Source organism: Ictalurus punctatus, unplaced genomic scaffold (genome assembly GCF_001660625.3).
Source record: "Ictalurus punctatus breed USDA103 unplaced genomic scaffold, Coco_2.0 Super-Scaffold_100068, whole genome shotgun sequence".
Taxonomy (NCBI): domain Eukaryota; kingdom Metazoa; phylum Chordata; class Actinopteri; order Siluriformes; family Ictaluridae; genus Ictalurus; species Ictalurus punctatus.
In genome coordinates, this window is record NW_026521091.1 from 1,154,027 (window position 1) to 1,226,115 (window position 72,089).

Genomic DNA, 72,089 nt, shown 5'->3' on the forward strand with positions numbered 1-72,089 from the left:
AGAGAAAGAAAGAAACGCGGAAGTAAGTTTCTACTAAAACCGTCTTGTAACTCATTTTAAACACGTTATAATATTTAATACTGTGCATATAAATGTATTTAAAAAAAGTGTGCAAAAAACCAAAAATAAATTCTCTTTTTATGTACACAGATAGTTCTTATCACTTTTACTACTTGTGTAGAGCGTTTGATACCTTATGCTTGAAAAAACAGAAAAAACTTTTGACTTCCCCACTTTTCTCACTCGTATATATGCATGCATGCGTGCGTATGAGAAAGAGAAATATAGAAGTTTCTACTAAAATCATCTTCTAAATTGTTTTAATCAAACAAGTTACAATATTTAATATATATGTATCTAATATTGTATACTGTACGATATAATATATAATACAATATTTAATATATACGGAGTTATATATATCTATATATATATATCTATATATATATATATATATATATATATATATATATATAAAGAGAGAGAGAGAATTATTACAAAAAAATACAAATTGATCTACCACTTATGCTACTGCTGTACAGCGTTTGATGCCTTATGCTTCGCGAAAGAAAAAGCCCCCCCCCCACGGAAGAGCTCTTTTTCTAGACATGTGGGTGGCTCTTAAAAGAGCCGTTGTGTTCGCGTCGTTCGGTGTTAGAGCGTTTAACCGCCGAAACCGTACAGGGTGCGTCCCTGGCGTTTCAGGGCGTACACCACATCCATGGCGGTCACGGTCTTTCTCTTGGCATGCTCGGTGTAGGTGACGGCGTCGCGGATCACGTTCTCCAGAAACACTTTCAGCACACCGCGAGTCTCTTCATAGATCAGACCAGAAATACGCTTTACACCACCACGGCGAGCCAAACGGCGAATAGCCGGCTTCGTGATCCCCTGGATGTTATCGCGAAGTACCTTGCGGTGACGCTTAGCGCCTCCTTTGCCGAGTCCTTTACCACCCTTTCTTTTTTTTTTTTTTTTTAATGAGTTTTATTGAAATTATACAAAATTCACAATCTTACACAAGTCATATTCAGAAAGAAAGGGAGAGAAAAAACTTACATAGTCAAAGTACAATTACACGCAAATAGAGTCCCACACTGAAGAGTCTTTAAACCAAGATGTGCTGCTTTTTAGTCTTCTTAGCTCTTTTTGAATGTCCTTGAATACAACATCACTGGATATAAACGTTTGATTTATAGTCATTTTGGCTCTTGTTTTCCAGAGTTTAGATTTAGTCAAACATATTATGAACCAAATGAAGTCATGCTGAGTCTTACTACAATTTTCTTTAAAAATGCCATAGAAAATTGAGTTCATATTTATTTCTATATTGAGACCAATGATTTTTAATTTAGCCCATGTTTCTTTAGCGCGATAACACTCTAACAGGAAATGTTCGAGTGTTTCCCCTTCATTACAATTAGGCATCGGGCATTTACTGGTTTTTACAAAACAGCTCCATTTCACAACCGCTCTTACTGGGAGCCTTCTTACAGCGACTAACCAAGTTGTATCTCTCAGGTGCCTCTTCCAGACATGATGCTGCTCCCGAAGTCAAGTCACTCAATAAAACTTCTCGCGCAGCGCCCACCTATTTATCCACACTCGACAGGACCTAGTTGAGAACAGGCGAGGAGGCGGGCCTAACGCCAACGGTCACACAATAGCTCTCTTTTTCTAAAACAAACACTAGGCACTGCTTTTCACCTGCTAACGTCTTCTTCTTCCCCATTCTCTCTCTCTCTCTCTCTCTCTCTCTAATCACTGGCCTTCTCTTTTCACATTTCCATTTTCACTATCTGTGTTACAGTCGATGTACACACTGTGTTTGAACCTAAATGTCATGCATCAACCAAAACTGCGCCTCCAGAATGACGGCTGAGCTTAAGATTGGCAAAATATGTCGCAGCAGTTGCATTCGTCAAATAAACTATGAGCAATTAAGTAGTGCCAATGAGATAATTACAGCAATGCGTAATGTCCAATAAGCTCAAAAAGAGTCGGACTCCTCGCACACTTTATTCTACTTGGCCAATCAAACACAATTATGAACTGGGATTCTGATAGTTGTGCGCCTTTAACTCACTGTGTAGAAAAATGAGGTCAGCTATATAGACAACAATTTTCATTACGTATTTAATTACTTCGATTGAGGTCATTATTAGAAGTAGTAGTAGTAATAGTAAAATACCTACAACCTACCTTCTGTTTTAGGCGTCGTGTGTTGTGCTGGATGGAACATGACTGCCCTCGTGTGGCCAAACTCGGGAACGGCAATTTCCCAAAAATTGCAGCATTCTCTTATTAAGCTTTTAATAGCGGTGTTTAGAAGTCTATATTTGTATTATTTGGCAAATAGTGGGGTAAGAAGTAATAGATGCTATGAACATTCATGTTTCTCTCACCACTGGGCCAGAGGTGGCTTAGTGGTTAAGGCTCTGGTTTACTGATCAGAAGGTCAGGTCACCATATCATGACCCTGTGCTCTGACCCCAGCTTCCTGACATGTCGGGGTATGTGAAGAAAACAATTTCACTGTGCTCTACTGCATATGTGACCAATAAAGACTCATTATGTAGACTTATAAATGACATTTTTAATTCTAAATCAGCTGCTAAACGATGTGCAGACTAAATTATGTGCAGATGTAAAAACAAAATGCTAAACACATTCTCTATTTGTGTGTGTGGTTTTTTGTACTGTATGTGTATTTCATCAGTGTTGCTATGAGCTTATTAATAATAATAATAATAATAATAATAATAATAATAACGCAACTCATCAGTGTTATTACTGTGCATTGTCTAGTTTTCACGTATCAAGGACAATACACGGAGCTTCTGAACTGTTTAACAGCATTATTATTATTATTATTATTATTATTATTATTATTATTATTATTATTACTATTAGTTGGCCAATTATTTTTTTGATTAATTGTATGGGGTGGAGCGAACTTTCAGTACCATTTGTTTTTGTTTATTTAATATAAAGTCCACAAACTGAGTGTAACAAATATAAACTTCACAGTAAAACTTTACACAACTGTTTGTACAAAACAGAAAAGAACCCAACACACACACACACACACACACACACACACACACACACACACACACACACACACACACACACACACACACACACCAGAATATATATTATTAATTTAGGACTATAGTTTAATTCGGTGCTTTTTGTGCATTTATAAAAAAAAATTATGCATAAATACTATATATATATATATATATATATATATATATATATATATATATATATATATATATATATATATATAGTCCTAAATGAATAATAAAAACTCACTTTCACTGCACCTTGTGGTTTCTGTATCTCGGTGTCTTTAGACATTATTTTACTTTTGATCATAATGTTTGAATTAGACATTACAGATCTTACTCGCGCTACACTCTGTATCAGCGCGTCTACACCGCGCGTGACCAGCAAGGTGTCCTCGTTACTAACATGTCACTTCCGACAGAATTTACACTGCAAGCGCGCAGATACAGCATATAATGACAAACTTAAATTAAACTAAACCTTTTGAACAGCTTGCACCAGTTTCCCCTGCCCCTTACACACAGTGGAGCATTTTGGATATAAACATAAGTTCAATTCAATTCAATTTTATTTGTATAGCGCTTTTTACAATAGACATTGTCTCAAAGCAGCTTTACAGAAATATCAACATGGTATACAGATATTAAAGGTGCGAATTTATCCCAACTGAGCAAGCCACTGAGTGGCGACGGTGGCGAGGAAAAACTCCCTAAGATGTTTTAAGAGGAAGAAACCTTGAGAGGAACCCGACTCAGAAGGGAACCCATCCTCATCTGGGTAACAACAGATAGTGTGAAAAAGTTCATTATGGATTCATATGAAGTCTGTATGGCGTTAGGAGCAGCCGTAATCACACGAGTTGAAATTCATGTTAGATGCTCTGTTGTCATCGATAGCAAAGTAAGCAGGATAATTGTTAGTGTAAAGAAGATTGTACTGCTATTCCTCCTAAGGCCACATCGACTGGAGGGGAGAAGAGAACATATTTATTCATTAATTTATCTTACACAAAATTTTATTTTCATTAATAGTTTGTTTACGTACACACAGACACAGACACACACACACATGCACACGCACACGCACACACACACACACACACACACACACACACACACAGTCGGGGCCAAAAGTCTGAGAGCACTAGTGGAAAATGTTTCTATTTTGCATTTTTTTATTATTTAATTTTAGAATTTTCATTCGAAATTGTATTATTGACTACAACTTCAGTAAAAAAAAAAAAAAAGTAGAATCTTTAAAATATTTACAAGAGATTCAGCGTTTCTTAATGTTTACAGTTGCAGAATTTAAATATATATATATATATATATATATATATATATATATATATATATATATATACAAAATATTAAACATTTACTTTCTTTGTTTTAAATATTAATAAATTCTAAAACCTATTTATTTCAAAATGTAAGAGAAAAAAATCCAGATTTTCAATGTGGTCTCAGACATTGTGTGTGTGTGTGTGTGTGTGTGTGTGTGTGTGTGTGTGTGTGTGTGTGTGTGTGTGTGTGTGTGTGTATTTCTGTATTCTACTATACTGTATTCTTACCTTGCTGATGGGTCAGAATCGACTGCAATGAGAAAATGCATATCCCTGCGCAAAAATATATACATTATAGGAACATTTGATAGGTTGTGTTTTTAATCTATAAAAGGTATTGTCTTTTTAAATGATGACAATTTACAAGTGATATTAAATCAATCATAGTGTACTGTAAAATGAGATTTTTTTTAAATACTTGAAATCTGTTTGATACTTGAAATCAGAATTTCTTATCTTCTTCGACATAGATCAGAAAGTCCTCTCTTTGACCCTTTAAACTCTGAGCTGTCCACTTGGTGTATCACTAAATGGTTATTTAGTGTATTTAAAAGGCAAATGCACTTTGTGTTCTTCAAATGCAAGTAAGTTTGACTCAAACGACAGTCTACAGCAAAGTTTAAAAAAACATGAAGCAAAAAGCTTCCATTTACATTTTATACATACATAAATATATACATATATAATATAGGTATAGGTTTTATCCAGCGAGATAACTGATTTATGAATCAATGTCTGATTCATAAAAACTGTTGTACAAATGTGTGACGCAAAAGCAAAAATGTCAGGCTAAAACTGATGTGACGGATCATCCAGCATTCCCTTTAGTCATCTGATGATGCATTTATTATAGATTCTCCTTCAAACATTGTTTAATTGACTTTCAGAGTTAAGAGGTTTTCATTTTTGGCAATGAGACACAGAATCATTACTGTGACAAAACATTAATAACTTCTCCATTTGAACTGTTAAAATGTGCAGATTCATTGTATTTCAATATGAAACTGTTCTAAAAAAAAAATAGTAGACACCAGGATAATATTAATTAATAACAGCACCTAATATTCATTAGCATTGAATTTATTAAAACACTGTGCTATTCTATCACACACCTTTGAATCATGTTAATTTAAATACTATAGTTATAGTACCTGTCAGTGCCAACATCCCCACAAGATTTCATAATGTAATGGGTTTACATTAATACTACATGAATTGATCATGCTCACGTTATATAATTCAATCTTGTAATTAGAAACTTGTGTAAATTAAGCTTAGCATAAGCAGTGAAATCGTGTTTTGATGAGAAATGTAATATTTCTTTGTAAACTATAAATCATATTTTTTCTCAAATCTAGTCTACCGCATGTTCCATGTTTTGTTGAAACATTGTAATTGTAAAACGACACTGGTTATGAGTAAGGAGCTATATAAATTACACATATTATTATTATTATTATTATTATTATTATTATTATTAATAATAATAATAATAATAATAATAATAATAATAATAATAATGTATTTTTTTATTTATGATATATTTTAACTGTTGAAGCATATGTAATTAAACGGTGATTTCAGTGGTGGTAACACTGTATACAGTGCCTTGAATCCACTTTCAGGTGTTTTGGAGTTCTTAATGATCTGTTTTAGGAAAAATAGTATTTTGAATACATTTTGCATTAGGCTACTCAAAGCAGCTGGAGTGCCGATCTTATTTGCTTCTGCAGGATGTGTTTGAAAAAGAACTTAACTAATTCGTGTGGCAGCTGCGCAATGCATAAAATCATGCAGATACAGGTAAGTATTTCAGTAAGCTTCAGTTAATGTTCACACCAAACATCAGAATCTCAGTGATCTCAGTGATGATGGTATGAATGTTGGTGCCAGACGAGCTGGTTTGAGAATTTTAGAGGCTGATCTGGGATTTTCACAGACAGCAATCTCTTGAGTTTACACAGAATGGTGGAGAAAAACAAACACCTTGTTGATGACAGAGGACAGAGGAGAATGGACAGACTGGTTCGAGCTGACAGAAAGGCTATGGTAATGATAATTCTTTACAAGTGTGGAGAGCAGAAAACCCTCTTGCAACATACAATACGTCTAACCAAATGAGGTGGATAAGCTACAACCATATTAATTCCACTCCTGTCTGTGAGCCAAGAACAGGAACCTGAGGCTAGAGTGGGCGTGGACTCACTGGAACTGGACAGTTGAAGCATGGAAAAACATTGCCTGATTTGATGAATCTTGATTTCTGTTGTGACATGTAGATGATAGGGTCAGACATTGGCATCAGCAGCATGAACCTGCCTTGTGTCAACAGTCCAGACTGCTGCTGGTGGTATAACGGTGTGTAGAATGTTTTCTTTCTATTATGTGATCCTATGTGAACCTTTGCTTTCAGCATATGGTGTGAACCCCTTGGTCAGAAATAACTGAAACTAAACATTTTCCCTGTTTTTACTGCTGATCAGTCCTGCACATCGGCTTGTAAGAATTTTAGCTCGTTTCTCAGAACAGAACAGCTTCAACTCTGGAATGCTGGTGATTTTCCTGACATGAACTGCTTGCTTGAGGTCCTTCCACAACATTTCTATTGGATTAAGGTCAGGACATTGACTTGGCAAATTGTGAAACATGAATTTTATTCTCTTTTAACCATACTTTGGTAGACCCTTATGTGCTTTTTGTGCTTAGGGTTGTTGGCCTGCTGCATGACCCACTTTCTCTTGAGATTCAGTTCACAGACAGATGTCCTGAAACTTTCCTTTAGAATTCACTGTTATAATTCAGAATTCATTGTTCCATCCATTATTGAAAGGTTCTTATAAGTAAGGTTCTTATGCTGGAATGTAGTGTTTGCTTTCTCCAAACATAACACTTCTTATTTAAACCAAAAGGTTATATTTTTCCACACAAAACATTTTTCCAAAAGACTTTTCCACGTAATCATTAGCAAACTGCAGATGGACCGCGATGTTCTTTTTGGAGAGCAGTGGTTTTCTCCTTGTAATACTGTAATTCACTCCATTGTTGTTCAGTGTTCTCCTGATGGTGAACTCATAAACATTAACATTAGCCAATGTGAGAGAGGCCTTTGTTTGCTTAGAAGTTACCCTGGGTTCCTTTGTAACCTCAGGGACTTTTACATGTCTCACTCTTGGAGTGATTTTGGTTGGTTTCTAATAAACATACTAGGTTCTCTTTTTTGATTAAATTATAGCTAATAGTAACTAGTGACCTAGACGTATTAGGTGTAATTTATGCACTAGTCAAATATTAACCCCACCCCATCCAGTTAATAGTTATAGTTGAAATGAAGCTATCTGGCAGCCCGACATTCAGGTCTCCCCCTCAGCACTTACTGTAGAACAGCGGTGCTACAGAGGCGCAGACCACATGCCGATTCTCTCTCTCTCTCTCTCTCTCTCTCTCTCTCTCTCTCAGTGTTCCCTAGTTTATAACTTATAACCTTGGTACCCAAAGTTTCCCCCTTTTTAATGTAATTTAGTTCCTTTTAATTTTGTGCCAGATCAACAAAAAATCCTCCAGTATGTTTATCCCTGAAAAGAAAATGAAACAGAACACACGCACGCTGCTTGTATAATAGAAAACAGTTGACCTGTATTAAATGACTCAATGTTTTTAAGTCTGTTTTTACATCTGTTACGCTTCCGCCGGTGGATGGCGCTGTGTCGTCGAAGCACAAAGACTGCTGCAGAGCGCGCGTGCACGAGACTCTGACAGATGGACACGCGCGGCTCGTTTGTTTTGATTTACTTCCTGTCCAGGTATTGGCTTATGTTCGAGGGTGTGTCTTTATTTCTCCAGGTGTCTATGCTTTAGATAATTATGTTGGTTATTTAAACCCCTCGTGTGGCTGCGCACTTCGCGCAGTATTATAGTTTGTAACGTTAGTAGTGTTTAAGGAGTATAGCTTTAGCACTGTGTTAGAATGCGTGGAGCATGCTAGCGGTCTCACTTCCATGTTCTGTTTTCGAGTAATGCCTAGACTGTAGTTCCATGGCTGATCCAGCTAGTCCTGTTCAGCATAGACCGCGTTTCTTGTGTTTTGTTAGTTTGTTTATCAATAAAGACGGCGCTCCTGCGCTTACTTCCTGCTAACTGTCCTGTGTCGTTACATCACACTCCTGTCCAGTGAAGTGATCATTTGACAATAATAATAATCATCATCATCATCATCATCATCATCATTATTATTATTGCAACATAGTACATGCGGTCATACACATTAGGGTTAGTGTGCTACATGGGATACACAGTGGTCATTACTAAAGCCATTAATGTACTTTTTGAGTTCTAAATGAATAGTTCAATTAATATTTTGCAGAAACTTAATTTATCTAATTCTAAAGCATCATTGTTATATTTTTTTCTGTCACAGTGAGATGGCAATATTTTGACGGGTGTGGAAGGCCTCACTGGGACATTTTGTATTAGTAGTGTAAAACATATGCATTGGCTTACATATTGGTAGACATGCCAATTTAAAAAAGGTACATGTAGGAAACACTTAAGAGACATCTATATGTAACAAAAAAATGAAGGAATGGGATAGGCTGACTTAAACATCTAGTTATCTAGTTGGTGGCTGTGGCTCAGGTGGTAGAGCAGGTTGTCTAATTGTAGGGTTGGTGGTTTGATTCCTGGCCCACATGACTCGAAGTGTCCTTGGGCAAGACACTGAACCCCAAGTTGCTCCTGATGTCAAGTTAGCACCTTGCATGGTAGCTCTGCTACCATTGGTGTGAGAATGGGTGAATAGTTATGTCAATATTTGTGTAGGAAAGTTCCTCATATTCAGAGTTGGGCTAGGCAGGTGCTCAAGTTGCTATGATTTAATAAAGCAGCATGTCAGTTACATTTATATTTTTAAATAAGAAGTCATTCACAGTGCATATACACTATAAAGAAAACAGTCACCCACTATTTATTTGATAGCACATTGTGCTATTCTGTGTGTCACATTTTTTATTAAATTAAAGAGACCAGAGTGGGGCGCACGGTGGCTTAGTGCTAAGCACGTTTGCCTCCCACCTCCAGGGTTGGGGGTTTGATTCCCACCACAACCCTGTGTGTGCGTAGTTTGCGTGTTCTCCCTGTGCTGCTCCCCCTGTCCAAGGACATGCATGGTAGGCTGATTGGCATGTCCAAAGTGTCTGTAGTGTATGAATGGGTGTGTGAATGTGTATGTGAGTGTGCCTTGCGATGGACTGGTACCCTGTCCAGTGTGTACCCTGTCCTGTGCCCTATGATCTCTGGGATAGGCTCAAGGTTCCGTGCGACCCTGTATGATAGGAGATATAGAAAATGAAAGGGTGGGTGGATGGAAACCAGAGCGAAATTTCATTATCCTGAGTATCCAGTTTCACAAATGGAGAGGTGAGTTTAGAATTGGCTAAATAAATCATACAATCTAGAAACAAACAAGTGGGATATAATCAGTGGTTGATTTTAGACACAATCATTCCTGATATTATTAATAATTCTGCTGTTGGTTTGAGTTGAGCACTGACAATCAAATTAAAAGAAGAAGAATCCAGTATTTAGTGGTTTGTTGTTTTTTTTTTAAACAGTGGAGTGATAAGAAGAAATCCTCAGAGACTGCTACAGTGTCCTCTCAGGAATCCGTGGCTAATCATAGGCTGAAGTGTTTCAGAGACATTCTGGACACTGTGTAATCAGAATTTCTTTATTGAGTCTTAGTTACAGATTATTGAATATGTTGCATGTTAAATAAGATTCTGATACTAACAATGGGAAATGTTGATTTAAGAGAATGGAATGCTCTGAACCTTGATGAGCCATAATAAAAAAAAGTTCACATATTAAACAAATTAGAAAATCCCATAATTGTCACAAATAAATAAATAAATTTAAAGCCCATTAATATTTGGTAATGTGCTGTACTGAGAATCATCATTCTACAAACATTGGAAATTCTCAAGCAGGTAAGTGTTTAAGGGAAGGAACAAAGTTTAAAGTGAACACATATATGCCAGTGAGTAAAACCTCATTCTTACATGATCTCGGCACTTTCTGTGTTTTAAACATGCTTCCAACCATACAAAAATTCATCATGACTGATTGGATGGGAGGTGACAAGGATTCTAAGTATTGTTCAATAAAGCTGATGATATATCTGCAGTGAAAACTGTAAAGGTGTACTGATGAATGAGCAGTTCTTACAACCAGGATAATCTGAGTGTTTTGTTTTCTACTATATTAACCTAAATTCTCACTATCCCAGAAAAGCTACTGAATACACTTTATCTACTCAATAATATTTGGGAGAGAAACTTAACTAGCATTATTCTACCAGAAAATATAGCTATTGTTTTAAACTCAAACCGAGGTATAACTATGCTAAACCCAGAAATCAAGAGGCATGTTTAATACATCAATCACATAGTACATATAACAGGGTCTGTACAGATGCTTCATAATGAAATTCCAGGATTTTCAAGGACTTTTCAAGCACTGTTTTGTTTTGTTTTGTTTTCAAGGACTATACAAGAGATGTCATTGAAACATATCCTTCATTTCCAAAAAAAAATCTTAATAATAATAATTTTTTTTAAAACAACCATTTTTATATAGCTCCTTTTCCCAGCCATGATGGACTAAATTTGTATTTCCCAGTCATTGCTTCATTTTCACCATAATTTCACCATTGCATCGTATTTTCACTCTGCCTAGTGTCAGCCCTTTATTACATCCTACTCTCTGTGCTCACATGCTGAATTTTAATACAGCCGAATTCCCAATAAAGCTGTTCTCATTTACATATTTTTTCTGTTTCTGAAAGCAGGACCTCGCACTCGCCGGGCAGTACTGGCCATTATCTTCTACAGAAAGTAGCTAAGGTTTGTCCAAAAAATCGATAGATATATTGCTAGATGCTTTAAAAAAAAAAAAAAAAAGTTGCTAAAGGGGTCTGAGAAGTGGACCGAAGCTGTCCCTGTTAAAATGAATGAGTGAACGGCAGGAGGAGGAGGGGCTGCAGCGGGGAGTCATATTTTGAGTGAAAGGATTGTATTCGTGTTCTTTTGAAAATTGTTATTTTTTATTTATTGACTTTTTATCATTCAAGCACTTTTTAACCACTGTTACATAAAAAATGGCTATTTTCAAGGTTTTCCAGTACTTAAATTTCCAAATGCCAAATTCAAGCACCTTGTACAAACCCTGTGGTAATAATTTTTCATAGCTACATTTCCCAAACAAGCAAACTGAAAAATTTCTAGTACTTCTAATTAATAAACCTATAACATCAGTTAGCTAGTATTTTCAAGTGCTACACCCAAACCTCACACATTTGATGTTTTTTTTCTTTTTGTTCTTTGAACACTTCTTCTTCTTCCGCTTCTTCTACTTCTTGTTTCAGATATATTTCTGCCACCTGTAAGTCAGAATGACAAAATTCTTGACTGTAATATCACTCAGGTAAAAGAAATAAATCAATGAATTAATAAATAAGTAACAGTAAACTGATTTTCTGCAAATTTCATGGAACTATCAATAAATTGATAGTTATATAAAGCCCATAAATTCAAAGTTACCTATTTTTTTTCCTTTAAATGCTACATTTCCTCAGTTTACACATTTGATTTGTTTTTTATGTTCTATCATATGGGTTTATGAGATTGCAAATCATTGCATTCTGTTTTTATTTACATTTTTCACAACGTCCCAACTTTTTTGGAATTGTGGTTGTAGTACTCCCTTTCATTATCCAGGAAAGTGAGATGTTGGTGTTTACAAATGTCAACATGTTTTTGATAATTATTGAGCATCACACCAAAAATTAATTATTGAGGATTGTCACCAAATTTCTGAATCTAGGCCAAACATCCTAGGACTAGTTGGCAAATGTTAAAAGCATTTTTTGCTATGTGTAAAATTTGGTCATACAGAGGGAGCAGAGCTAAGATCAGATAGCTGTTTATGAGGAATTATAAGTCTGATCAGAAAATCAGATAACTGAAAAGTTTCCCATTAAGCTATTGCCACAAAACTTGAATAGAAAGTTCAGGGATGGACCTCCTAGTATCCGATGCAATCTTGCTCAAATTGGCTACCTGGGGCTGCTGTTCATGTTCATAACGGTCAGCGTTAAGTTCAAATAGCTGTTTCTCAGGAACCAAAATTCCAGTTGAGCAGAATTTGCAGTGAGCTTTCTGCTAATCAGTAACTGAATTACTTCAAAAAATGTCTGCCTTCTGCCAGTCGGCTTTCAGCAGGTAGGTTACACAACTAGCATTGAGTTATCATCACAAAATGTGATATGCGTAAGAAAGTTCACATATGGTCTCTTTATTGTTCTATGAATCTTGACAAGAACTGGCCACTGGGGGTGCTATACGCAGGGAGTGTTTGGACCCCACAGATTGCCTCTTATGGCTATATTACTATTATTATTAACAGTAGAAGTAGTTGTATTATTATTATTGCAGTAGTAGTAGTGATATTTCCTACCGTTTTTTAAGTTTAATTTTCCACCTCTGGTTCCTTAGTCCAACAGATCTGACGCACTGAAGGCTGGACATTGGCAGATATCATCTATGATGATAAAGTACTATTATTTATTTGTTTATTTGTGTATGTATGTATCTACCATACATGTCATAAACACAAACCTTTTGAAGAATTTTGTCCCTCACAGAAGGGTTCATAAGATCCTCACTGCTGTTAAACTTCAATCTCAGAAATGCCCTCTTAGTAACAGGCACTAAAAAAAATTAACAGTATTGATATTTAGCAGCTGTTGTAAAACTTAATTTGACTTCAAATGTATATGAAATTGTGAACTGGATATAAAAGTGTAACCTGGAACCCCATAGACTTCCACTTCACAGAGCGTGAGAGCCTGGATAACATTGGGAATGATGATGTTCACATGACGACCCCTCATGTTGCAGGTGTAATTTGTAGAGGCACCAGCAGGGATGCTAGAGATAACGACACATCTGTGGGGAGAGAGAGAAGAAAGAGAGAGACTTTGACTTTTAAAATATAATTTATTTTACAATTTAAAAAACCTTAACATACAGAACACATTGTTTTAACGACCATTACCAATTGAAAAAGAGATTCTCGCCTCTTATAAGTCACCCCTTTGTTTACACACCATTTCTTCTCAAACATCGGAAGATCACCATTCATTTGGTAAAATTCATACTTTAATCTAATCCTAGACTCAACCAAGGCCTTAAATAATTTAACCATGTTTACTTCTTTCCCTTCCAATCCCATTTTTAAGCCTTCCAAATGGCTAATTTTGCTTGACCGACCACAAAAAATTTGAATAGGTACAGATTTCCTGCCTGTGGCGAGAATATCTACCCCATAAATAAACCCTGTTTTCGAGAAAATGATCGCCAAACTATGAAACATTGTATCCAATAGATTTAAGAGCGGAGATAATTTACAACATTCACAAAAGACATGAAACACAGTATCGAGTTCATCACACAAAGTACACAGTGGAGACGATGCATATTTACATTTAAACAAAAACACTTTTGTTGGTAATGCACAATGTAAAATCCGCCACTGTAAGTCACCAGACCTTTTTGGTAGAGGGTTTTTATACAATAACTGCCATGAAGGTTCATTATCTCCCGACGTCAAGAAATTAGTCCTCCATTCTGTATGCCTCCTCCCCCTTAGATGTCTGACAAAGTCGGACTTTACACAGGAAATATATGCATTTTGTTTGTTCACCATGGAAAACGGAAGACTTTGCAAGCCTTTAAAAGATAACAAAATGTTTACATTGTCTCCATTGTTAATTTGAGCTACCTCTGGAGTTAAGTACACTTCTGGAAAAAAGACCTTTGTGTTACCGCCGGACTTAAACTCGGTTATATAATCCCACAAAGATGTAGGAAAAGATGTTTTCCAATCCTTTAATATGTTCCCGACTATTCTCTCTGATCTACCAGTAATCTTTCTAGTTAGATTCTGTACTGAAAAACACTCTCTATTCGACAAGTCAAATAGGTTTCCAACTTTAGTTGTCCCAGCTAAAACAAAGTTAGAAATTTCAGATTTCACCTTAGAGGCTAAATTAATTAATCCCTGACCGCCATCGATTGTAGGCAGACACAGTACCCCCAGGGGAAGCCAATGATGACCACCCCAAACGAAGTCTACAAAGGCTTTTTGAAGTTGTGACAAAAGCTCTTTCTGAGGGTCCAACACGGTTAGACGATGCCACAGCATTGAGGTGGCTAGATTATTCAACACCAGCACCCTGCCTCTGTAGGAAAGCTGGGCTTGAATTCACTTCCATCTCTGGAGCTTGCCTGTCACTTTTTCTACAAGTCCTTCCCAATTCTTGTTCATGTGTTGTTCAGTCCCAAAGAACAACCCCAGTATCTTAACCCCCTCTTTACTCCAAGGGCGCTGATGTGGAAGCTGAGGTGGATTTTGGTGTGACCAATGGCCTAACAATAAAGTGTCAGTTTTTCCCCAATTGATCCATGCGGAAGAAGCACTCTGAAAGACGTTGAGGCATGAGGTAAGATGTTTAACATCATCTTCAGATCTAATGATCACTGGGATGTCATCTGTATACGAGGTGAGTTTCACCACTGGTGTGTTTGAAAGGTGAGATGTTGGAAGAGTAAATCCTTGCAGCTTCTCTCTCAGCATCCTCAACATTGACTCAATGGAAATCGTGTACAAGAGACCAGACAAACTACACCCTTGTGTCACACCTCTACCTACAGAAAAAGGTCTGGTCAAAATTTCATTTATTTTCAGCATACTATAGACATCTTTATAAAGAAGCCTTATCCATGAAATAAACTGATTCCCAAAGCCAAAGCTTTCAAGTATTTTGAACAGGTATTCATGGTCAACTTTATCAAAGGCTTTTTCTTGGTCCAAACACACAAGACCAAGATCTAATTTATGCAGTTCCGTTAAGTACACCAAGTCCCGCACAAAAAAAAAGATTGTCAAACATAGATCGCTAGGCTACACAGTAGGACTGATCTTCATGGATGATGGATGCTATAGATTTTTTAAGAGGGTTTGTCAGAGTTTTAGACAATATGTTATAATCAGTTCCTAAAAGAGAGACTGGTCGTCAGTTCTTCAATATACCAAGATCTCCTTTCTTGGGTAAAAGAGTCACTACAGCTCTTCTACAACGGAGGGGTAGGATATTTGACTCAAAGCTTTCGAGAAACACCTCATACAAATCCTGACCAATGAGGGACCAGAAGGCTTTATAAATTTCAGAAGTCAATCCTGGTGATTTTCCCGAAGATTGCTGCTGGACAGCTTCCGTTAACTCCTGACAGGACAAAGGTTTCTCCAGCTCAGCTTTATCTTCATGTCCAAGATGCGGCAGTCCATCTGAAAGCTGATTAATTGCTCCAAGGTCACAGGGTTGTGCAATATATAATTCTTCATAAAACGATAGAGTTTGCGAAAACAGAGTGAAACAGAGCGAGAGAGGAAGAAAGAGAGAGCGATAGAGACAGAGAGAGCGAGAGAGAGAGACAGAGAGTGAAAGAGAGACTTTTTTGACTTTTTACAATCCTTTATTTTTCAAACGTCACACTATACACATTAAGGTCAAAGGTGACTCAATAAATAAATATTTAAAGGAGCATTAAAAAGAAAAAACATAAATAAATAAAACAAATAAGTCAGCGCAACACCGGATAGTTGTTAAGAACATTATCAGCTAATGCTGGTGTAAAACAAAGTTCTCATAACACCATACTGCCTTGAACATCTCCAAGTCTCCCATACTTCTGTAAAAGTTCAAATCAATCAGAATTCTTCATTTATGTAATATTCTCGGGCTCTCGCGTGGCTTCATCCAAATCTTATGAGATTGCGATCCGATCCTTGAGATGAAATCTGAATTTAGAGCTGTCCGAGCTGCTGCTGCAGTAAATGATTCAACATCACACCGTGATCTTAACTTCCTGTTAGCTTCAGCTGGAATAAACACAGATACGCCATGTGCGTGCAGTCTGCAGCGAGTCTTGGCTTGTCTAGGCTCAGTACTTCTCATCGCGGTGCTCCTCCATCTCCATACCGGAGTGTATTTCTTTAAGTGGATGCCGTGGCCCCGTGGAACTCGTCCGGGCAGAGAGCAGGGCTAATTGCTCTCACGTGCTTCCTGCTTTCTGCTTCCAGTGCCTCTGACTTTTGAGATGAGACAATGTGGTCCATCCGGCACTGGAAAATCCTTCTTTTTTTCACAAACTGAGTGAATTAGGAGTTTGAGAAACTCCTAATTCACTCAGTTTGTTTATAGCACCAGGTTTTCCACCATCTGGTGGCTTTCAGCCAATCAGAACATCTTATTCAGCAGGTGTACCAACCTAGCCAGTTGAGTAAAATGGTCAATTCTTGCTGCTGGACTCAGACATCATGACCCCCACTGTATCAACAAACACTAAGACTACATTTTACTGCAGCTCATGGATGGTTTTCCTGCCCAAGTGGAGAGAAGAGAAGATTGCACACAAGACGTGTTCATTGACCACGTCGGCAAACCGCTTTAATTAGCACGGCATCTATCACACATCAACCATCAGACCAAACAACTTAGTCAGGCTGAGTAACGAATGCACAGTGGCTCCTGCAAGACAGAAGATCAGAAAGTAGGAGACACTGCTGACGGTACAGATGCTAGAGAGGAGGAAAAGCTGTGAAAGTGTGTTTGAGAGCCAGACTGAGACTCCACTGACATCAGCTCCCAGATTTCTACCTCTTTGGCTTTCTCTTGGTTCTCGGATATTGATTGAAATTCCTTGATTTCGAAAGCTTTTACTGAAGTTCCTCAGGCATCAGACATTCCTGCTTCATGTTGATGCTCCTCATTCATTTTATTTTTACTTATTTTTGCCATTCATTTCTGGATTTTTATTTTTTCTGATTTAGTTTCCCCTTCAGACTTTCCCCAGGCTATATCCCCAGGGATATTCCTCAGGCTTGAAAAGATCTTCATCAACTTTCTACTCTTGAGAGGCTCTTCCTCAACTTCTTCAGACTTGTAGCAATCTTCCTCACCTTCCTTGGTCTTGAGAGACTCTTCCTTTTCTTCCCCAGGCTTGAAAGGTTCTTCTTGAACTTCCTCAGTTTTGAGAACCAGTTCCTCCAGTTCCTTATTTTTTAAACCTCTCCTTCAACTTCCTCAGACCTGAGACACTTCCTTTCAGTTCAACTTCTTAAGTCTTGAGAAACTCTTCCTCACCTTCTATGTGTCACGTATTGTGACGGAGCAGAGATAGGACGGATGCAAGTGCAGGATGAACAGTTGTTTATTTGAAAGAGTGACAGGCAGACAAATCCAAAACGTGATCCAAAACGTAATCCGCAAACATGCAAGAGGTCAGGCGATTGGCAAACAGGCATACACTGGGCAAGGCTGGAATCTAGGTCATGGTCAAGGAAAACAGGGTCGATAAACAAAACGAGAAATGAACTATGACGAGGAACTGGAAGTGGATAATCCAGCGCGAACTAACTTTAAAAATGGAACGTGACTATGCCTACGATACGAACTAAACTAACTCTATGATACTCTCTCGCGTTGTGTGCTGGGAGGCGCGCGGTATATATGTGGACATGATCAGCGTCTAAACCGCTAGCAACTGAGAGAAATACAGACCCATGTGAAATCCCAGCCAATGACAGAACAGGGAGGAGACATGACAGAAACATTAACAAAACACACGTGTCCAGATGTCACTACGGTCAACAACGGAAAAGCAGGTGCTCGCGCATTCGCGCTTAGAGCACGCTGCTTCAAGGGGGAATCATGACACTTTGGTCTTGAGAGACTCTTCCTAAACTTCTTCAGGCTTGAAAGGCTCTTCCTAAACTTCCTCAACTTCTTTATTTTTGAGAACCTCGTCCTCAACTTCAACAAGCGCTATCTTTTTATGAGGAACTGTACAATAGTCAACCATGTGATCCTGAAGCAACTGAAGAACTTCTGAATGGACTACCACAGCTGAGCGAGTGTGAGAGAAACGAACTTGAAAAATCACTGTTGTTAGAAGAGCTCAGTACAGCTGCTCAACAACTGTCAAACAGAAAGTCACCGGGGCTGGATGGATTGACCTCCGAATTTTATAAAACATTCTGGTCCTTGATTGGCCCAGACCTGCACTTTGTCATACTCAGATGTATGGAAACAAAAGTCTTACCCCTCAGCTGTAGGAGAGCTGTAATTACCCTGTTACCCAAAAAAGGAGACCTTGGTAGCTTAAAGAACTGGCGTCCTGTCTCCCTCCTTGGGACAGATTATAAAATCTTTTCAAAGGCATTAACAAACCGCCTTAAAAGATTTTTAGCCACAATACTACATGATGACAAGTCATACTGCATCCCAGAACGCTCAATCTTCAGCAATCTTTTTCTGGTGCGAGACCTGTTGCACCTCACAGAGCTATATAAGGTAGAGATGGGACTAGTGTCACTAGGTCAAGAGAAGGCTTTTGACAGAGTGGATCATGGTTATATTTTTAAGACCCTAACAGCTTTGGGCATTGGTGGACGCTTCATCTCATGGATTAGGCTGCTGTACACTGATGTGTACAGTATGCTGAAAATAAACGGAACACTAACAAGAACTTTTCCGTGCACAGAGGTGTTCCACAAGGCTGTAGCCTGTCCGGTCTGCTGTACACTCATCCCATTGAGCCCCTGCTAAGACACCTGCGAGAAAATCTGCAAGGGTTTTCAGTGTTAAGCCCTGACTTATCTGATGTGACCACAGTCAAGCTCACAGCATATGCTGATGATCTGACGGTGATAATCAGGTCCGAGGATGACATCAGTCACGTGTTTTCTGGCCTGGATGTCTTTCAGAGTGCATCATCTGCACGTGTAAACTGGAACAAAACTGATGCCTTACTTCTAGGTCAATGGCAGGAAGAAAATATACCTCACCTCCCATAGGAGTGTTCATGGAGGGACTGAGAATACTTGGGATCTTCTTTGGCACAGATCGATATATGCAGAAGAACTGGGATGGATTGACCAATAAGGTTCTAGAAAAGCTAAATAGATGGAGATGGATTCAATCACAGCTGTCCTATAGGAGCAGGGTCCTAGTGATAAACAACTTGGCTGCCTCGATGCTGTGGCACCGTCTGACAGTATTGGATCCACCTCAAGAACTCTTGCTAAATGCTGAACATTTGGATACGAAAATTGTCTTGAAAACACAACATGAAAATGGCCCAATTCAACCAGATTTTAATAAAGTTGAGCAGTTCCAGGAGGTTGTTCTAGGTAGCACTAGAGTTAATTCAATTCAATTTCAATTCAATTTTATTTGTATAGCGCTTTTTACAATAGACATTGTCTCAAAGCAGCTTTACAGAAATATCAACACGGTATACAGATATTAAAGGTGTGAATTTATCCCAACTGAGCAAGCCACTGAGTGGCGACGGTGGCAAGGAAAAACTCCCTAAGATGTTTTAAGAGGAAGAAACCTTGAGAGGAACCCGACTCAGAAGGGAACCCATCCTCATCTGGGTAACAACAGATATTGTGAAAAAGTTCATTATGGATCATAATCTCTCAACTATGGGAGATAACTGTGTCAGAATTGGAGGCTGCATTGGTGTAGTAATGAATATTCTTCAATGTCAGGAGAAGGTGTATGTAATCTACAGAGAATGTGAGCAAATGGAACCTTTCTTTCACTATCCCATAAACTCAATTCAGATGGGGGTCTATTTAGTAGATAATCTCTCATCTAGCCTGAAATGATTGAATTGAATGGAAATGTGATGAAGTATGTGAGGCTACCATATCAAGGCCGATTTGTTGCAGTGCCTTTACTGCACATAAAGTGGTAATGTAATTGAGAATAACATACAGCACTGCCTCATCAAAATAATTCATTTTTCAGTTATTTAATTCATGCATTTTTAAAGTCATTTAGACATGAAATTAGACTAAGTGTCTTGGGACATTAGAGAGGTGTTCACCACTGGAATGTTGGATGTCTCTGATCCATGTATTCTTAGGAATGTTTATTGCAATTTAAGTTTTATTAATCTTTGTTTTTTTTATTGAACAGGCAGCTATGAGTCAGATGCAGAAGAGCCAGCCCAAAAAAATGCCAGGCGCAAAATGTAGGTGTAAAATTTTTTGTAATATGTTTTCTGCTTTCTTGTAGTAAAGTGGCTTCAACATTGTATAATTTGCTAAGTGCATTGAAGTGTCACAAATGACTTCATTTAAAAAAGACTTTTAAAGGCCAAGCACTCGACATTTGAGCTCCTCTTTGATGGACTCTGAGGAAGATGATGCTTTACAGCAAGATTCCACAGGTCTTCCTGCTCCTCCACCAGTCTATCATTTTGATCGACCCACAGAGGGGACTTCAATATCCTTTACAGAAATGCTGACCAGTAACCACGCCATTTACAGAGTTGGGCCATGTTCAGCTGCAGTGTGATACAGAACAACACATTGAGAAACAGATAGTCTTTGAAGACCTTAAGTAGCTGGGTCGTGTGTGTGTTGTTCTGTATCACACTGCAGCTGAACATGGCCCAACTCTGTAAATGACTTCAGTGGCCTCCATGTTTACATGTGACAGCGTGCTGTGGTGACGTGTTTTTTTGTTTGTTTGTTTGTTTTTTGTGCGCATACGGGTCAGTTTAAGACTATGATCAGTTCATGCTGAAATCTGACATTGGCCGCATTTTAAAAATTAGAATTGAGCAATGAGGCTTGCAGTGTGAATGTAGCCTTTGTGTCCTTGTGGACTCCTTTAACGTCATCATCCACTGCCGAAGTTCAAGTCCACTGCTCAAGAACACAAATACAGAGGACATAAAAATTCCCAGATGTATTATTCTTGATATTGAGGATGCATTGGATAGTGAGCTGTGCACAAGTTTGAAAATCCCAGAAGTCTTTGTGGCACTATGACACTGGGCAATAGAAGCTGTCGATCAATGTTAGGATTGATTCAAAAGATTTGAAAAATTCATATTGTCAAAATTAGTGTGATATTTAATGTATTTGATGTGATATTTTAACGTCCAAACCCACAACAGCCTCAATAGAGTCTATTACACGGATACCAAAGGACTCCTCAGACCCCTACTCCTGAAGTTATTGTCAGTAAGTATGTCTCAGTTTGTCAGCAGTATCTGTGGTGCTTGAAAATTTGTGAACTCTGTTGGATTTTCTATAGTTTATGATTGTTGACAGGGAAAAACGTATAGAATAGTTGTAAAGGAAGGTAGTTGCATTTTGGGGCCGCTGGGCTACGGATTTCACAAATGCGGCTGAACGAGACTTTGGTGCATGCTGGTGTATAGTTGTGTTTAAAAGCTACAAGGCAAACTGATCAGTCGTACATCTAAGACATGTGACACGGACATGGATTTGGAACAAATGACACATATCATGTCCTAAAAACCTTAACTAGCTGGCTCGGGTGCCCTAACCTGAAAAACAATTTTAAAAAATTGCAATACACATTTATTTTAAAAACTATTTTATCACAAATAAATCAACATTCATTTTTTTTTTTTTTTAACCTCACCAGCTCCACAAGAGCCTTCAAGATCTGGGTTCCAAGAAACACCTTTCTGTGGAAAGACCTCTACAGCCACCTGTAGTCAGTGCCAGTAATTTGGTGTAGGCCAAAACTAGCAAGTATTTGGACGGTGACACTATTTGGATAATTTTGGCGCTGTATGCCACCACAATGGATTTGAAATGAAACAACTGAGATGCGATTGAACTGCAGACTTTGTTGTGGATAAAAATGACATGAAATAAACACGAGGGAGACCTAGTATGAGTAATATGTAATTTTATTGAAAATTCACAGGACTAGCTGGATTCACACTTTAAGATCTTTAAGAGTAACACACTATGGTTTATTAGTCACAGAGAAATATAAGAGATGAGGAGGGCAGGCTGAGAAACACACACACTCTCGTACAGTCAAGGGCGGGCGTGCAGACATAACACACACAAAGGCCCCAACGCACACACACATAACAACATGAGACTAAGGTCTCTCTAAAATTGTTTTCTCTCTCTCCCACTTTCAATCCTAATGGTAGTCAGAAAGTCCTCTTTCAAAACATCATGTTAAATTTGATAAACCTTTTTTTAAACATCATGGTAATGTAGCTCTTTTTAAAGCTCTTTTTTAACCCTATTGGTATTGAAATCATAGTCTTTTTAAAATATATTGGTTATCTACTGTGTAAATACAGTATAAATACTGGAGCTTGAGCTCCAGGTGTCAGATCACTTCTGAGAATTCTCATCATTGTGGATCTCGTGAGGTGGAAATAAAATCTGGACCCTTGCTTCTTCTCACTTACGGCTGGTGTCTTTTTTTTTTCTATCTCCAACTGGGTTTAGAGGTGTGAGTATTTGCTTCTATGTTGAATTTTAAGTGTCTTTGGGTAATAGGCTAAATTTGGGCCAGCAACTTTCAGCTTTAATTCAAGGGGTTGAGCAAAAATATCATATGAAACGTTTAGGAATTGCAACCATTTTTATACACAGTTCCCTTATTTAAGGGGCTCAAATGTAATTGGACAGATGAACATAATCATAAATAAAATGTTCATTTTTAATACTTTGTCAAGAATACTTTGCAGGCAATGACTGCTTGAAGTCTGGAACCCACAGACATCACCAAATGCTGGGTTTCCTCCTTTGTGATGCTCTGCTAGGCCTTTACTGCAGCTGACTTCAGGTGTTGTATGTTCGTGGTTCTTTCTGCCTTGAATTTTGTCTTCAGCGTGTGAAATGCATGCTCGATCGGGTTGAGATCAGGGTTGAGATCAGGTGACTGACTTGTCAATTGCAGAATGTTCCACTTCTTTGTTTTAAAAAACTCCTGGGTTGCTTTTGCAGTATGTTTTGGGTCACTGTCCAACTGTAAAGTGAAGAGCCGTCCAATTAATTTCACTGAATTTGGCTGAATCTGAGCAGACAATATATTCACATACACTTGCTTTGATCTTCTGTCACATCACCAATAAATACTAGTGACCCAGTGCCATTGGAAGCCATGCATGCCCATGCCATCACACTACCTCCACCGTGTTTTACAGATGATGAGGTATGCTTTGGATCACGAGCTGTTCCAATCATTCTGGTACAGTTTGATCTTAGTTTCATCTGCCCAAAGAATGCTTGGTCTGGCTTGTTTAGATGTTTTTTTTGGCAAAATCTAATCTGGCCATTCTGTTCTTGAGGCTTATGAATGGTTTGCACCTTGTGGTGAACTCTGTATTTGTTCTTGTGAAGTCGTCTCTTCATTGGAGACTTGGATAATGATACGCCTGCCTCCTGGAGAGTGTTCTTCACTTGGCTGGTGCTGTGAAGGAGATTTTCTGTACCATGGAAAGGATCCTACGATCATCCACCACTTTTGTTTTCCGTGGACATCCAGGCCTTTCTGTTGCAGAGCTCACCAGTGTGTTCTTTTTTTCTCAGACTGTACCAAACTGTTGATTTGGTCACTCCTAATGTTCCTGCTATCTCTCTGATGGATCTTTTTTTTTTTTTTTTAACAGCCTAAGGATGGCCTGTTTCACTTGCATTGAGAGCTCCTTTGACCGCATGCTGTGTGTTCACAACAACAGCTTCCAAATGTGAATGCCACACCTGGAATCAACTCCAGACCTTTTATCTACTTACAGGCTGCCTGCAGGTCCTTAAAGTCTTATCTCTCTAGATTTCTCCTTTCCTGGAAAGTCATGGAAAGGAAATACTGGATTTTTCTTTCACTGTTGGAGCAAATGGTAATGCAAACAGGATATTTGCTCTGGTCTCCCATCTACCTCTATAGAAGTTTACCCTGCTGTAGTTTACTTAAACCCAGGAATGGATGTATATGCATGAACACAATCCATTATAGCTGATGTATCGTGTAGCAAGACTGAAGTGATGTGCAGGTCTTCAAATCTAATACTTTTTAATATCATAGTCAAGAAATTTCCAAAAATGTAAGTGCTGTTACCTGCAGCTACCCTGTGCTTAACTGATGAAATAGCGAAGGAATAGCCCACACCTGTCCATGAAAAAGCTTTTGAGTAAAATGGCCAATTACTTTTGGTCCCTTGAAAAAGAGGGGGCTACATATTAAAGAGCTGTAATTCCTAAACCATTCCTCCAATGTGGATGTGAATACATTTAAATTAAAGATGAGGGACTGCACTTTAAGCCCATATTCATTATTTAACTGTAACTTGAATAAGTGTGTAATAAGCCTCAGCATTTTAATTATCAGCTACAAGCAATCTGCTTCATTACATTTATTCTCAGTGAATATGAAATTACTTTATTTATTTATCATCCTGGGGAGGGTCTCTGTTTGCACAAAGGACCAATCACAACTGTTGTCTGCATACACAGACGTTATTACAGTTTTTTAAAGGTGCACATCAGGCAACGCAAAGGTCTGACGTAGAAGTATAAATAGCCTTTTTAGCGTGTCTCGAATTGCAGAAGTTGTCAACTGTTTTGCCTCATGTTCATTAGATGCTGTCCGAAAGAACCCGTTAACATCAAGGGCAACAAGTGCTGAGATTGTGACGGTGATGAAAAGGTGGCTGCAGCTGGCTTCAGACCGTGGAGGAGGATGGAAGAGGTGCAACAAACAGTAGCTTGCCCTGACTAGGAACGCATAAACCATTGAAATCAACGAGGAAAAAATTCAGCAGTGATCAGTCTGGAGCTCACGAGTCTGGACGCTCTCTTCGCCCTCTGCCCGGAGCTCCGTCCATGTACTTAAAAAAAAAAAAAAAAAAAAAGAGGAAATTTCGGCTGTGCGACATGCGCAGAAATCCTGGCCTGTGTGCCAGAAAAGAAAAGCCACCCCACAGAAGTCTCATATCCCGCCATATGCTTCCTCAGGCGGCAGAAAGCTTTCAGCCACTTCAGCTCCAGCTTGTGCTATGAGTATTACATAATGTTTGTTTTTATAGAAGAGCCGTTAACTGTGGTTATGTCCGAACAATACAATGCACAGTGATGAGCTGTGTCTGTAAAATAGCCCAAACCTACCTTCTGCTTCAGGTGGCGTTGTGTGTTGTGCTGGATGGAGCTTGACTGCCCTCCTGTGCCCAACCTCGGGAACGGCAATTTCCCAGCAGCGGTATCCTGTCATAAGAGTACATTTGTAGTTAGGCCCGAGTTGGGTAAGAAATATTACATGGTTTATATTACTGTGTCCCCTTTTTAACCCGTTCATGATCATTATTGTATACATTACAAAGATAAAGGTAATGTTCTTCCCTATTTGTGGATATTCTCGAAGTGAAATAGATGAGGCCACCTAGGGAACACTAAGTTATCTAGGAGCAGTGATGAGAATGACATGTCTAATAACATTAGAAATACATTAATAATGTTATTATAATCGAAATCAAGGTGTGCACTTTAACATTATAAAATATACATACACAGCAAAATCCACAGAAACAAATCCACTCTATTGGAGTTTCATTTCAACACTTTTAAAGTGTCCGGAGGGGTCCACACTCCACAGTGTCATTTTAACACTTTAATAGAGTTCACATCAACTCTTTGTATAGTTGAAATTGAACACTACTCAAGTGTTAGTTTCTCAACACCAGTGTGTAGTGTTAGAAATTAATTCTCATAGGAGTAATTCATTAAATCTCATAGTGTTAATTGCGTACTATTAAATGAGTTGCCTCTAACACTATAAAGTGTTAATATGCTACTGCACAATTAAAATAACATTTAAATAATTACAAATCTAAAAGGCAAATAAAGAAAAAAAACAAGTTGGTTGCTTTATAATAGTTTTCTTTTTTCAAGGGTGTTAACATTACTGACCCCTCAGGTCACGTCTTTCTAAATATAACAATTGGGCACTATGTACTCTCTTTGTTTATTCTCATTAGAGCACTGCTGGTCAAATGGCCTAAAGTGTGTCAGTTCATTCACAGAGATGACAGAAAACTCATCCATTTGGTTATCTTCTATACAGTATGCATTGAAGTGGTCATCATAGTACATCATTTTTACATTGCAGGAAATAATGAAAGCACTCTCTTCATATATTATTATATCACAGATCTTTTTGAACACAGGGAGATCATAGGTACATCCAGTGCATATGAACACACCAACCTGATACTAAGTACCATAATGTCTGACCCACTTTGTACTTGTAACACTCAAACAGGCTTCTAAATATAATGTCTGACTGAGTTCTTCCCCACCTTGCAAGTTACAGATGGTTTTTGATGTAGGACCAAATTCAAACCTTCTAAAACAATCATTTTCATAGTTAAATGGCAATTGACGTTGATGTTGCTTCAATAATGATTTAATGAGATTCTTGAAATTTTTGCAACATCTTTTGAAAATATGGTGCTTAGCTTCAAATCACATTCACCACATATGGATAAGAGGTCCGATTTTTTTATGCATCTCAGATAGTGCATCATCAAGTGGTGCTTGGGAATCGACCTCTTGTCAGGAAACAATTCTTTGAATAGAGTATGGTGATCACAGATCAGATTACCTAATTGATGAAAACAGTGTTTTATTCTTCTACAAGTGTCTGAACTTGTACTTTCAGGAGTAACAGTTTTAAGAACTGCATCTCGTGCTTGGATTTTAACATCATTAACAACTTCTTCCATTGAACAAACAATTGTTTGGACAGCACTTTCAGAAGGACCTGAGGCTTGCAAATGAGCAACAATTGAGCCACACATTGAAGCTGACTTCAGTAACAACAGAACTTTGTGAAGGATGTAAAGTGGCAACAGAATTTGGGCGATCATTTGAACATTCCGCCTCATATTCTCCCTGAGAGGAAAGATCCTGATTAGTATCTATCTCTTGATCAATAGTGTGACTATGTACTTTGCTGAGGTGATTTCGGAAGCCACTATAAGTACAAAATGATAACGGGCAACCTGGCTCTCCACATTTTAAATGTAACTTTTTGCTAGGATATAAACCATGTTGAAATTTTAAATGTTGACAAAGGAACCAAACAAGTTCTGAAGTGTGATTTACATACAAAACATGTGAACATATTCAAGGCTGTTAATCTCGCTGCAGCAATCTCTCTTTAATTATTTTTTTAAAGACTGGAACATTTTTAAAATACAAAACAGTTTATACTGACCATTGTAGTCCTCAGATTCAGGTTCAGTTCCTGACAGCAGCTCGCCCATATTCTTAAGAGTTTTGCAGTCTGCAATGATTTTTGGCTTGAAGAATGTTGACCACTTTGCCAGGAACTTCTGAGACACTTCGTCACCAAACATTATGGAGAAATCCTGGTCGATCTATAAACAAGGTTTATACAGGTTTAAACATAACGGTCATAAATGGATGAAAGGTCAAATACTAAAAATTCAGATCTGCTGTGTTATTTATGCATACATTTGGGATATAAAAGATTAGAACATTGAATTTCTCAGTTTGGACCGGCCTGTTGGTGTTACGGTGATCATTGAACAACTCCTTTCTCTACTGTACCAGTGAACTCATTTAATAACTACAGAGAAAATTTCCTTTTCAAAACTACTTCCAAAGCTAAAGATTTTCTTACCAATCCAGGTACATCAAGGAAACGAGGGAACAAATCCAGGACTGAAGATGATGCATCCTCACCTACTATCTTCTGCCGATACTGGAAAGTCGCTCAGTCTGATCTAGATCAGTCACTCCTAATGGTGCGTTCCACCAAAGGGGTGACACTATCAGAGTTGAATTCTAGAAAACAGTTATAACACTCCATTTTGACACCAACTGTTTCATGGTACAGTGTGAAATCTAACAGATTAGACAACATACAGAGTTAGATCAATTCCAAGTAGAGCTAGATTGATTCTATTCATAAACACCAAAAATTTAACTCTGCTCAATTTGCTGTGTAGGAGCAGTGATGAGAATAGAAATTTATTTCTAATGTTAGTTGAAATTTCAAAGATTAAGGTAATGTATCATACATTATTACATTGCAACAAGAATGAAGTGAAGTGACTCTTAGAGTGACTCTTTGTGTATGTTAGACGGAGTTGTCATTTAAACGCGTTCTCCGCGAATGTAAAAAGACAAAAAAAAGCAGGGAAAAAATAGGTAACTTTGAATTTATGGGTGCAACACGTCTCAAAATAATTTGGACGGGGAAACAGAAGGCTGGAACAGTAAGTGTTACTAAAAAGAAACAGCTGGAGGAACATTGTGCTACTAATTATGTTAACTGGCAACAGGTCAGTAACATGATTGGGTATAAAAAGAGTATCTTAGAGAGGCAGAGTCTTTCAGAAGTAAAGACGGGCCTCTGTACACCAATCTAAAAACTACATCTACAATTTGTGGAACAATTTCAGAATAATGCTCCTCAATGTAAAATTGTGAAATTGTGAAGGCTCTGAATATCTCATCATCTACAGCACATCATATCATGAAAAAATTCAGAGAATCTGGAGAAATCTGTGGCCCGAGTGTCTTTCCATAAATCTTAAATAAACACCTCCTTATAGATAGCTTCACCATATCAGCGACAAAGTTTTTATTAAAGTAGTACAGCACAAATCTGTTTATTATTAGACTTTGATTATGTGGAATGTTTGCCAGAGAAGTCTCTGTGAAGGATTTGCTATCATAGAAAGGATAACTTATTACAATGAGCACATTAATATAAACCTGAGATATGAATTGCAACCTTCAGACCTTCTGACCTATCAGATTCCAGAGTGCAACAGCAGTGTGATATAATTTGTATTAAATACACTAAAATCTCTATTAATTCCATGAAATTTGCAGAACATCAGTTTACTGTTACTTATTTATTAATTCATTGATTTATTTATTTTACCTGAGTGATATTACAGTCAAGAATTTTGCCATTCTGACTTACAGGTGGCAGAAATATATCTGAAACAAGAAGAAGAAGAGGAAGAAGAAGAAGAAGAAGAAGAAGAAGAGAAGAAGAAGAAGAGGAAGAAGAAGTGTGTGTTCAAAGAACAAAAAGAGAAAAACAACATCATATGTGTGAGGTTTGTGTGTAGCACTTGAAAATACTAGCTAACTGATGTTATAGGTTTATTAATTAGAAGTACTAGAAGTTTTTTAGTTTGTTTGTTTGGGAAATGTATCTATGAAAAATTATTACCACAAGGTTTGTACAAGGTGCTTGAATTTGGCATTTGGAAATTTAAGTACTGGAAAACCTTGAAAATAGCCAATTTTTTAATGTAACAGTGGTTAAAAAGTGCTTGAATGATAAAAAGTCAATAAATAAAAAATAACAATCACTTTAAAGGGTTTATTTTCAAAAGAACACGAATACAATCCTTTCACTCAAAATATGACTCCCTGCTGCAGCCCCTCCTCCTCCTGCCGTTCACTCATTCATTTTAACAGGGACAGCTTCGGTCCACTTCTCAGACCCCTTTAGCAACTTTTTTTTTATTTTTTTTAAGCATCTAGCGACATATCTAGCGACTTTTCGGACAAACCTTAGCTACTTTCCGTAGAAGAGAATGGCCAGTACTGCCCGGCGAGTGCGAGGTCCTGCTTTCAGAAACAGAAAAAATGTCCAGAATGTCTCTGAAACACTTCAGCCTATGATTAGCCCTGGATTCCTGGGAGGACACTGTAGCAGTCTCTGAGGATTTCTTCTCATCACTCCACTGTAAAAAACAACAACAACAAAAAAACCTAAAGCACTAAATGCTAGCTTCATCTTCTTTTAATTTGATTGTCAGTGCTCAACTCAAACCAACAGCAGAATTATTAGAACTATCGGGAATGATTGTGTCTAAAATCAACCACTGATTATATCCCACTTGTTTGTTTCTAGATTGTATGATTTATTTAGCCAAATCTAAACTCACCTCTCCATTTGTGTAACTGGATACTCAGGATAATGAAATTTCACTCTCGTTTCCATCCACCCCCTTCCATTTTCTAACACTATTTGTGTGTAATTGTACCTTGACTATGTAAGCATTTTTTTTTCTTTCTGAATATGACTTTTTGTAAGATTGTAAATTTTGTATAAATTCAATAAAATTCAGTAAAAAAGTAAGGGTGGTAAGGGACTCGGCAAAGAGGCGCGTGGAGGTGTTCGCGTCGTTCGGTGTTAGAGCGTTTAACCGCGGAAGCCGTACAGGGTGCGCCCCTGGCGTTTCAGGGCGCACACCACATCCATGGCGGTCACGGTCTTTCTCTTGGCATGCTCGGTGTAGGTGATGGCGTCGCGGATCACGTTCTCCAGGAACACTTTCACCGCGAGTCTCTTCATAGATCAGACCAGAAATACGCTTTACACCACCACGCCGAGCCAGACGGCGAATAGCCGGCTTGGTGATCCCCTGGATGTTATCGCGAAGCACCTTGCGGTGACGCTTAGCGCCTACTTTGCCAAGTCCCTTACCACCCTATATGACAAAATCATATTCAGAAAGAAAGAAAAAAAAATACTTACATAGTCAAGGTACAATTACACGCAAATATTGTCCCACACTGAAGAGTCTTTAAACCAAGATGTGCTGCTTTTTAATCTTCTTAGTTCTTTTTGAATGTCTTTGAATACAACATCACTGGATATAAACGTTTGATTTATAGTCATTCTGGCTCTTGTTTTCCAGAGTTTAAATTTAGTCAAACATATTATGAACCAAAAGAAGTCATGCTGAGTCTTGCTACAATTTTCTTTAAAAATGCCATAGAAAATTGAGTTCATATTTATTTCTATATTAAGACCAATGGTTTTTAATTTAGCCCATGTTTCTTTAGAGCGATAACACTAACAGGAAATGTTCGAGTGTTTCCTCTTCATTACAGTTAGGCATCGGGCATTTACTGGTTTTTACGAAACAGCTCCATTTTACAACCGCTCTTACTGGGAGCCTTCTTACAGCGACTAACCAAGTTGTATCTCTCAGGTGTTCAGATAGGATTTTATTCTGTAAGTTTTGGAGACATTCTTTGTTTTGATCTTCCTCCAAATTTCTGAAAGCCACAGGGTTACAATAAACTCGATCAACAATTAAAAGATATATTTCTTTGCTCGAGTCTTCCACCCAATCGATGTTTAGATCTTTAAATTTGTTAGTGAAGTCGGAAAACATCAGCTTATAATACGGAATTCCTTTCCTCGATGGACCTTTTTTAGATTTCAAGTTGGAGATGTTCCCTATCCATTCTGTTTGCCTGCCAATACCACTCGCGATGATTTTGCAATTACATATTACACATACTAAGTCTCCCTCATGTTTATTTCATGTCATTTTTATCCACAACACACTACACTACATTATGCATTATGCACAATAGATTTGAAGTCTTCGCTGACTCTGGACCAATAAGGGAACCTGCAAATGTAAGTGAAAACCAAATTCAAGGTGTCTCAAATCAAAAAACTGCTGTAGATTTAACATTGACAAAATATTTCAAATTGTTACAGGCTCTACATCATTCAGAAATTCTGGCGGCCACAACACCGGCTAATCCTTATCCACCAAGTGTGTTCAGACAGGTCACAAAATCTTTCATTAAACCATCTCCAAACCAGTCAACACTGGAAAAGGTCAATCAAAACACAGCACAGTGGATGGACAATAATATAGAGATCTTAAAAGAACACTACGATGAAGTAATAGCAACCATTTTGTCTGAAGTAAGAGAATTGGACATCCAGGCTTTCAACAGAGCAGTAACCTGGAGCAAAACAAGGTATAGAAAGAAATTCACAGCGAGTTCAGCACAGACCCTGAAATCAATGTTAACAGAAATGCCAAAAAAGTCACTCGCCCCATTGGCTTAGTCCTTCAATGACCCTGAATCGTTTCCACCTCTTAAACCGAGTACGTAACCTGTTATGGGTTCCTATGTGGGGACCGTAAGGGAAAATAGGGGGTTCGGTAGAGAGGGGAAAGCCAGACTTTCATTAACCCCAACACAGGCTGGCCCTAAAGGAAAAAGGGGAGAAAGGAACTTAAAACAACATGCAGAACAAACAGTAGAAGTGCCTATGGTCACAGATTTAACTAAGGAACTACAAATAATAATGGAAGAGAAACCAGTTAGTTTACCATCAACCTATACTCTACTGAGGGAGGACCTGGAGAGCAGGAAACAAACCAAGCAGCTTGAACCATACAGCAATGTAGTGTGTTAGGAAAGTGGTTTCCACAGTATGAAGACCTGCTGGAGGAACTTGCAATCAGAGATGTTCCATCACATCTGTGGAATTGTGATGTATTTGGCCTACAAGATCAGTTTTACTCTACCCGTGTGGTTGGGGAGATGGGTAAACCCTGTGTAGAGGTTACTGCTGGGGAGAAAGGAGAGACCACGACAGTCCTTCAGCATTCAATGCAGCGGGAACATTTAGGGTGTGCTGCTGTCAGTGCAACTCATTGTACCACGAGAGCTGTGGAGAAGATGTGCTTTCTATTAAATGAAATATATTTACGGTGTTGCTGCTATGGCACACTCAACACAATAGTGTCAATTTACTGTTAAAATTAAAATGATTTCAGTCAAAATTACCTGTTATCTTTTTATATTGGTCCATTTTAACTGAACAGCCGGCCCAATTTGCCTGAACATTGTGTTGTGGCTCAAGAGGGTTCCTGCCGATACTCTAACCCTTATAATTTTAAAACAATGATACTTTTTCATATTTTTAAAAGAAATTTATATTGAAGAGACCCATGCTAATTTATAAAAAAATCATTAGAGATCATGATTTGATGAGATGATGAGACATGATAGCTTATTTGATGGTATTATAAATCATTTTCCAAAAAGTGGCCCATGTTAGCTGACTTCACCCTAGCCATATGGAAAAGTACCTCATGAACACAGTTAACTATGGTGGTGGCTCTTTAATGTTTTGGGGCTGTTTATCTGCCAGAGGACCAGGACATATTGTTAGGATACATGGCATCATGGACTCTACCAAATATCAACAGATATTAAATAAAAACCTGACTGCCTCTGCCAGAAAGATTAAAATGTGCCGTGGTTGGATCTTCCAGCAGGACAGTGATCCAAAACATACATCAAAATCAACACATTTGGTTTACTGAACACAAAATCAAGGTCCTGCCATGACCATCCGATGTGTTGACTCTTTCAAGTCATTTAACACTAATGAGCAGTATTAAAAATATTAACATGGATCTGAGTCTGATAATAAAATTAACTTCTACTTGCAGTCAAATTTTGTAGTGTTTAGGACATTTAACACCCTTCCGTCCAAAAGAAACCAAAAGGGGGTACAAACTTTTACACTCAACTGTATTTTGGTTGAAATTGCACTAATAGAACAACTGAATTATACTGTACTGTATTATTAAAAAACATAGGATCTAATTTACTGTCACTATATACACTTTATATACACTTTACCTGGCTGCTATCACTATAACTGCTATGATCATATTTGGTATAAGCTAATTTGCTGAATACTCAGTCATAGCATGTTATGTTTACATTTATACCATTTTTCCATTATTGCACTACCTGTTATATGTTAAAGATTTAACAGACCTGTGCGACACATTTTTATTAATTATAAAAATTAATTATCACATAGTCCTATTGAAGACAGCATACCACCATCTAACATACCGCATGGTTATATCTAGAGATATAGAGATAGCACTTTAACATTTTACACTGGGTCAAAAAAAAGTCAAATCATTTATATTTATATATTTGCACTAGAGCAACAACTAATCAATAAAATGGATAATAATCGATGATGAAAATTATTGTAATGAATCTCATTATGGATTAGATGGCCGTATACTCTACTGTGTGGATTTTAGAAAGGTAATATCATCTCAAATGTATCACTAGTGATTTTTTTACAAACCGTAGTATAAGTCACGATGACGCATGATGTCATACGTACGCTAGCATTAGCAGACACTCAGAGTCACCGACACTGACTTTCTCCAGTTTACTCTCTGTCAGCGTTACCTATTATTCCCATGATGTCAGTCTCCATCAGATGGAGGAGAAATCATCACGTGACTGAGGAAGAAAATCAGAAATGCAGGGAGCATTTTATATTAAATACCGTGAAGCACAAAGTTATGTTTATATCCACTGTGTGTAAGGGGCAGGGGAAACTGGTGCACACTGCTTAAAAGGTTTAGTTTAATGTAAGTTTATTGTCATTATATGCTGTATCTGCGCACTTACAGTGTAAATTCTGTTGTTTATTATAACGTATGAAACTTAATGGTGGCCACACAAAATATTGACACTTTGGGCTCAATTTGGACATTTACACTTAGTGGTGTACTCACTTTTGTTGCCAGCAGTTTAGGCATTAATGGCTGTGTGTTGAGTTATTTTGAGGGGACAGCAAATTTACACTGTTACACAAGCTGTACACTCACTACTTTATGTTGTAGCAAAGTGTCATTTTTTCAGTGTTGTCACATGAAAAGATATCCAAATATTTACAAACATGTGAGGGGTGTACTCACTTTTGTGAGATACTGTATTTCTCATGGATTCATAGGGGTGCCAATAATTGTCACTCTTGACCTCATACTAACATACGGACTAAGTATAGAAAATATTATAATTTTTCCGCAGTCTGAAGTTGTCTCAGACCATTATCTTATCTCGTTCATAATACGAATTGATCATAATATTTCCACCTCGTCTCGCTACCGCGTAAAACGTACCTACACATCAGCTACTGCACCGAGCTTCATAAATAAAGTCACAGAAACATCAATTAGATTTGGATCACCGTCAGATCACATAGAACTCGATCATGCGACTGAAATCTTGGAGTCAACACTCCGCTACACGCTAGATAGAGTGGCTCCACTCAAAAGGAAAATAATTAGAGAAAAAAAATTAGAACCTTAAAACAGACAACTCAACAATTAGAACGTAAATGGTGTCAAACCAAACTGGTGATATTTCAAACAGCATGGAAGGAGAGCCTCCTGAAATATAGGAAATCTCTTGGCGATGCTAGAAAAATCTATTTCTCCACCTTAATAGGAGACAACAAAAACAATTCTAGATTCCTTTTCAGCACAGTAGCAAAATTAACTAGGAATAAAACCACTACAGAGAGAAACACTCAATCATTACATAGCAGTGAAGATTTCATGAAATTTTTCATTGATAAGGTTGAAAATATTAGACGTGAAATACAGGCCATTAAATTAAAACCGGACAGTACTGTAACAAACCCATTACATGACAATGTAGCAATATCAGATCAATGTTTAGAGTGTTTTGTTCCGCTTAGAGAGACCGAACTAGCTACATTAATCTCTTCAGCCAATTCATCAACTTGCATACTAGATCCCGTACCTACATGTTTGTTTAAACAGATTGGTCCAGGAGTAATTGAACCACTTCTAAATATAATCAATTCTTCCCTAAGCACTGGCTATGTACCTAAATCACTTAAATTAGCAGTTATTAAACCCTTGATTAAAAAACCTGATCTTGACCCGTCTCAGTTGTCCAACTATAGACCAATATCAAATCTCCCCTTCATCTCTAAGATTTTAGAAAAGGTTGTAGCAAAGCAGTTATGCTCGTACTTAGATAGGAATAACATTCATGAAATGTATCAGTCAGGATTTAGACCTCATCATAGCACAGAGACAGCGTTAGTTAAAGTAGTAAATGACCTTCTACTGACCTCTGATCAGGGTTGTGTCTCGCTGCTTGTGTTACTCGACCTTAGTGCAGCTTTTGATACTATAGATCATACTATTCTCCTTGATAGATTAGACAATGTTGTTGGTATTAAGGGAACAGTCCTCTCCTGGCTCAGGTCTTATCTGACCGATCGTTATCAGTTCGTAGATGTAAATGGTGATTTCTCCATGCGTACTGAGGCTACTTTTGGAGTTCTGCAAGGTTCTGTTTTAGGCCCACTGCTTTTTACTTTATATATGCTACCCCTAGGTCAAATTATTCGTAAACATGGAATTAGCTTCCACTGTTATGCTGATGATACACAGCTGTATGTTTCAGCGAAGCCAGAGGACAGACAGAAGCTTAGTAAAGTTGAGGAATGTGTAAAGGACATTAGACATTGGATGTTAATTAACTTCCTTCTACTTAATTCTGATAAAACAGAAATACTTTTATTAGGCCCACGTGTAGCTAGAAGTAAGCTTTCTGATCACATGGTTACTCTGGATGGTCTTTCTGTTTCATCATGTGCAGCAGTTAAAGACCTTGGAGTGATTATTGACTCCAGCCTATCATTTGATGCTCATGTAGATAATATTACTAGGATAGCCTTCTTTCATCTCAGAAATATTTCTAAAATAAGAAACATATTGTCACTACATGATGCGGAAATACTAGTTCATGCATTCGTCACCTCTAGATTAGATTACTGTAATGCCTTACTGTCTGGATGTTCCAGTAGGAATATAAATAAGCTCCAGTTAGTCCAGAATGCAGCTGCTATCACACCGATATTATCAACACTGCATTGGCTCCCAGTAAAATCTCGCATTAACTATAAAATACTTTTATTAACCTATACAGCACTAAATGGTCTCGCGCCACAATATCTAAGAGACCTTTTGGTTTTATATGATCCACCACGACTACTTAGATCAAAAGATGCAGGCTATCTGACGGTACCTCGAATAGTGAAGGCTACAGCAGGGGGGAGAGCTTTCTCTTATAGAGCCCCACAGTTATGAAACAGTCTTCCTATTAGTGTTCGGGACTCAGACACAGTCTCAGTGTTTAAGTCTAGGCTTAAAACGTATTTGTTTACTCAAGCCTACCCTGACTAGATTCTGTTCTACTAGTTCGCAGTCATAATTATCTTTTTTCTCCCTCTCTCCTTTCGCCGAGCCCCACACGAATTTATGGAGATACTAGAGATCCAGATCCTTTCTGCCTCTGGATGGAGCTCAAATCTTCTTTAATTCCAGACTGCTGGGACTACGACTGCTCCTAACGCCATACAGACTTCATATAAATCCATAATGAACTCTTTCACAATATCTGTTGTTACCCAGATGAGGACGGGTTCCCTTCTGAGTCGGGTTCCTCTCAAGGTTTCTTCCTCTTAAAACATCTTAGGGAGTTTTTCCTTGCCACCGTCTCCACTCAATAGCTTTCTCAGTTGGGATAAATTCGCGCCTTTAATATCTGTATACCATGTTGATATTTCTGTAAAGCAGCTTTGAAACAATGTCTACTGTAAAAAGTGCTATACAAATAAAATTAAAAAAAAAATAATTGTTGTGCACCCATGTAACATTTTTTTAATAAACCTGTTTGCAATTGTTTATCCATGAGAGCAGAGTATTTTTGTGAATTTTTTGAACAAAAGGTTTTGTTCTTTGCTCATATTTACCAAGGGTGCCAATATTAGTGGAGGACACTGTACATGTTGTCACTTTCGGGTGGAAACCTCATATGACAAACTGTTACTTTTCAGGAAAAAAAAACCCTGTATGTTGTGCAGTGAACTGTTACAGTTGGAAGTGTGGCTGTACATAAAAAAATGTTTAAATGACATTAATGTTAGATTAAAAAAGCCTTTACAGACTTGGTGTTTACTGATGAAATAAAACGCTGTATTTATTCAAAGCAACCAGTTCTTTATGTACCTTCAAGATCACTGTTCAGCTCTGCTGTGTGGCACATCAATCCTTCAACATGTAGGTGCAGTGGAGTTATGAGGCTTTACCAAAAGTTTTAGAGATTGAGATTTAGTCACAAACACTTTTTAATACTTTTCATTGGTTAAATATTTGTGAAACCCACAGTTAAATGTAAAGGGTGACCAATAGCATTGTTTTATAAAGAACTTAAAGAAGGAAAAATGACCCAATCTGGAGATTCTAGGTTTCCATGTGACAGTGACATTATACAGATGGGTGAGAAATTAAAGGGAAAATTAACAGTGTCTTAATAAACAGTGTTAAGCCACCATGTATTCCCAGAACAGCTTCAATGTGCCTTGGCATTGATTCTAGAAGTCTCTGGAATTGTACTGCTGGAATGGTACACTATTGTTCCAAAAGATCATCATTTGCTGTCTTGATAATGATGAAGACATCACATAGACATAACACATTGGTCTAAAATCTCCCATAGATGTTCAACTGGGTTGAGGTCAGGTTAGGCCATGACATATCCTTCACATCATTAACCATTCATTGACCCCTTGTGCCCTATGGATGGTGCATTGTCCGTTTGTAACAGGACAGAAATGCTTCATCATAGGAAAAAAGGTGATCACTCAAAACCACTTTATATTGATGTGCAGTGACCATTTCCTTTAAGGGGATAAGTGGACCCAAACCATGCCAGAAAAATGCCCTCACCCCTAACCCCTTTCTTCAGGGTGGTCCTTTAATTTGCCACCTATCTGTACATCAATTATGAAAAACATGGCTTCATTTTTATTCAATAGATATTTATAAATTAATGTGTAAAACTAAATCCAGTGACTGTCCTTAACATCTGGGGACCTTATGCAAAACTTTATGAAGGTGCCCCTGTCACTGTGCTCATATAATAATTTTATTTATTTATTTTTACAAATCGCACAAGATCTGGTCTGTTAGTCACACCAGTTCATGTGTGTGCATAATGTGTGTACATGTATGTATGAGTTGACAGCAATTTGATTGACAGCAGTGGTTCTTGAGGCACAGTTGTTCAAAATAAGGAGATCTACAATTTGATGTAAAGAATTTGTGTTTGTGGGAAACATCACATGATATAAAATCTACACACAAAACAAAATGTGATGGTGCCTCCCAGTGACCGTTTGGGTTCAAATTGAGCACAGACCTCTGGGGTCAAGAGTCAAATCGCTCCACTGAGTTTTGTTACGATTGGCCTCTCTAAACCTTGTCTAATCACTGATTATATTAATGTATCGTGAATAGATTTATTTATTATAAATATAGAAATTTGCCCCGCTGCTTTGTTTACAGGTGCAGAGAGAACCGTGTGTTTGAATTTCAGCTTGGACCTCGTACACACATTGCTGAAGTCTGATACGCTACAGGTTTGTTACCACAGGAATAAGATGCTTTATAAAATAAATCTATATATGTATGAGTTTTTATTTTAATTCTTTTATAGAGGAATCTTTAGTGTTTTGTTTATAAACAAATTTTACAATGATGTCTTTCCTTCCCATCGCTATTGACCAAACTGTTTTCCCACTTATCTTGGTTAAGCCTTAAAGTCATGTCATTTCCATGAATACAGGTTTGTCTTAGTTTTATTCTGCGCTTTAATATAACTGGTCGCTGCTTTGTTTTTTCTTTTGCAGTGCTGTTGCATTTACAGAGAGGCTCTTTTGTTGACTAACAACTATTACAAAAATATTAGGCATCATTTGATATTTTCTATAGTGTATATATTTAATACAGCATAAATGACTCTACTAACTTTATGATCTATTGAATGCACTTGTTTATGGATTTGTTTCGTGTGTGTGTGTGTGTGTGTGTGTGTGTGTGTGTGTAGGAGGAGCTATAGACGAGGGGAGAGAGCTTCACCTCGAAGCTGCAGTATCAGCGGTCAGCCACAGAGAACGTGTTCATGACTTTTCAGCTGGACTGCCCCAAGCTGCTGAAGCTCACGGGACTGCCCGGCCGTCTCATCGTGTCTCTGTTCGAGCACAGCTCAGTGGTGGAGCACGTGAAGAGTCCTGCTGGACAGACCTCCCCTGGTGAGAGTAAATCTGACCATGCAGACCCTAAGCACCAATACTCAAGCAATCACGCACCATTTTGATTGCAACTTGAATATTTATTAAGATGTACAATAGCCTCTTTTTTAATTGTTATACTCATGAAAGTGTGGACTCATGAAAGGTTAGGGTTGATGTACTGATGTTGCTGATCATTTAGAATCATGATGGGCCTAAATGTCAGCAAGCGAGGCACGGTTCTGGAAAGTCTGGAGAATGTACGGAATTTTTTTTCATGGTGTAGATCAAGATGTGAATTTTTTGCTGTCAAACTCAGAGCACTGAAGCTTTACATTTCCTTATTGTCTGTTCAAATGCAGCCTCCGTAAGTAATGTAAGAATCGAATAATTGCTCAAGCCAAAAAAAAACCTTTCCTATTTCATTGAGAACCATGCAGCCCTTGGTAGAGCTCGACTGCGTCCCTTGCAGGAGCAGCTGAGAACTGTCCGATGTCATTATGCAGCACGAGAGTGACTTCTAGAGGAGAAATAAAAACTCATTCTTGTTATTTGAAGTGTTTTTTAATTCATTTTGGACATCTCTATTTTTATCTATTTGGAGTGTGAAGGGAAATTCTCTTATCATGTACTCTTATGAACTGCTATTATGTACTCTTATTATACTCTATTATTATAGTACTCTTATGTACTATTATGAACTGCTATCAAATACCTATGATGAATGTATTCGTTTAATTACCTTGTATTCATTTAATAACCTCTTTAAATAAGCTGATCAACTGCTATCCTTGGTTATATTATGTATTTCCATGTCAACATGACACAGGAGTTATTTTGTATTATGACTATGTGCTGTGTGTTTTGTTTAAATCTGTCTGACACCTGGACCAGTAGAAACGCACTGCTTCTTATCAATGTGTATAAATACTTTTGTTTTGCATGAAATAAACCAGAAGTCTCTGTGAACATTCGTGTGTGTGTGTGTCAGTGTTTGTGTGTGTGTGTGTTCATTTGGACTCTCCAGGCCTGAACTCTGCGGTAAACCACACTTTCTAGCTCATAGCAGCACAGAACTAAAAGTTAATAGAAGTAATGGTAGAACAGGCTGATAGGGCTGATGGAGATCTGAAGACATAAATATGAGATTCCTGAGATACTTGGAAATCTAACAGAGTGCTACATTAAATTAATGTTTATTAATAGTTAATATATTATATTTCATTTTAAAAAGTGCAGTACATTTTCATGGTTCAGTCAGTACTTTATTTTTGTAATAAAGTTCAGGAATATTTTACTTCGAGTGTTTTCATTCAGTATCAGTTTTACAAAACTTCTGCCCGACTTGGTTACTGGTATCAGTAAAATCCACTATCGGTCGACCCCTAGCCCTAGGGTGTATAACAAAAGGCTGCTTTAAACAGTTTTTAACAACAGCATTTACTCATCACATGTTTTCTGTGGCACTTTCGTTTGCCTGACCAGACATTCACACAGTGGCTAAAGAGATCGCACCCATTAACGGTGTTGACCTTCTCAAGATCCATAATATCCTTCTAGAGAAGTGGCTTTGCACATCAGGGCAGACAAATGGCAAGGTAAGAGGTTTTCAAACACACGCAGGAACTTTAAATGTTGGCTGAAGACTGAGGAATAATTCTCAAAGCATCTTATCAAACAAAGCAACTAAATCTTTAAAACCCCCATAAAGGCACAGATTATTGAGCGATTATTAGTACCAGTGTTTGTCACTACAGGACCTCCAGTACCAGGACTCTGTGACTGATCTTACTGAGGATCCTGATCTCATGAGGTGAACTAAAAACTCCTCCATTATACTTCACAGCTCTTTTTCCCATCAGAGAAAAGTGTTTTATATGCACATTTCTTTTCTTCTGTTTTTCAGAGTGGTGTATTTGCTGCAGATGCACTCCATGGATATGAGGTATGTCTGCCCATCCTGAGTGCAGAGACAAATGTAAATTATATAGCTGTAGCTTCAGCATGTATATGATTTCTTCCCATTTTATACAGTATTAGTATAATTTAAAGGGCCAGTGGGTAAAAACAAAGCTCTAAAGTTTACATGTACAGTAACACTGTAATTATTATTTATAACTCCTTCACCCTACCTTCCCTCCAAGCCCATATACATGTATACCTGCCTCCTACAATTTCTGATGGACATCAGTTTATCGTCATGTTCATTTGCAACAAACCTTTCATTTACTGGATGAATGAACGTCAGCATTCATTCATACGCCTCGTCCCATATGAGGAAAGTATATCTGGAAAACTAAGCGTTACGTATCAGACTTGACACATTATACTGGTGTGTAAAACCTAACACTAACTTTTTTTTTAAAGAAAAACAAAGTACACAATGATTTATTACATTAATACTAAATAACGTTATCCGTACAGTGAGGGAAAAAAGTATTTGATCCCCTGCTGATTTTGTACGTTTGCCCACTGACAAAGAAATGATCAGTCTATAATTTTAATGGTAGTTGTATTTGAACAGTGAGAGACAGAATAACAACAAAAAAATCCAGAAAAATGCATGTCAAAAATGTTATAAATTAATTTGCATTTTAATGAGGGAAAAAAGTATTTGACCACCTCTCAATCAGAAAGATTTCTGGCTCCCAGGTGTCTTTTATACAGGTACGAGCTGAGATTAGGAGCACACTCTTAAAGGGAGTGCTCCTAATATCAGTTCGTTACCTGTATAAAAGACACCTGTCCACAGAAGCAATCAATCAATCAGATTCCATACTCTCCACCATGGCCAAGACCAAAGAGCTCTCCAAGGATTTCAGGGACATGATTGTAGACCTAACCAAGTCTGGAATGGGCTACAAGACCATTGCCTAGCAGCTTGGTGAGAAGGGGACAACAGTTGGTGCGATTATTCGCAAATGGAAGAAGCACAAAAGAACTGTCAATCTCCCTCGGCCTGGGGCTCCACGCAAGATCTCACCTCGTGGAGTTGCATTGATCATGAGAACAGTGAGGAATCAGTCCAGAACTACACGGGAGGATCTTGTCAATGATCTCAAGGCAGCTGGGACCATAGTCACCAAGAAAACAATTGGTAACACACTACGCTGTGAAGGACTGAAATCCTGCAGCGTGCGCAAGGTCCGCTGCTCAAGAAAGCACATATACATGCCCGTCTGAAGTTTGCCAATGAACATCTGAATGATTCAGAGGACAACTGGGTGAAAGTGTTGCGGTCAGATGAGACCAAAATGGAGCTCTTTGGCATCAACTCAACTCGCCGTGTTTGGAGGAGGAGGAATGCTGCTTATGACCCCTGGAACAATGACCCGAAACACACGGCCAAGGCAACAAAGGAGTGGCTCAAGAAGAAGCACATTAAGGTCCTGGAGTGGCCTAGCCAGTCTCCAGACCTTAATCCCATAGAAAATCTGTGGACGGAGCTGAAGGTTCGAGTTGCCAAACGTCAGCCTCGAAACCTTAATGATTTGGAGAAGATCTACAAAGAGGAGTGGGACAAAATCCCTCCTGAGATGTGTGCAAACCTGGTGGCCAACTACAAGAAACGTCTGACCTCTGTGATTGCCAACAAGGGTTTTTAAACCAAGTACTTAGTCATGTTTTGCAGAGGGGGTCAAATACTTATTTCCCTCATTAAAATGCAAATCAATTTATAACATTTTTGACATGCGTTTTTCTGGATTTTTTTGTTGTTATTCTGTCTCTCACTGTTCAAATAAATCTACCATTAAAATTATAGAATGATCATTTCTTTGTCAGTGGGCAAACGTACAAAATCAGCAGGGGATCAAATACTTTTTTCCCTCACTGTATATAGTTACACTTCATATAACTTGTGTTTGGGGCTGCAGCGACTAGTCTGAATAATCAGTAGAATAATCACTTCCTGTAGAAGTCCCTGTAGAAGTTATTACAATAAAAACGATAATGTTTAGAATGAGCACATTAGTCCGTCTTTTTTTTATTGTTGTTGTTCTTTTCTCAGCTGTTGGGAAGATCCGGTCTCAGACTGACCTTTGAACATCGCAGCTGTGCGCTGCTCTGCCTCATTCACCTTGTAGACACCTTGTTATTTTATAATCAATATTTGTCTCTACTGTATGTGTGTATGCTGCGCGTCTAGTAGCAGATTTGTGTTTGGAGTATGAGGTTCTACGCTATCAAGCGATAAGATTTTATCTTGAAAAACACTGGATACTAGTAATATGTGTACAGCAAAACAGACTTTTATTTATATCTGCAGAAATATGGCCTAAAACATCATCAGATTTTCACACAAGTTCTAAAAGTAGATAAAGAGAACCCAGTTAAACAAATGAGGCAAAAAGATTGTGCTTGTTCATTTATTTATTAAGGAAAATGATCCAATATTACAAATCTGATAGTGGCAAAAGTATGTGAACATCTAGGATTAGCAGTTAATCTTAAAGTGAAATTAGAGTCAGGTGTCTTCAATCAATGGGATGACGAAGAACAGGGATCTGTAAGAGTCTGATCTTCACAACATGTTTGTGGAAGTGTATCATGGCATGAAGAAAAGGAGATTTCTGAGGATCTCAGAAAAAGGGTTGTTAATGCTGATCAGTCTGGAAAAGGTTACAAAACCATCTCTAAAGAGTTTGGACTCCACCAATACACAGACAGTTAGTTTGTGTACAAACGGAGGAAATTCATGACCATTGTTACCCTACCCTGCAGTAAGGTCCAATAAAGATCTCCCCAAAAGGAAGATATTTAATAGACTGCGAGGTCACAAAGGAACCCAGGGTAATTTCTAAGCAGCTAAAGGCCCTCTCACATTGGCTAATATTCATGAGTCTACCATCAGGAGAACACTGAACAACAATGGTGTACATGGCAGGGTTACAAGGAGAAAGCCAGTGGCCTCAAAAAGAACAGTGCTGACCTTCTGCAGTCTGCTAAAGATCATGTGGACAAAACAGAAGGATGTTGGAAAAATGTTTTGTGGATGGATGAGACAAAAATAGAATTTTTGGTTTAAATGAGAAGCGTTATGATTGGAGAAAGGAAAACACTGAATTCCAGCACAAGAACCTCACCCCATCTGTGAAACATGCTGGTGGTAGTATCATGGTTTGGGCCTGTTTTTCTACATCTGGACCAGGATAGCGATTTCTAAAGGGAAATATCAGGATATCTGTCTGTGAACTGAATCTCAAGAGAAAGTGGGTCATGCAGCAAGACAATAACCCTGAGCACACGTGTCATTCCAAAAAATGATTAAAGAAGAATAAATTTAATGTTCTGGAATGGCCAAGTCAAAGTCCTGACCTTAATACAGTAGAAATGTTGTGGAAGAACCCGAAGCAAGCAGTTCATGTGAGGAAACCCACCAACATCCTAGAGTTGAAGCTGTTCTGGACTGAGGAACGGGATACAACTCCTCCAAGTCGATGTGCAGGACTGATAACAGTTACCCCAAACGTTTATCTGCAGTTATTACTGCACAAGGAGCTCACACCGCTTACTGAAAGCAACAGTTCACATACTTTTACCCCTCACAGATATGTAATACTGGATCATTTTTCTCAATAAATAACTGAGCAAGTATAATATTAATATATATTATTATTGTTATATATTATTATAATATACCAGAGCTTGATGCAGAGCGAGAACTTTCGGCCCCTCATGAAGCATTTGGTGTTAAAGGATCGGTCTGATCAGGTGGAGGAGATGGTTAACTACCTGAACAATCAGATCAAGCAAGTTGTTCCTAAATATCACAGTTTTCATGCTGACCTCACAGTTTTTAAGTTAGACTTTGTTCCAGACTGTTATAGCTCATTTAAAAGCAATTAATCACACTACTTTTTGAGAAACAGGATATTTTATGAGCACCAACATGTTTTCATTTCACAAAAAACTTGCTTTATAAATGTCTCAGATTTGGCATCATGCATCTCTGAGATTACAACAGTCAGTAGAATATCAATAACATTCTATTTCATGATAAAAATAAAACATTAATTCACATCAGTTTCATTTCTATAAATCACTTCTAACAATAAACATTGCTAGAAAGCAGCTTTACAGAAATCCAGAGAGCGCAAGAGTGTGAGGGGGCGTGCGAAGGGGAGAGAGTGAAAGAACCCTTGGAGAGAGAGAGAATCCTAGGTGAGATGGAGAGAGAGAGAATCCTAGGTGAGATGGAGAGTGAGAGAGAGAGAGAGAGAGTGGGAGAGAGAGATAACCCTAGGTGAGGGAGAGAAAACCTTTGGAGAGAGAGAGAGAGAGAGAGAGAGAGAGAGAGAGAGAGAGAGAGAGAATCCTAGGTGAGACAGAGAGAGAAAGAGAGAGAATCCTAGGTGAGACAGGGAGTGAGAGAATCCTAGGTGAGACAGAGAGTGAGAGAGAGAGAGAGAGAGAGAGAGAGAGAACCCTAGGTGAAAGAGAGAAAACCCTTGGAGAGAGGGAGAGAGAGAGAATCCTAGGTGAGACAGGGGGAGAGAGAATCCTAGGTGAGACAGAGGGAGAGAGAGAAAACCCTTGGATGGACTGGACTTTAAAATATCCTTTAATACCAAAGATTAAAATTTTTTCCCCCTCATAGATGAATCAATTAAGCATCATGTTTCAGCACATTACATTATCACTAAAAAAAACCTCAAATAAATATGTAACTATTTCCGTTATAATCAACATCACAAATACATTGATTTACACCCCATTTCTGTTTAAATGTTTCAAGGTCATTAACCAACTTGCAGTAAGTATTCAGTTCTTAGTGGTGATCTTATTAAACCCCTGAGGGCTGAGTCAACTTCACAAGGCTTATTGTCACACAGTTTCTCTTTACATGACAGCCAAAAACACCATCCTACACCATCCTACACCAAAAACACCATCGTACACCAAAAACACCGTCCTACACTAAAAACACCATCCTACACCATCCTACACCAAAAACACCATCGTACACCAAAAACACCGTCCTACACAATCCTACACTAAAAACACCATCCTACACCAAAAACACCATCGTACACCAAAAACACCGTCCTACACAATCCTACACTAAAAACACCATCCTACACCATCCTACACCAAAAACACCATCCTACACCAAATACACCATCGTACACCAAATACACAGTATCAAGACTTTACATTTTACACACTGACTGTGTAACAGTTTCATGACTTTCAGCAGATCAACCGTGTTACATTTTCTCTCTCTGTCTGTCTGTCTGTCTGTCTGTAAGTGTGTGTAGGAGATGTTTGTATATAGAGCTCCAGACAGAACACTTGCCCCAGTTGTTGAGGATGGTGTCGGCTGTTACGCTGCAGCTCGGTCTGCAACACTGTCTGTGCCTCTGCTCCAAAGTCCAACCTCCGCTCATCCCCCCCTCGTCCTCCTGTCCAGTGACCCCGCCCAAGAGCAGGACACACGACAGGTCAGTGCACCACACACACACACATCACACACTCACACACACACAGTCTGCGTGAAGTCATCACGCAGTAATGAGATGCTGGAAATTTCACTCACACTGTAAGTCACACAAAATGACAAGAATAAGAAAGAAAAGCAGTAAACAGTATGAATTATAAACAGTGACAATGATCAGATTGTTTGTTTTGTACACTAGTTTCTAATACTTTCTTTGACTTCTTGCTACGATCTTGTATACTTTTTAACTAATTTTTTACCCCCTCTCTCTCCCTCTCTCTCTCTCTCTCCGGCCCAGTCATGTCTTGATGTCCTGGTCAGCGAGGATGTGTTTGAGGACAGGGAAAGTCCCTCCACAGTTTGTTCTCCAGAGAGCAGCTTTACAGATTTTGTTCAGTACGAGGAGGCGGAGTCTGATGACCATGCCCCTCTCCAGTACGATCCTAAACTCCAGCCTGGTTCTCTGGTGCTCCTGTGATGCAGCACTTTCTGTGCAGACTGGTGGAGCTCTACATCACCCAGTTGGGGGGGGGGGGGGGGGGGGGGTCTAACCAGGGGGAGGCGGAGTTAACAGAGAGGTTGTGTGTATTTTAACAGAAGGAGTGCGTGTCTGCGTTCACGGCTGCCAAAATTATTTTATTTAACCAGCGCATATTAAACAGAACATACTCTCACATTTGCATGTTATTGTTTATTTGAAAGTTTTCTGATGATTATTCTGGATTTACTTTTTTATGTAATATTACTGATTTATTTATTATTTGCTGTTTATTATTACTAATTACAATGTATAATTACTTATAAATTAATATCAACATCAACAATAATAATAGTTAATATTAATATGATTATAAATGACGTGGGTGTGGTGATGATGATGTCAGACAGCGGCGGTGTGACTCCGCCTCCTCGGTGGCTCGAGTCTCTGATGAACATCTGTTTCTCTGAGCTGGACTTCAGCATCCGCGCCGTCACTGTCTCCCTCCTCATGGACCTGGTGGGTCTGACGCAGTCCATCGCTACGGTGACAGCAGAACGGGTGGGCGTGGCCGACTCCGCCCAGCCGATGAGCCCGAGCCAGGGTCGTGTTGCCGTGGTGATCAGGCCGCCGCTCACACAGGGGATGTTAAAGCACATCGCTGACAAAACCGACTTCTTCAAGGTGAAACGTTAATCTGTCTTCATTTCTTTCATCCCTCTCTCTCTTTTCTCCTTCCTCTCTTTCCTTTTTTCTTTATCAGTCTCTCTTCCTTTTCTTTTCCACGGTTTCTCCTGCTTTTTAGTAATTGTGTCCTACCTTTTTATTCCCCTACCATGATTTCTTTCTCTTTCATATTTATCATTTTTATTGTTCCTTTTTTGCTCTTTCATTCTCTCCATTATTTTTTACATTTCTTTTCTTCTCTCTTTTTTGTTTCGAACTTTTTCTGTCAGTCCCTCATGTAGTGTGTTTGTCTTTCACTTTTTGTTTTCCCTCTTGATTTCTGCTTTTCATTCTTTCTATTTAATTTTCATTCATATCTCTCTCATTCTCTCTCATTCTCTCTCTCATCATCATTCTCTCATCCTCTCTCACACATACATATTCTCTCTCCATCATTCTCTCTCTCCCATACACACACATTCCCTGTCTCTCCTTTTCCTTTACTCTTTGTCATTATTTTGTGTCCTTTTTTCCTAATCCATGTTTTTTTCTTGTTTGATTGTAGTGTAATTGAACCTGGTGTGTTTATAGTATTATCCGAGAGTCTCTTGCTGTGGATCTGCTGGTATTAATGCTGCACTCTGTTGTACTCGAGCTCTGAAAGTACAGAACCAGTTTTCCGGCGTTCCGATCTAAAGGCGTTCCGGCTCAGAAATACTGGTGGATACTCTGAGCAAGGTCATATTTGAGTTTGATTAACATATTAATAAGACCTACATGAATTATTCCTGTGATGTACAGAGAGAAATGATGTATAATCGTCGTCCCCTGTCTTCATCTTTGCTCGTAAAAATGATCCGTTACAGTGATTTTATCACATTAGTGAATTTGGGCTAAAATCAGCGGAATTACGTCACGAACCAAAACTTATGACACAAAAGCTACAAGTCAACAAAGTTGAGTTTCATCACATAGAAAATAACGTGAAGGAATTCTGTTTAGCGTTGACCACATGAGCGCCGCCATGTCATTGTGATCTCAGGTATGTGTACGTGTGTGTGTGAGAGCTCTCAGGACTGTTCTATCGCACGTCTCCATGAGGGACGTTGTGGTTTTACAAGTTTCAGTACAATGGTTTGCAGCATAAGAGAGTAAACAAAAGGCAAATTCAGTAGTTTGACTGCTTCAGAGTGGTTAATTTGATTCTTGAAAACAAAAGGATGCTGATGAAGGGAGAGGTTTATTTGTACGTCTCAGACGTTGGCAGGAGGTGTGAGGTAGCCTCTGGTGCTCTGTGAGCTCTGAGGGACTCTGTAGGGATCGTCTCGGGGAGCAGCGTACTCTGCCATGTTGGGTAAACCAGACAGCACACAGCAGCTCAGAGCATGGCGAGAAATCCCCATGTTTTTGACTGCATGCCATTCAGAAGTCTGCTTATCATAACACTCCACTTCATCCATGATGGTAGTGCCGTTCTCTCCTCCAGCAACGAACAGGAGATCGTCCAGCACCTCAATGCCGAAGTTGCTGCGCTTGTTGTTCATGGCTGGACCTTGTGTCCACACGTTGGTCTGAGGATTATACACCTCTACATTGCTTATTTGATTAACACCATCATTTCCCCCGACAGCGTAAACCCATCCTCCGTACGCAACCACGCCCAGTCCACGCCTTCTGATCATCATGGGGGTGATGAGGGTCCACGCTCCCATCTGAGGACTGTAATACTCCCCCGTGAACAAACACCCGTTCCCGTCAAACCCTCCACATATGTACACTTTGCCATTCAGTACTGTAGCACTAGAGTCGCCCCTTCGTTCGTGCATCGGCGCGATCATGCACCACCGATCATTCTCAGGTTCATATCGCTCCACCGTCTTCACCTGTCTGATGCCATCAAATCCTCCCATCGCATAGATACGACTGTCCAGCACACACACGCTCACGTCACACCGGCAAGAGTGCATGGGGTTCACCTGAGCCCAGGTTCTGGTGATGGGGTCAAACCTTCTCACACTGTTGAGGAAATCCACACTGTCGTATCCTCCGATGCAGTACACGAAGCCGTTCAGATACACCGTCCCATGATAGGCTCGTGGACTCTCGTCGTCGCATGTGACATTGACCCAACGCGCCGCTCGCGTATCGTATGCTTCTATGGTATTGAGATTCTTGTGGCCATAGCCACCGATGGCCAGCAGAACGGCGCTGGGCAGGCGGAGTCTCTGGAGATCAGAGCTGAGAGGAAGGCTCGGGTTGAGGTCATCGATGCCCATCAGAACGCTGGTGACGATCGGCTTACATGTCATGTCGTCCATCACTAAAACGTTGTTGCTCACATTGTTCATAAGGTAATCGTGTGTCAGTAGCCCCAGACGCACCTTAGGCAGTAACACTCCTATGTGCGCTTTCCGTTTCCATGGCGCATGTTTGATCCACTGTAAGATGGCTTCAAACACCACGCTCTCCTGTTTCACGTTCAGTTCGTCCTTCTCGATTATCTCGCTCAGCTGCTCGACTGTCAGATCCAGGAACTCCTCAGAGAGGCGCACCATCTCCTCAAAGTTGTGCAAGATTAACCGGAAGGCCTGCTGCTTCAACTTCTCGCAGAAGTAGGAGTGAGCTAAATGCCAGATCTTAACGCAGTTCTCGGGACACAGCTGAGCCTTCAGGAACGTGCAGCAGTCGTTCAGCAGGCTGTTCACCAACAGGCAATCAGCAGCGATCAGCAGCTAACACACGTTTTTCTCTGTGATGTTAACACGTCTTATATACGCGTACTCCACGATCAGCTCCATTATCTTGGCCGAAACGTTAGGGATGCTGTACCTGAGCTTATCAGGAGGGTACCCGCCGTTGGTGAAGAGAGTCATGAAGTATGGGCTGCAGCCGCACAGGATGTTCTTGTGCACGTGGAATTCGGCGCCGTCCACCACGATGACTGCGTCACAGAGCTGCTTCTCTAACCGCAGCTCATTGATGATGTTGCAGGACATCCCATCTACCTTCCTCTCCATTCCCTTCTCTTCTTTCTGTTTACTCATGTTCTATCCAGTGTTTGTATGCAGGTCAGAGCTACTGAATGTACAGCTTTCATCTGAATGTGGATTGTCTTGATGCAGATCAGCTTTTCAACTCGGAATGTTCTGATTCCACATTTCAGAATAATAACAGCTCATGATTCCAAGGTTCCAATTCTAATTCTGTAACCACGGATACATACAGGATGCAGCGAACCTGACAGAAACCTGCAGTACAGGAGCAGTCTCTGTGAAATGCTTTAAAAACGTCTTTAAATCCTGCGCATGTCCAAAATGCACACGTCTGGTGTAAAGAACTGTTTATTTTCCTAAAAAAAAAAAAAAAAAAAACACTCCCAGGTTGAATTTCCCAAATAGAATTAATCCTACATTAAAATGATCAAATCTTGATGATGAAATAGTTAATAATGGCTGCATATTTTTTATTTATTTGTTTGTTTAATAGCTTTATACATAGATAGATAGATAGATAGACAGATAGATAGAGAGATGTTTATACAGATAAACATTACCTTTCCAGCTTTTTGGTGAGAAAAGTAATTAAACTTGTCCACTTTAAGTAACCTTTTAAAACATTTAGCTGTTTTACACCAGAAATAAATTCTGCACTGATGACCTCTGCTATAAGTTTTGACGCCATGACATTTTAAATGAAATGCTAATTATGTTCTTTACTTAGTGTGGCCTACGTAGGTTTTATTACAGATATTATTTTATTACAAAAAGTGTCATATGATATTTTATATCATTACACTACACACTCTAAATAACACTTTTTCCTGCTATAGACAGAATTAAGGATGAAGATTTCTAACGTTATATTTCTAACAAGAATAAATATTAAATAAATAAATACCAATTCAATAGTTTAATCTTTTTAACTGACTACACTTTGATCAGTGACTATGATTTTTGTATATGCCCTAATAAACATGCTGATCTCATGCGATTGTGTCCTGTCTCTTCACCTCTAAATCACACACACACACACACACACACACACACACACACACACACACACACGAGAGAGAGAGAGAGAGAACAGCTTGTTCATATAAGAAAACAAAAATATGCAACAGGTATGCAATGTTAATTCCCCATTCCACCACAGTCCTTCTGCAGACTTCCGCTAAACCAACTCCCCACCTGCTACAATAATGAACAGTATTACATACTTGACATACCTGGAATACCTGAGCTAATGGGACAATACTGTACAACCTATTCATGCCAATCACTAGTTGTGACTCATTGTGAATTTTCACGACCTTCTGTTGATTTCAAATTTTAAATAAAAAAACCTCAGAAAAAAATGGTCAGACTTTTCGACCCCACTGTATATGTTTATGTAGGACATTTAGACAAGTGAACATTTTTAATCTTAATACCTGTAAACTTAGTAAGTTCACAGCAACTCTTTCAACACTGTCAAATACAACATTCATTCTAAATTGTGCAGTTTTGCTAATAAATTATAACAATTTATGAATCAAAACAGGGTTGAAAGCTTAAAGAGAATTAAAGCCCCACACCTGAGATTATCTAAATAATTTGCTTAATGCGAATTCTAATTCTTTTTTATTATTTTGAGACCATAATTTCAGAGCAGATCAAATTAAAATAAAGCATCTAAGGGAGGTCAAGAAATGTGGAAGCACATGTGACACTACTATGTAATTTTTATTTATGGATAATGTTATTTTATGATTCCCCTCAAAACTTGAATTCCCTATTTATACTTCTTAAACCATTTCCGGGTTTACATATACGCTCAACGTAATGTCATTTTATGGTTTAAAACCGGTGTCTTACCATAAACTTCTCCCCCTCTCATTAAGTCCCACGGGAGTCCATGTTCTTAATCTGTGTATCCATTTAAACAAATGCAGTGTTAGATTCCAACCCTGAGATTGTCAATTGGTTTATCCAGTGTTCTTTAAAATGATGAATCAGTTTTGTATCTTTGGTGTTATTCTTGATGTGTAAATGTTGTTTTAACCTTGCCGCTAGTGTGTTTTTAGTTTCCCCAATATAGCGTTTCCGACAATATGCACATGTTATATAGTACACTATATTGCTTGTGTTCAAGTATAGATTTTGTGTTATGGGTGTACCTAAAATATATTTTATTTTTCTATGGTATGCTTGCCACGGAGACCGCTGCCGGAGAGTTTTAGAGCTGAATCTGGAACGGACCAAGATATCCTTAATGTTTTTGTTTTTTTCTGTACGCCGAAATGACTTTTAATTTAATTTCATGTTCTAACATTTTTTCTATTCTTCCCAAAAAAGGGTGAGCTTTTTTCGGCGCGTTAGGACAAACATCAGCCATGTTGTAAGATCGCACACGTTGTTCTAAGTACAGAGTATTATAAAGCCTAGAGGGATGCTCGACTTTTATAAGCAGGTTCGTATGCATGCGTTTGTCTGTACATGCACGTGTATGTTTGTGTGTGTGTGTGTGTGTGTGTGTGTGTGTGTGTGTGTGTGTGTGTGTGTGTGTGTGTGATATTTTTGTTTGGATGTGGGATACACATGGCCGTACCATGTATGGTAACGTTTCTGTCACGAATGGATGTGAACCAGATTTAACATAACTATATATATTTTTATGACCTACCACAGAGTGTTAGAAAAAAACATGAGTGTGCAACTTGTGTGTGTGTGTGGTGGGCTGGGGGGGGAACACATGGCTGTACCAGGTATGGTCACGATTTGGATGTGAACCAGATTTAACATAACTATATATATTTTTATGACCTACCACAGAGAGTTTCATATTCTATGTGAAAAGAAAGAACATGTGTGCAACGTGTGTGGGGGCGGAAAAACACATGGCCACACCATGTATGGTCACGAATGGATGTGAACCAGATTTAACATAACTATTCATATTTTTATGATCATGACCTTTGATCTAGATATAGAGAGTTAGAATGTGTATCTTTTTGACCTTTGACCTATACCTGTCAAAACTACGGTTACAATATATACAAACTATCTCTCTCTTGTGTGAAATGTCAGGATGAGTGGACTGTCCTCTCACCAGGTGAGGAGGTTGATTACCAGGCACTAGATATATACAATGTTGTTGACAATTTACTTATTAGCACTAGGTATTCTTGCTGAAGATAAAACAGCCCCACTTTATATTGATTTTACTCCTCACCATTTAATCTATCTTTCCTCTTCTCCTTATTATTATTATTATAGAAGTAGTAGTAGCCTAGTAGTATTCATCTTAGCATAGGATTAGGAAGTGATTTCTAAAAACTGTCAATCACACCTTCATGCTAACTCTGTACATGATGTCAATGGTTCACTGCTCCTCTACCCCCCCCCGTAGATACTTACAGGGATCCTCAACTTTAAGTCTTTTTATTGCAAAAGCAGCTGCTAAAATAATTTTGTGCAGATGGAAAAAAAACGTATTAGGCTAAGCAAATGTTCTGAGTTTTTTTTCCCTAGCAGTTTTTGTTATGTATATGTATTTCGTCAGCGCTGCTACGAGTTTCTTTTTTTTCCCCCCGGTTACAATAATCTAGCCTTATTCTGTTTACTCAGAAAGACTATAACTTTATTTACAGTTCCTCTCCTTAACTTCAGTCACTTCCTCACTGAAACCTATAATCAGAATAACTCCAAAGCTCAGGTCTAAGCCTAAGTCTCCACTATAAATCATGTGTCTAGAACACAGGCTCTGAACTCTTATCTAACACATTTGGTGTTTTATCTGCTCTAAAGCACCCACCTCAGCTCGTGCAGGCCGCTTAATTAGCTGATGACTTGAATCAGGTGAGTTTGGTGCAGGTTCTAATTGAACATCCTCAGGAGTGTAAGGAAGCCTCTCTCTAATATCTTTCTTACCAGTTCAATTTCAACTTCATCACCACCCCAAGAAAGCACTGCATGTTAGTAGTGTTCTGGGTCAGTATCTAAACTGACAGTCTATTCACACACACTAGCACTACTGCACTTCACATCCAGTATTTCCTTCTCTAATGTAGTGGGTTCACTGGTAACAGGTTTGTCTGATTAGTATTCTGGAAAAGGTTAACAATGTCGGTGTGTTGGTTCGGAGTTGTAGTTTGTGTTTGCCATGTTTGTAGTCTGAGGTGCATTCTGGGTAACGGAGTCGCTGGTTTGCTGTGACATGACAATGACACTTGAGAGTTTACTGTTCAAGTCTCAGAATTACTATACATTACTATAATTACCATCAAGCTGCACATGACATTTTATGAAAGTAGTACTATGTTTTTTCTCATTTACGGGTACCTCATACAGTCAAAAGGTTATTGAATTTTAATTATTTTTCTTAAAAATAAAATGAAAAAATTTAAAAACTGAGTTGTGTCGTGGAAATTAGACAACACTTGCAGACTCGTCCTCTGAGGTGAAAAAGGTTTATTACAGAAAGATGGTTAATACAGCATAGAAGAAGTATCCCAGAAGACAAAAAAATTTACATGATCATCCTGTTTACAACGTTTACAGCCAGGCTCTTAATGGATGCTGTTACCTTCTTGAGCATCAGTGAATATTTGCACCTTTTGGAATAGTCGTGTACGAGTCCTTCGATTGTCCTCAGTGTGAAAAGATGGATCGGAACATCATATAACTGCTACTGGAAAGGGCTAAAATATGCAGGAAAAGCAAAGTATGTGAAGGACCTGGAGGATTTTTCTGAAGAACAGTGGGCAGTTTAACTGCTCAGGACAAACAAGGGACTCATGAACAACTATCATAACACATAAAAAGAGTCCTGGATCATTCAGGTAACGACACACAATATTAAGAATCAAACGTGTGTAAACTTTTGAATGGGGTAATTTTGATTAATTCAGCTATTGTGGACTATATGTAAACATCTGTTATGTGAAATAGCTTATTCATGGCGTTACTAAATTAGAAACTTAGGATTTTTATGATCAATCTTATTTTGTTAAGAGTATTAAGATTTTGTAGATTCTGCAAGGGGTATGTAAACTTCCGACCGCAACTGTATAGCCACCCAGCCCCACACACACACACACACACACACACACACACACACACACACACACACACACACACACACACACACACACACACACACACACACACACACACACACACACACACACACACACACACACACACACACACACACACACACACACACACACACACACACACACACACACACACACACACAAAAATTCAACCATTTAAAAACAGCAAGGACTTTTATAGACAATCAAAAATAGACTATAATATGAACATTTTAACAAATTAACAAAGACACCACAGTTAAAACACTCTAAATACCTTCTTTTTGCAAAAGTTTTCAAAAGTCTCCTCTTGCACCCGCACTCTCGATCTGATGCCAGCTGGAGCCACCTCTTCATGGTCCCCTCGACCTCCATCTCTGCAGCTTTAGCCGTGAAGAGGTTTCTATGAACATAGGAAGAAAGCAATACATATCATAAGGTTATTATGAATCTTAAGCATTAATTACGTTTATACCATGGTCAGTGTGAATATTGGATTCTGATTGGCTGGAAGGTGTGCATTATAACCGTTTATTGCACAGGTAGTTCCAGTCAGTTTGATCACTGTGAACATTTCTAAATCAACGCGCAGCCTACATGCACACACAAACACACACACACGCACAGACACTCGAGCATACAGAGACATTTGTGAACACACATTCGTACACACAGACACTTCTTGCCGGCGCTGTCTGCAACTTTAAAAAAAAAATAGCTTTGCTGGTGAAAAGTTACATTATATTTCTCAGCAATGAGGTGTTACCATCACTGTTTGTGAAGTAATTCAACTCTCAGTTTTACTACACTACTGCTGCGCAACACTGACTATGTTTACATGGACAGCAGTAATCTAATTATTGACCTTACTCTGAGTAAGATAATTACGTGATTAAAGTGTTTACATGAGTCGCTTTTAGAATACTCCTGTCATGTTCCCATTTTACATGTTATAGAACATAATTAGATTAACAGCCCGCGTCATTACGTCACCGCGCCACGCCGTCCGACGTCCCTCCAGAATTTCACGCATCAACATACAGTTCGTCTTCGTTATGGTATAGTATACAGTTTTGGGTGTTTTTATTTAATTTTTTTATGAACGCTTTAAGCGCAGTTATTTATTTGTCATGCTGTACGTGCAAATAGACGACTGCTTGAAGCCGTGAGCTGCATCCCAAACCGTGCACTTAGCGTCTCTATAGTAGCCGAGATAGATGTATTTTCCCCACTACAGGCCTATAGTAGGCAAGTATGCGGTTTGGGACGCAGCCGTGCTCTCTTGTTCGCCGTAAAATGTTGAGCACTGCCATGTGTGTACATGTCCTGTCGCAAAATGAGGTGAAAACTCACACGACGTTAATAATGTGATTCAGGTGTTTACATGTCTGTAATACACGTTGATAATGCGACTAAAACAGGAGTACTCGACATGTCTTAATTCGATTAGTGCTTACTTCGAGTAACTTGACTTTAATCAGATTAAGGTAATTAAAAATTGCTGTTTACATGGTAGTTTCTTAATCAAAGTATCGTCTTAATCGGGTTAACAGTGGATTATTGTTGTCCATGTAAACGCACTGACTGACTGCTGAGAGGCACATGATGCAGGAAATTCATACATGATTAATCTCTCTGTCTCTGATAGATATCTGTCAATTCATTCAAATAAATGTAATCTCATCACACTACTTTATCTCTGTGTCTGATTTATATCGGGCAAAATTCCAGATCAAACGACCTAACTAATAGAAATTAACTGTCATTTTAAACTTCTAATCAAAGTTTGCACTTCTAAAATCAATGACAGCTTTAACGTTATTAATTGTGGAAAGACCATGGTATAAGCGGGGTAATCCATGGCTAGGTGTGAATTAAACGATTTGAACGAGTGGTTCATTTCCTCCACATCATGCATTAAAATCGTTTAATGTACATCTAGCCGTGGATTACCCCTTACATATCATCTGAGAGAGACAGCTAATTCTGTATGTAAACAGATATACTTACCAATCACGACCTCTCCGAGTTGGAGAGCGGACAGTGAAGTCTTTCCATTGACTCCCCTCCAATTGAGATTCTTTGCCAGGGAGTTAGCAATCACCCTCTTCAATATGCGCCAGGTGCAGTCAAGCACATCTGCCCCGTCAATAAGCGCCAACCAGTTTACCCGAAACCGATGATTTTTAAAACAATAATATAATATAAAATATAAATAATTAATAAGCATGTATTGCCTTGTCAACTGTGTCAGTGCTTCTCACTACTCCTGCAGTTACCCTGCCCTGTGTGCTTTCCATGTTTTGCTCCTCTAACAAAGATTAGGTCATAACTGTTCCCTCATTTCAAAGTGGTGTTGAATGTTGTGCTTTGAATACGAGAGTGTCACCTTGAGAAAACAAACACTCTCAGTAGCTGTGTAATTGTGCAAGCAATTGTTAACAAAAAAAGAAAAAAAATTCTCACCAGTTTTTGCTTGTAATCTGGGCTCTGTTGCATCCTTCGCTCCAGACTATGCAGTTGAGGAAGATCTTGCAGGGCAGTAAATCTTCATCAGTATCCAAAGACTGCACCTGGAACACCTGTAGTTGAAGCAAGCTCAGTGGTTTGTTGGTCCAGCACCATCTCTAATTTAGTCAACACCTCCCTCAGCATGGCTATGGTAAAGAAGTTAACAATATTTACAAATGATACACACTACAAAATTGTACAATTCCATCCTCAGTCTTATTCCTAACCTACACAAATTCCAGTAAGATGGCTGAGTGGAAATCACGGTTAATTAATACCTACAAAAGAAGTCAATCAGAAAGCAGGAGAATACTTGGTACTGCCGGTACTGAAAAAAAAACTTATTGTATCATTCTTTTTAAAATTTTAGTATCAACTTGGTACAGATACTTTTGACATCACAACTTACCAATTACAACATCCTTGAATTGCATGGATGCCAAGGATATTTTCCCATTCATTTGTAACAGATAGCTGCACAGTGACAAGGGCGGCTGTGGATCAGGTGGTAGAGCGGGTTGTCCACTAATCGTAGGGTTGGCGGTTCCCAGCCAGCATGACTCCACATGCCGAAGTGTCCTTGGGCAAGACACTGAACCCCAAGTTGCTCCCGATGGCAAGTTAGCGCCTTGCATGGCAGCTATGCTATCATTGGTGTGTGAATGGGTAAATGAGACACAGTGTAAAGCGCTTTGGCTATAACTGCGCCATTTACCATTTTACCATTTAGTGACGCAGAAGCGGAGTCCGTTCCATTCCGTGGTGTTTTAATTAACGGAAGTAAAAAAAGAGATGAAGAGAAGGGTGGGGTCTTAGGAAGCAATAAAAAGAACAGGTGACTAGGTGAGAGAAAGCGGGACGCGGAAATGAAAGCCAGGTGAGAATGGCGGAACTGATGGTGTGCATTTGCCAAGGACCATGCTAATGCTCTTACTGTGGATTATAACCTTGTGGATATTGATTCAGGAGGCTGGCGAACACTTCGGGAATATTCTGCCAAGGTGAATCAACAAGCGAGCGGAGTTTTGAGGGTTCGGAGGCACATCACGTATTTGAGATCCTTTCTTTAATACTTTTGTGGAGAACCAGTATGTTTAAATCGTTGGATGTTACTGTCTGTAAAGAACTCCGAGTGTTAAGCGGAATCTGACTGCTCTTTCCCATGCTTTTGGGTTCACGAACTCCCGTACGCCTAAATCACCGCCATTGAAGTGCAGCTTTAAAGTGAACAACTTTTTTGTTTTGGTTAAGAATTATTTTGGGGTTAAATGTTTTTTTTCTGCCTTTTGTGTGTGAAAATTTTCTTGTATGATTAGAGCCTTGTTTCCTTATGGGTGCGTTTATTAATCCCACGTAGGGGAACTTTTTGGTTTTCATTATTTCGGTTTCTATGACTGAAACGATCTGTATTTTCTTATGTTTATTGCATAAATAATAATAAACTTATTTTGTAAGAATTGAGTAACCTTATTCTGAGTGATGTCCAAATTATAAGTTATAAGTGACTGTTAATTTGAACTGTCTGGCGTCCAAACCCCATAAGGTACCACGCTACAGAGTGGCGCCCAAATGGGGACCGAACTGTAAGATTTAGAAAGTTTAGTTGGGGTACTGAACTTAACAGACTTGGACATTTGCGTTATTGATGGACTTGACCATTGTTAATTATTGTGAAATACAGTGTGTACATATATTTTCAGTTTTTCTGGTTGATGTGTACATGAAATGTATGGTTATTGAGAACATTCAGGAGTCTGTGTAACTACTTGCTGCTCTGTATTGTTTCTCTTATTCCCTGGCCATGTCTACCCCTACCCCTCAAATCAAGCGCATCATTACTCTTGTCTTCTTGATGAAGGAAAGAGCCAGGCTCCCACAATCAGTGGAAAAGCAGAAACTGCCTGTGATTTTGCAAGCAGCTGTTATCTGCCTTGCTACAAAAGGCTCAATGGAAGGGAAACCGCTCCCAGCCTTTTTCGGGCGTAGACCTCTTGCTGATAGGTAAACTTGGTGACCAGTACTTTACGGAAAATTTCCCAGTCACGTTCAGAGTCTTATTGAGCAACGAAAGAGCCAGGCTTCCACTTTCTGTGGAAAACCAGAGACTCCCTTTCATTTCGTAAGCAAATGTTAACTGCTTTGCTACAAAAGCACAAAAAAAGGAAATCTGCTCTGTCCAAGGTCTCGCTTTCCAGCTGTTCCTAGAGGACCTGATCCTACGGTGATGACAACCGGTCAGTTATTAAAGCAAAATTCAAAATTTCTAGCTTGTTTCTGCCCGGTCTCGAACCAGGGACCTTTTGCGTGTTAGGCAAACGTGATAACCACTACACTACAGAAACCACGACAGAATCTCCCTTTAGCTGTTGCCTATGGTCTGCTGATGAGAAGAGCACATACTTAAACTTTGTTCAGCAGCGTTGCATTGCCCAGCATGGCATAGGTGGTATAGAGGTGAGCATAGCTGCCTTCCAAACAGTTGACCTGGGTTCAATTCCCGGCCAAAGCACGGATTGTAACTTGGAGGTGCTTTATGGTAGTTGGCACAAAAGGAAGGAATCACCTGCCTGAAAATAAATGGGTCAACCTAATGTGCCTTAGGCCTCCCACAACTCTTTCTGCTTCCCACTTGAATTCTTAGTGCTTCTTTGCTGTTTGTAAACACAGAATATCCAATATGACATGAAGTGCATTCACACTTATTTACAGTTAATGAGCTGACTGACACTGCATTGATTCCACAAGGGAGGTATATGCTGGTGTGTATGCACTTAGGTTCACTCTTATGCAATTATTTAAATGTTCATCTGTCAGTCTTGTTCTGAATTTAGATTCGATCACGTTCATATCAGAACACGCTGCTTCACAAAGGTCTGTAGATCCAAATAAAGCAGATGCTTTGAGGGCAGCTTGGTGAATGTTCTTGTAGTTTCCTGGGTCTACAAGTCTCCAGAAATGTTGTGAATGTTGCTGAGATTTCAGCTGGATATGATTTTGGAGATTAATAACCTCCAAGTCCATCTCTACAGCATTGACATTGAACAGTTCAGCCATCTGCTTTGAAATGTGATCCATGTCTATCTCCATGAAAGACTTGGCAACAAATGCCACACATATCTCAAGATTTTCAAAATCACTGAACCTTTCCTCAGATTCCTGCCCAAGCCTGGACAGGAGGTCACAATACTCGAGTACATCCAAAACTTTGCTTGCATTTGCATGGCTTTCTTTCTATCTTTACCAATGAGGGGAAGTGTTGCAATCTTTTGTTTTTCAATTCGCTGAAGGTAAAATGACAGTTTTGCTTTAAATACCTTCACAGCACTGATCATATCACATATGGTTTTGTCTTTACCTTGTAACTGAAGATTGAGCTGATTCAGTTTCTCTGTCACATCAGCCAAGAATGCAAGATCAAGCAGCCATCAGACAACAGGTTAGTGTCCTCCCCCCCCTGGTTCCATTAAAGCCTTAATTTCACTCACCAAGGAAATAAAACAGTGAAATACCTTACTCCTACTCAACCATCTGACTTCTGTATGAAGGAGATCGCCGTACTCTGCAGAAATTTTGAATACAAATTCTTACATTCAGCCATAATCCAGTCCAGACATTCCGTCATCTGCTCCGTGCAGCACTGCTTCATACACGCTGTAGGAGAAAATAAAGACTTCAGATCATCATCACCATCATCATCATCATCGTCCTCATAATCGTCATCATCGTCGTCATTGTCATCATTGCCATCATTGTCACCCTCATTGCCGTCATCATCATAGTCACCGTCATATCATCGCCATTGTCATCATCATCACCATCGTTATCATCATCGTCGCCGTCATCATCATCTTCATCTTCATCGTCATCATCATAATAATCACGTCATCAACATTGTCATCATCATGGTCATAGTCATCATCTATCGTCATCATCATCATCGTCAACATTGTCACCATGATCATCACACTCCAATGCCCTCCAAAACCCTAAAAAAAATAATTAAAAAAAAAAAAACTCAGAAAACCTCTGAAACCCTCCGAAATGCTAAAAAACTCAAAACCCAAAAAACCCGCCAAAACAGTCCAAAAAACCCATCAAACCCTCCAAACCTGAAAAAACTCTCCAAAAAAAAAAAAAAAAAACCCTCAAAACCCCAAAAGTTGCAGCTTTATTACAGATGTGTTGAAAATGTTTAATTTCTCAAGGGTTTACATTGGAGATCCCCTAATGGTCAAAAGAATAAAGACATGTAGAACTGCAGCACAGTAAACCTTTACTGTGTGTAAAGGCCAAGAAGAAATAAGCAGCTGATATGCACATCAGATAAAGTATTTCCTGAAGGAGCCGGGCCAGACTGGGACAGAAACTGGGTCTCACACCCACCCGGTCCTCCCCATACACAATAATACATGTTTGATGTGAACATTAATAAAGCTATTGACCTGTAGCTGCATGATTTCATGTACAGTGCTGCTGTCACATGATTAGCTGAGTGTATATGGGCCATTGTTCCAGTGATACAATAGAGACTATAATAATTAGAAAATATATTTATAATTAAAATCTACAAGTTAATATAGGAAATTTAAGTAAGACTAGTGAATTTAAATTCAATTTGCATATCCCTCATCAAAAAAAAGTTGAGCAGACACGACAGTACGTTTTTTTATTCATGAACACATATGTACATAAAATTAATCAGATCTCTACACTTAAAGGTCATAAACCCTGTTACCTCAGTGTCAAGCCTGTTACCCTTGTGTAACCAGTGTTACCTCAGTTTCAAGCCTGTTACCCTTGTGTAACCAGTGTTACCTCAGTGTCAAGCCTGTTACCCTTGTGTAACCAGTGTTACCTCAGTGTCAAGCCTGTTACCCTTGTGTAAACAGCATTACCTCAGTGTCAACCCTATTACCCTTGTGTAAACAGTGTTACCCTCATGTCAACTATAAAGTTTGTATCTCCATGTGGTATTCGTGTACTGTGAAGTATCTGGTGTTAAATTTTGGGAAAATGAAGAAAACTAAAGTACAAGTTACACTCTAAACACAAGCTCCATTAAATCATCTTCAGAGAAATGCTGTTACTACAGACTTCGTATAGTAATTGATACTCTAGATAAATATCCCCGCTCATGCCAAGGGATCAAGTGGACACACACATTCATGATAAAAAGAGACTTTATTTACAGTTTACATTTTCATATCACTATAATTTGATTAAAATTACACCTCTTATTTAACAGTTCAGATCAGTAGTTCATAGAGTACAGAAGATACCAATAAGGCCACGTTGTGAAGCACACACACATAAAAGGACACATTTTGATATTTTGTAAAATAGTTAGTAAAATTAGAATAATTTTAAGAATTTATTTATTTATTTATTTATTTTTAAATAGCAAGCTTTTTGTGCCAATTGACAGGCGTGTCTGAGTCAGTGAGGGCAGAGCTTAAGTATAATCTGAACTGTATAACATTACCACTAGCTTCTGTTTTTATTTCTTTAGTATTTGTGGGCATAAAAGCCTGCCTATAATTAAACAGTATAATAGTTTAGTGATATCAGCTGTGCTAGCCCGTCACCTACCCACAGCACTAGTTAACATAGCGAACATTAACGTTACCTCCCCAGCAGTCGCTATACAGCATTAAATAGATGATCAAGCTGAACAAGTGGAAAGAAAAGCTAACGGATGTCACATGATTAAGTTGAAAAAAAATTCACATAAGCTCCACCCATACTGAACCAGGAACACCTGTCACATGGCAAATTCAGTATATACTGACTGTGTGTGCGAGAAAGAGAGAGGTAATGCAACACATGTCCAGCAGAGGGAGCTGGTGAACTGTGTGTTTCTCCAGTACACACACCCCAGAGATAAAAGAGAAGAGAGATTTTCCTCCCATTAACCACAGCATGAGGTCATTAAATAACACAGAAATGAAATAAAATGCATTTTTAAATCCAAACCTGTGACTGTAAATGTATGTATAGTGTATGTGAACATGTACGCATGTGTGTGTGTGTGTGTTTACAGTCACAGTGTGTTTTGCTGGTCTCCTAGCTGCGAGTTTCACTCTCAAAGGCGGGCTTATCGTAGTGCAGTGGCACTTCAAACACACTGCCTCCAAACCTGCAAGCCAATCACAGCACAGGGTATAGTCATTGAATAGAGCCTCCATATGGAAGCGTACCTCTGCACTGAGGAGCACGCCCTCCTAAACAGTTAGGGCAGCTACGAGAAAACAGGTTCCCAGTCCATCACTGAATGCAGAAATACATAACCAGAGCCATCTCTCCCTACAGCTCTAGCCTGGCGTCCCACTGAAGATAAGCAGGGTTGAGCCTGGCCAGTACTGGGAGACCTCCTGGGGAAAACTAAGCTTGCTGATGGAAGTGGTAATAGTGAGACCAGCAGGGGGGGCTCACCCTGTGGTCTGTGTGGGGTCTAATGGCCCAATATAGTGACGGGGACACTACTGTATAAACAGCACTGTCTTTTGGATGAGACATTAAACTGAGGTCCTGACTCTCTGTGGTCATTAAAAATATAAAACATAAATAAAAATAAATTAAAATAAAATAAAATAAAGAGTAGGGGTATAACCCCAGTGTCCTGCCCAAATTCCCTCATTGGCCTTCTCGATCACCCCCTAATAATCCCCATCTCTGAATTGGCTACATCACTCTCTCCTCTCCACTAATAGCTGGTGTGTGGTGGGAGATCTGGAGCACTATGACTGCTGTCCCATCATCCAGGTGGAGGATACGCACTAGTGGTCTCGTCCCAGTGTAAAGCACTTTGAGTGTCTAGAAAAGTGCTATAGAAATATAACTGTAACCAAGTAACTTGAAGATGCCCCACCTGCCAGAGAAAATCACCATGAAACCTGCCCTGGATCTCCACAGGTCAACTCAGTGACAAGACCAAGACCAAAAACTGTCAGCCACTGTGAAGAACACCACTGCTGAGCTATTCCCATTAGATGGAGAAAAGTATTAGAACAGCAAGGGCAATTATTTTGGTTTGCTATATACTGGAAACATTTGGGCTTGAGATCAAACGATGAATAGGAGTTGATTAACACATTTAAATGTAAATATTAGGAAATTAAATTCTGGTCAAACAACTTAAAATATGGCACCTTGTGTTTAAACCTACCCATTTTTCAAATGATCGAAAATATTGGAACATATTTGGAATGTCCTAAAAATGACCGACATATCTCAAACCCAAATGTCTTCAGTGTATAGTAAAACCAAATCCTGGGCTTCAGAGGAAACTGTATTGAGAGACCAGCGCACGTCCTGACACCATGTTTCCATCGAACCCAGGACAAGAATATCAGCGTTCTCACAAACCTTATGGCCTCTCGTCAGTTGAGCCACAATCTTGAATCTTTTTGTGGTCATGCTAGTATGTTTAGTCCAAATACAGGTGTGTGCTTCCAAAATAATACCCCCCCCCCACACACACACACACACACAGTGAACAAACTAGCTTATTAGCAGCAGCTTCTGGAATTCAGCAAGGCAGGCTGAAATACAGTGTGTGTGTGCATGCGCACTTCTCACCTTCATGTGTGTGGTCAGCAGGACCCAGCTGCTCTGTTGCATGCAGAGATTCATATCCAGAAAAGGCAGCATCGCTGTGTGAGAGACTCGGAGTTGGGGTGTATGCTGGAGACTGAGTCACAGTGTGTGTGAAAGTACTCAGTGCTGCTGGGAAACGAATGCAAAGCAGAAGTGACCGTCTACATGTGCTGCTCCTCAACATCCGTCTCTAGAGAGATGAGAAACTCTCATGAATCCATTTACGCACACACCTCACCTCTACTCTGAGGGATTTGAGGATGTCACACGTACATCGGGCAGGTCCTATGATCCATCAGCCATGGCTCAACACATGCCTTATGGAAGAAGTGACCACACAGACAGACAGACACACACACACACACACACAGGGTAAGACTGATAATGTGCTATGGACACAATTCTGTCTTACAGGGTTTCAGAATGTAAAGTTTCGAGTCCAGAGCTCTGAGGTGTACACTGGCACTGCAGAGAATCCTGTACCCTCCTCACTCTCATCTCATGCAGTGCATTCTGGGAATTACAGTCTTACTGATAATCCACAAACTCCACATTTCAAGTCCACCAGCACTGTAACAGAGGTAATTTCCTACTGCCTAACTCATATTCTCTACCCCTAACCCCTTAACTCCAAAAGCCTAACCCCTAGCCCATTAGCACCAAGTGCTTGTGATCAGGGTGTGGTTCAGGAGGTATGGAGAGTTCAGTTCCTTGTTCTAAAGATATTGAGACCACAGTGTCAGAAACTGAAACTCCTCCACCTGGATTTTCTGCTGTCTGTGTTGTAAACAACATTAATCTGAATTTGACTAAACCAGAAGAAATAAATGTCACAGCGTCTCATCAGATTGTTTCCAAATAAGCAATCAGACACACCTCCCCACCAAACAATCAGCTTTAGGGGTACGGTACACTTTAGTATTTTTACTTTTAACTATATGTTTTCTTACTCTTCCTCAAATAGAGATGTTCTATGCGTAGTAAAAGGTCGGTTGTACCGGAGCTGAAGTTTCTCTTTTCTTTTTCTTGCTGAGTAAGAAAAGTCCAGAAAGCAGGAGGGCAGTTCTCAATAGAGGAATTGTTTTTGAAAGTTTTTGCTAGAATGCTTGCAATTTCTTTTTTGAAGTCAGGAGTGTGCCGTGCTGTTGTATTTGTATGTGTTGTATTTACAGTGACCAGCGTGTGCAGAAAGCGCAGGACATGGTCCAGGCCGAGTCACAGTTGCACAGCCTCATGATGGACAGCGTTAATCAGAACTCAGGACCCAGTTGGCTCCCGCTGTCATGGCAACAGGGCCCAGACCAACACACGACGATGGATGATGTCAAAACCACGCCACCCTGCCATAACCTCAGCCCACCTGCTGTGGTGGATCTCACCCAATCAGGATCGGACGAGATGGAGATGATGAGAATGGATGGAGGGATGGAGGTGAAGGATGAGTATGTGATGGATTTATCTACACAGGTGACAGGACAGTTATTTTGGACAAGTGTTTAAGAGCATAAATGATGAGGAGCGTTTAATCATAGAGGAGAAATCCGATCATACACACTCACTCAAATCAGACCTTGCACATTTCTCCTTTCATGCAATCAGATTCATCTGTAGTTCTGTTGGGAATTGAGTCAAACTTACCAAAAGCATTATCAGAGGTGGACTTTGATTCAAAAGCCTGCATCGAGTTTGATGCTGATGCATCTAAACCTCTGCCACTGGAGCTATAGATGAATCTGACCCCACACCCAACAATGATAGTGGTAGGCAGAAATCAGAATATTTCACTGCAGCAGACGAGTCCTTGCTCTGCCCCACCAAGAAGAAAAAACTGAAAGTCATCTATGATGGTGAGGAAGAGGGGCATGAAGAAGAAGAGGTGGAGAAACCTGTTTTGGCTAGCAGTCCATTAGCTCGCAGCTTCATGGGCCTCAGATCTTCCACACCCGAATCCATGCTGAATAATGGCACCAACCGCAGATGCAGCAGGAACACATCAATTGCATCACGACGCTCATGAGTAGAGTCACAGCTGCAGGATATGGAGGAGGAAGAGGAGGAACCAGAGATGAAAGAGGAAAAATTAGAGGAGTGGGAGGAGCCAGAGGACGAGCCAGAGCCTAGTGAACACATGGTTGAGTCTGAGGAGGAAGAGGAAGGTGATGGTAAAGAGCTTCACTGACGTTCAACTGGCCTCTAGTGAAGTTGTGCATCAGTGTGCAGCCACTGAAGTGCAGAGTCCAAATGATGTCAAACATCAAGAGGAATCGTTTGATTCACTGGTGCATTCTGGGAAACAGTGTTTGTCTGAAGGGAGGAAACAGGAAGCACTGGACTTTTTTCTGAAGGCCATTGACATTAACACTGGAGACAGTGAGATACAACTGCTCATCAGCTTACTGTACAGACACTCGAGGCACTGACACACACACACACACACCTGCTCATCATCCAACCATACAGACACAGTCACTGACACACACAGTGTGTGGGTGGGTCTTCCAGCTAAAGTGGTTTAGAATTAGGCCTAGATTTGAGGAATGCTGTATGGTGCGTGCTCTATGCCATATGAGGAGTTTTGTACATCAAAGCAAGCACTGATCATGTTTGGGGACACAAGCTCCGCCTGCTTGCCCTTTATGTACGTTATGCAACATGGCTAAAATTTTTTTGACTTTTTCTTCAATTAAAGCACTGAGATGAACAGCCACATCTGTTTCAGATTCATATTTACACTTACTCTTGCACTATTAACACTAAATCCCATTACCTGTATTTATGAATATTAATTTGCTGTTCATATTGCTGTTCAATATTAATATTAATTGCTGTTCAAATTGTTATTTAATAATATAACTGTCAATCCAGCATCTAAAATTTTCACACCCCAACCAGACATCCCAAATAGCAAGTACGTTTGGGCCACATGTGGGTATTATCCGTCACATATGGCCTAGATATAGCACCGCTGAACAGATATGGGCCAAATTGTGACCATATTTGTCCTCGTCCTGCAGAGTATCCTCATTAGAGAACAGCAAGTCATGACGGGACACGCCAAACACATTCATGCCCTTCAGAGAGGAGATGTGGCACTGCAGCTCAGGGTCGGAGCGGCACGCAGACGAGTGGAGCGACTGCAGCTGCAGCCGAGTGGAGGACGAGTACGTGTCCTCCAGTGTGAAAAGCTCCTTCAGCTCCTGCTTAGAGAAGTACCGAAATGGGTCCTTAAACACCTATAGTAGGAAAACACACACGTGCACATACATGTGCAAATACACACACAAGCACACACATGACGAAAATATATCGTATAGCTGTACCGGTTCAAGTAAGAATTTTAAATACGCAACCAGGAAAAAAAAACAAAAACATTTGTACACCCTGGCACATGTGTTTTTTTTTTTTTTTTAAGTTTTAAAATAATAATAAGAACATTAATACTGAAATAACATACACACAAATATGCTGTGAAATCTTAAACTTTTTAAATGTTATATTTCAATTTTTTGCACATACTCAACATCTCCCAGATTCATCAAGAGCTTCACCCAGGTTACTTTTCTTAAAGTTCTCAAATGAACAGAGCTCCTTACTGCTTCCCCTGAGGTCCACAGGAACACTGCTCTTTTTAGGGCTTCAACAATTAGTTTTATAAACAAATACTCTCGACTATTTTTAATCAACTACTCCTGGGTAGCTGGAGTACTACTCCACTAAGCTTTTGTGGAGTGCCTTAAGCAGAATGAACTTAAGAATGCATTTATGCGACTTATTAGAAGGAATGTAAAAAGTGAGTTCTTAAAAAAAAAATTTAAAAATAAATGAAGATAAATAAATAAAACCTGAGATGTATCTTGATCTCAGGTTTCCCTTATCGATGGCTTGTAACTTGCTTATCCAAGTCGATGGATGTAACTACCACCCCAAAGTGACGGTACAGAGAAAGGATACATGGCGTAATGGACTATCAAAAATCAAAAGATATTAAATGAAAACCTGACTGCCTCTGACAGAAAGCTTCAAATGGGCCGTGGTTGGATCTTCCAGCAGGACAGTGATCCAAAACATACATCAAGATCAACACAAAAATGGTTTACTGCTACTTTATTTGTTACACAAATACAAACACACACACACACACACACACACACACACACGTTTGTAGTGCTTGTGTAGTTTCAGTTTGAATGTGTAAGCTCTGGGAGATTCACACACTAGAGGGTTTGAGTGGTTTCCCCCTGCAGTGTCTCCAGTTTTACAAATGCAGTAAAAATGGGAGACAGGAGTTAAGTGGTGCAGAGACACACACACATATACACACATATACACACATATACACACATATACACACATATACACACATATACACACATATACACACATATACACACATACACACACACACACACACACACACACACACACACACACACACACACACACACACACACACACACACACATACTGACTGGTATGTAAATACCTGTTATATTTCTCCTCCCTGTCTGCATCATTGATATTCAAAGACCTGCAAATAAACCAGACACAAACACACATAAGCTCAATGATACACACCTCTCAGCTCAGGGGTGCATTAACACAGCAGCCAGCACTCTGACCCCCACCTCATTATACTTTAATAATGTCCAGTGGATATATTCTGATGTATATATAACAAGTTCAATCACCTGATTTCTTTAGCTTTTGATACTCTACGGCTGCTCCTAACGCCATACAGACTTCATATAAATCCATAATGAACTTTTCCACACTATCTGTTGTTACCCAGATGAGGATGGGTTCCCTTCTGAGTCGGGTTCCTCTCAAGGTTTCTTCCTCTTAAAACATCTTAGGGAGTTTTTCCTCGCCACCGTCGCCACTCAGTGTCTTGCTCAGTTGGGATAAATTCACACCTTTAATATCTGTATACCGTGTTGATATTTCTGTAAAGCTGCTTTGAAACAATGTCTATTGTAAAAAGCGCTGTACAAATAAAATTGAATTGAACTGCACTTACTCCTAAGGTCAGATCAGGTTAACGTTCTTTGCTTCCCCATGAGGCGCAATAAGTTTACAGACTACGCAAGTAACACTGGCTTGATCTAAGACAGTGAAAAATAGTCAAGTGCACATAGCAAGCTTTGTTTCATGCTTTGTGTCGATGATCAGCTCACTGTATTGGGT

General features: G+C 39.1%; 1 protein-coding gene, 1 long non-coding RNA gene, 1 other non-coding gene and 1 pseudogene across 3 annotated transcripts; 2 read left to right on the forward strand and 2 right to left on the reverse strand.

Annotated features, from left to right (window-relative positions):
- The first annotated feature begins 18,935 nt into the window (after positions 1 to 18,935).
- Positions 18,936 to 22,797, forward strand: LOC128630876 (uncharacterized). The gene is made up of 3 exons (XR_008395134.1): positions 18,936 to 20,580; positions 21,514 to 21,580; positions 22,011 to 22,797. It is a non-coding gene; the product is annotated as an uncharacterized LOC128630876 (long non-coding RNA).
- Positions 22,798 to 39,958: 17,161 nt separating this feature from the next.
- On the forward strand, positions 39,959 to 42,042 carry LOC128630862 (kinetochore-associated protein 1-like). The gene is made up of 2 exons (XM_053679176.1): positions 39,959 to 40,163; positions 41,628 to 42,042. Exons 1-2 carry the CDS (start codon positions 40,034 to 40,036, stop codon positions 41,783 to 41,785), a joined length of 288 nt encoding a protein of 95 aa, XP_053535151.1. The 5' UTR covers positions 39,959 to 40,033; the 3' UTR covers positions 41,786 to 42,042.
- A 6,071-nt stretch (positions 42,043 to 48,113) lies between these two features.
- On the reverse strand, positions 48,114 to 51,854 carry LOC128630840 (kelch-like protein 10; annotated as a pseudogene).
- A 9,724-nt stretch (positions 51,855 to 61,578) lies between these two features.
- Positions 61,579 to 61,651, reverse strand: trnav-aac (transfer RNA valine (anticodon AAC)). Its single transcript has one exon. It is a non-coding gene; the product is annotated as a tRNA-Val (tRNA).
- Between the last annotated feature and the right edge of the window lie 10,438 nt (positions 61,652 to 72,089).

Coding starts and splice junctions, on each gene's coding strand:
- LOC128630862 (XM_053679176.1), top strand. CDS start 40,034: ATGACTTTTCAGCTGGACTGCCCCAAGCTGCTGAAGCTCACGGGACTG. Junction 40,164..41,627: donor TGCTGGACAGACCTCCCCTG/GTGAGAGTAAAT, acceptor TTGCCTGACCAG/ACATTCACACAGTGGCTAAA.